This window comes from Medicago truncatula, chromosome 3 (genome assembly GCF_003473485.1).
Source record: "Medicago truncatula cultivar Jemalong A17 chromosome 3, MtrunA17r5.0-ANR, whole genome shotgun sequence".
In the NCBI taxonomy this organism is placed as follows: domain Eukaryota; kingdom Viridiplantae; phylum Streptophyta; class Magnoliopsida; order Fabales; family Fabaceae; genus Medicago; species Medicago truncatula.
Genome location: NC_053044.1, coordinates 6,972,189 through 7,044,277, shown reverse-complemented (window position 1 = coordinate 7,044,277; position 72,089 = coordinate 6,972,189). Strand labels below are relative to the sequence as shown.

General features: G+C 34.7%; 4 protein-coding genes and 1 non-coding gene across 13 annotated transcripts; 1 reads left to right on the top strand and 4 right to left on the bottom strand.

Moving 5' to 3' along the window:
- Positions 1-1,224: 1,224 nt before the first annotated feature.
- On the bottom strand, positions 1,225-9,319 carry LOC11414715 (disease resistance protein RPV1). 9 transcript variants are annotated; one of them, XM_024778255.2, is made up of 6 exons: positions 9,208-9,319; positions 6,588-8,538; positions 6,357-6,493; positions 3,913-4,068; positions 1,898-2,053; positions 1,225-1,663 (listed from the first exon to the last, which is right to left on the bottom strand). In XM_024778255.2, the coding sequence occupies exon 2, from the start codon at positions 8,223-8,225 to the stop codon at positions 6,633-6,635; it is 1,593 nt and encodes a 530-aa protein (XP_024634023.1). In that variant the 5' UTR covers positions 8,226-8,538; positions 9,208-9,319; the 3' UTR covers positions 1,225-1,663; positions 1,898-2,053; positions 3,913-4,068; positions 6,357-6,493; positions 6,588-6,632. The 9 variants fall into 9 exon arrangements, with proteins under 9 accessions (XP_024634023.1, XP_024634024.1, XP_039688288.1 ...); XM_024778256.2 differs by lacking the exon at positions 9,208-9,319 and having other exon boundaries at positions 1,898-2,108; positions 6,588-9,134; XM_039832354.1 differs by lacking the exon at positions 9,208-9,319 and having other exon boundaries at positions 6,588-9,134.
- Positions 9,320-14,948: 5,629 nt separating this feature from the next.
- On the bottom strand, positions 14,949-15,055 carry LOC112420535 (small nucleolar RNA R71). The gene has a single exon (XR_003010715.1). It is a non-coding gene; the product is annotated as a small nucleolar RNA R71 (small nucleolar RNA).
- A 24,215-nt stretch (positions 15,056-39,270) lies between these two features.
- Positions 39,271-56,536, top strand: LOC11416242 (putative disease resistance protein At3g14460). The gene is made up of 4 exons (XM_003598813.3): positions 39,271-39,431; positions 39,565-39,621; positions 52,267-56,135; positions 56,214-56,536. The coding sequence occupies exon 3, from the start codon at positions 52,290-52,292 to the stop codon at positions 56,088-56,090; it is 3,801 nt and encodes a 1,266-aa protein (XP_003598861.1). The 5' UTR covers positions 39,271-39,431; positions 39,565-39,621; positions 52,267-52,289; the 3' UTR covers positions 56,091-56,135; positions 56,214-56,536.
- Positions 56,537-58,299: 1,763 nt separating this feature from the next.
- LOC11427917 (putative disease resistance protein At3g14460) lies at positions 58,300-60,260 on the bottom strand. Its single transcript, XM_024778643.1, has 3 exons — positions 60,224-60,260; positions 59,483-59,849; positions 58,300-59,389 (listed from the first exon to the last, which is right to left on the bottom strand). The coding sequence occupies exons 1-3, from the start codon at positions 60,258-60,260 to the stop codon at positions 58,300-58,302; spliced, it is 1,494 nt and encodes a 497-aa protein (XP_024634411.1).
- A 4,683-nt stretch (positions 60,261-64,943) lies between these two features.
- On the bottom strand, positions 64,944-68,486 carry LOC11417751 (putative disease resistance protein At3g14460). Its single transcript, XM_003598810.1, has one exon. The coding sequence runs from the start codon at positions 68,484-68,486 to the stop codon at positions 64,944-64,946; it is 3,543 nt and encodes a 1,180-aa protein (XP_003598858.1).
- Positions 68,487-72,089: the final 3,603 nt, after the last annotated feature.

Below are 72,089 nucleotides of genomic sequence, written 5' to 3'. Positions count from 1 at the left end.
ACACAATGATTAATATATGAGCTTATCCTATACTCATTAGAGTTAACATTCACTAATGAACTGTTGTGGCTTTTTGATCAGCACAGCAGAACCCTCTAGTGATATAAATAGATAAAAATATTCACAAACTGAGAGAAATTAATGAATTAAAATCAGAAGTACTGCACTGATAAAAACATTCAAATGAAGAAAATATTGAGCCACCTGCGAAATTGTATAGCATGTAACATGTTTGAATCGGAAGTTTCAAACCAATTTTGCATGTAGACTGTGATCCAAACACCATGGAAGCTCCTATCCACCAAAATTCCCTTTAACAACAAAGTGGCATGTCATTCAATTTTTTATGACTTCTTCTTAACAATTAAAAAGAGAAATAAAACGAAAATCGCAGAAAAGGCTACATGACGTCCTCACTATGTAATTGTTTGATTCAAGTAATTCAATTGGCTTCTTTTCTCGAGTCTCATGTTTGCTGGGAAAACTCACGAAAAAAAACAGACAATTAGAGTGAAAGAGAATCAAAACGGTGGGACATAAAGTTAGAATATGTTGTATGAATATTTGTTGCATACAAATTTGAAACATATATAGTTTCAGAATAACTTTATAAAAGTAAGTGAAATATGTTTCATTATAATGCTTGAATACAAACCATGAACAAATCGCAATGGATGAAATTCACACAATGTCAGCCTCTTCCCTTGCCCATGTCAAGATCATGAGACTCTATGTTGAATCCAAAACACCTTTGGATGAAAGAAACAAAGACCAAAATTTTCTTTGTTGCGAATGTGCATGCCATGCTACATCTTTTTAGCAGAAACTAAGCAGATTATAAATGAAATTACCTTTAATAATCTTAATGGATGTCAAAACTCAACTTTTCTAATTTCCAATTTATTATCTACTCAGTTAAGTGTAGCCTAACAATGGTAAGTACTATCTTTGAGTTTTGACATTATCTACAATGGTTACACAAATGTAGCAGCATGTTGTTAAAGTACTTGCATTGAGACTGCTTAAAACTGAAACAAGATTTGTATTACTGGATAGAGATGATTACAATTTACAACACAATTAGAGAACAATAGATCGAAGAAAAAGATTTAAAATGTTCCAATGTGAACATGTCACGTTGCCCATAAGTATGTTAGATCAGCAAACCCGTTCAAAAATCAAAAGATAAAAGACAAAGTAAACGCAAATAATAAACACACGATGTTTGGTAACGAAGTTCGGCCAATATTGCCTACATCTCCGACTGCAGAGAAGCTGCAGTTCCTTTTTATTATGAGTGAAAGATTAAGGTTTACAATGCACAACTTGTGTATAATTAAACACTATTGTCCAGATTACAACATCACCCCTGAACCATACCCCCAGTCGCCATTACACAACAAACTATGATATCATACTCAACAATAGCTTGCAAACATTGTTCCTTTGACTCATTTCTCGGTCTTTACCCTCTTTGAACTTTTCTTTATATCATCGTCTCCTGAGACTTTCCTTCAATTCTTATCAGTTTGGGAACATAGGCAAGTGTTCAATTTGTTCTCGCTTAATCAGTCTTCAATTCAGCGAGAGATTTGCAATTGAAACCATATTGTCGACAACTTCAAACAGAAAAATGGCATCCTTCCATAAGCATCACAGTAATCTGAAGGATTTTTCAAGTAATTATCTCATCAGCGGATGTATTCATGAATTGATAAAAACATGTCCATAAGATTTTGCATGTATTTTACACAATAAAAAATATATAATAAAGGTATAGTCCAATCAAAATATACATTAAATGCATTGAGTTTCACCCATACAAAGATCCATATGAATTTTTTAAAACTGTGCAGCCATTAGCTAAGTCTCCCAAGAGTAAATGCTTGAAACTTACCTCATGAAAAGGAATTGGATATTCCATAAACGTCCGGGAGGTTAGCAAACAAAACAAGCTGATTTTGAAAACTTGGTTGTTAAGACAGGACATGCTCTTGCAGTTACTTTGTTCTTCAGCTGCAATCTATCCTTAGCAGAATCAGCATCTACCAATCTGAAGAGAACACAGTCCACATGGGTAAGAGGACTTTTGTCGAGTGGCAGGCAGTCTATTATTCACCATACATCAACAAATGAAAGTGTGTCAAAAAATACAACGAAATTAGAGAAAAATAACAATTTGTTTGATGTAACATATTTTTATAATATTTTATATCTACAGAACACAAAATATGGACTGGTTTTTAAAAGACATCCGATGGAAATTGGTTTCAATATCTAAGAATTGAAACGGAGATACGACTTTTATTACTAAATAAAGACTGATTACAATAACTAAATTAGAGAAAAATAGAGAGAAGAAAAAGATTTCAGGGGATTGTGACAGTTTCCACTGGTTTCCTTGTCAAAGTTTGAGAGCATGGCACAAGTTGGCTTGCTTCTTAAGCACCTCATAATCAATACCAATGTCCCCTACTTGAAAATGAAGAATGTCATGAAATGGTTTTGAATAATTTTCATTGATTCAGTACAGAAATTAGAGACTCTAGAAGTTCCATGTTTGCAAAACTTATGATGATCTACACCAATATAACATAGCCAGTTGAAAGCATGAATAAGAAAAACAGATGATTTATGTTAAAATATGACAAATAATCATGTGACGGAGGAAAGGTGATTAATAAGGGTAATTGCAAAGCTAAATAGACCCTTGGAATTAACGTATCTTAACTCCGGATTGCGCAAAACCTATCGAGAGTTATGGCCCGATCGCTGTTTTTTGGATCAGAGCGTAACTCCCGATCGGCTTATTTTAGAGGCTGAGCAATCTGAGGGGACTATAGAGCAAAATCACCATTAATAAGTAGAAAGTAACATTAATTTTAAAACAAAATTTTACAAATATTATGATGGAGGAGTAGTTAACAAAAGAAAAACAGATATAAAATTATTTGAAAGAACTTGTGTACATGGACGTACATAGGGAGTAAGTTAGCTGAAGAGGAAGAAGCAGTCTTGATATTAAGGGTGCCGTTTGTTTCAGCTTTAAAAAAAATAGATTTTGAGTTACAAGAATCTAGAGATTTTTATTTAGAGATTTTCAAAAAAATCTAAGCTATTTTTGTTTGTTTACTATCATAAAAATCATTTTTGAAAGATTTGAAGCTCTTACACTTGAGTTCCTTATGTTTAGAAAAAAATAGATTTTGGAAAAGCTACTTAGAATAGCTTTCGTTTTGAGGCTAAAAATGATTTTTTTTAACAGAATGGATTTTTAAAAAATCTGAAACAAACACTACAAAAAGAAAAAAAAAAAAAGTGATTTTTTAGTTAAAAAAATAGATTGTTTTTTCAAAAAAATCCAAAACAAACGGGCCCTAAAAGCCTTTCACATAAAGATTTTGTGCAAGTGTGATAATGATATGCTAACTAGTGCCCCAAGGGTATTGGTTAAACATCAAAAACAAGCAAGTTTTCATGAAAAAAGATGTGTAATCATTACTTGATCAAAAGTAACATTTTATATTTTCAAGACAAAAATTCTATTTGTAGAATCCTTAACCATTGCCCTGAGGGCACTGGTTAGCAATACCCTTATATGTTATCTTAATTATGTTTGAACGTAAAGCTAGGGAAAGGATGATGTGAAGCAATTTATAAAACCAAATAGGAGTGTCACAGTATGAAATCTTCATATATTCATGAAATGAAATGCTGCTCTGAATAATAAGATCGCAATGATTAATATATGAGCTTATCCTACACTCTTTGGAGTTAACATACACTCTCTAAACTGACTCCAAGACAGTTTTATAACTGCCAGTGACTCACGAACTGTTGTGTTTCCTTTTTCAAATTTCCAATTTTCATCTACTCAATTAAGTGTAGCATAAGAATTCTAAGATCACTTACAATATTATGGACACATACTATGTTTGAAAGCAAAACTCAACAACATGAGAATGTCTGGTTCATATTCTGGGTTAGAATGTGAAGGATCAATTCCCTAGTTTCCTTCAGTTCTTGATGCAAAGTTATCTCGATGGTTTTCATTATTATGCCATTCAACTGCATTTTTCAAAGTAAAATATATTTATATGATTTAAATGAGCAATATAATAAAACTTTAAAATACAACATTATTTGAAAGAAGTCTTTACAAGTCACAACTTTCTACCAAGAGTACTTTTTTGTTTAAACAAACATATCAGATGCAGTAGCATGTTGTTAAAGTTTATACTTGCCAAACATAGTTATTCATAGATATTCCAATGGTTTGGTTAAGAATATGTTCATACCTTCCAAACCAAAAAGATTTGACCAAACATGGGACCCACAATTGGACTGTGCTTGTGTGTGGGAAGTAGATGACAGTTATGAATTAATTAATCAATCCTCTATTTAATGATGTTGACAAGGAGTTTGTGAAATTGGCATATGATTATGTTGACAAATTCACGGTGAAAAGGGCCGTATATGAGATTTTGGTGGTCTATGGCGAACTTACAATTTGGGTTCTAACTAATAAATATATTTTCTCAGTCTCATATTATAAGAAGAAGAAAAAAATCACATTTATTAAGAAAACTAAAATATACTATCTCCGTCCCTAATTATAAGACCCTTTTGAAAAAATAACGGGAATTAAGATAGTGAATATTTGTGTTAAATATGTTTGTAATTACTATTGTTTTTACAATTTTATCCTTTAAGAAAGAGAGTTGGCTTATGTTTTCAACATTCTATTTATTGCTGATTGAAGAAAAAGATGTATAATAAATAGAGGCATGTATGTAAAGAAATAATTAATGTAGTTGAAAATAGAAAAGGGTCTTATAAAAAGGGACAAAAAAAATTCTCAAAAGGGTCTTATAATTAAGGACGGAGGTAGTAGTAGTTTGTAACATAGTTTTTTGTGTTATCTTTCAAATAAATTTTATAGGAAGATGTAAAAATAATTTTCATTCGTAGTTGATTATAGAATAAATGAAAAAGAGATCAAATTGATGCATTTAATTTTTCTTTGGAAGAGATAATTTTTTGAAAAAAATAATTAAATATGATAAAAGTTAGTCTTTTTTCTTATAATTTGGGACAAAAAATGAGTTTTTTTTCTTATAATTTGGGACGGATGGAGTATGTAAACATCAAACTTGATATAAAAAACTTTTTAGTTATTGAATCGAGATTTCAAAGGATTTTATAAGACTTTTTAGTTATACAAAAATCTTGAGATATTCAATCAAGATTTTAAAAGATTAGAAATAATTCTGGTGGTATTAAATTAAGATTTTCAGGATTTTTTAAAGAGTCCAACCAAATTCGGTGGTATTCCATCAAGATTTTCCACAACTTAAAAATTGTCTCTTGATATTCAAAAATGTATAGATTTCAATGGATATACTTAATAGAATGGATTTTGTGAAACTTTTTAGTTGAAAAATTCAAAATTAACAATCTCATACAAAGATATGAGATTTCTTAAGACTTTTTACTCCTTCTCCCACTTCAGTCATCAACGTGTGTAAGTGTTGATACCTCCTTTCAATTTTTTTTCCTCTTTTGAGTATCATTATTTCATGTTTGTTTTCTTTTTTCCAAGTTAATTTTATGATTCTCCTGTTTTTATTTTCTTCACGAATTGGTTATCGATTTTATTTTATGTTTGTTTAATTTTTTCCATGTTTGTTTTCTTCACTTGTGTTAGTGTTGATCACATTATTTCATTTTTATTTTTACTTAAGATCATGTTATTTCATTTTTTTGTCGTGTTCTTACATGTTTATTCTATTAGTATTATCAATAAGTTTTTTTCCTTCAAGGAGTAATCCACTCTTGTAATTATTATTATATTATATTATTATTAGTAGTCAACCCATAAAAATTGTATCAATTTTATTTTTTATCATATAAACCTTTGACTTTTATTATCTTTAGTCATCCACTCTTGTAATTTTAAATTATTGCTAAAATTTTATAGTCATTTCAAATTTTATGATTCTCATAAAATACTTTCAAATCTTAAAAGTTTATGAGCTAAAATCCCTTGAAATCTTACAAGTCTTTTAAAATCTCTTGAAAGTTAATACATTCCTCCACAATTCTTTTAAATCTTCAAGATTTTTTTTTATCAAAATAGTCTTTTAAAATTTCAATCCAATACACCCACCTAAGTTATTTTTTTTAAGGCGTAATAGAACCTTAAAAAAAAAAAATGAGGCCCAAATTTCGTTCTTATTTTTTAGGGCCTAAGGCGGTTGCCCTTTTCGCCCTGCCTCAGATTCAGATTCGGCCCTACCGTGAATCAAAACACAATAGATCGGTTAATCCAAACATGTACACAGAGAGTAATTTACCTGATGATGAAGAAGATAAATTTGAGCAGATATTGAATCACCAACACACTCCAATAAATAAATCTTTAACAAAATCACCACAATAATCATTTCCCAAACTACCCTCACACCGTTCCAAACGCAGAATCCCTCTTATCCTGGAAAATAAATTGAAGCCAATAAATAAGAATATAAAATTAAGAAAATAAATTTATTCAAAAAATAAATATATATATATATATATGTTCGTACATTCAGAACCAAAAAGGTTTGACCAAAAGTGGGACCCATAACTTCTCATTCCGGCCTAATTCCGTCAATCAACACACGAGGGATGTGACAAATTGTATGCCAACGCTCTCCTCCCTCCTTTTCATACTTCTCCTTTATTATTAAACAATCATCAATCCACAATTCATCAAGAGAGTTGGGTAGAGCCTCCTTCTCTGGCAAGCGCTCAAGACTTGGGCAGCTGAAAATACGCATAGCCTTGAGGGATTTGAGGTGGAGAAAACCCTTGTTGTTCATTATTCTTAGCTTTGAACAATTTTCCACATAAAGAGTCTCAAGGGTTGATGGTAGTAGATTCTCCTCTGGGAAGGACTCCACGTTTTCAAACTCATCAGTAACAAAGAAAGATTTCAAGGAATTGAGTTGGAACAAACCCCACTCCTCTCTTGAACCAATCAGTTTTGGGCAATTATATATTCCAAAGGAGCTCAAGTTGGGAGGCAAACCTCCCTCAGGAAATGAATCCAACTCCGGACAATCGACCAGATACAAAAAATCAAGTTTGGTGAACAAGTGTAGAGCCTCCTCTAGCAAGTTCTCAAGACTAGGGCAGTTGTTAATAGATAGAGATTTGAGAGATTTGAGGTGGAGAAAACCCTTGTTGTTCATTTTCCTTAGCTTTGAACATTTATACAAATGAAGAAACATAAGAGTTGGTGGTAGCAGATTCTCCTCTGGGAAGGACTCCACATTTTCAAACTCATCACTAACAGAGAATTCTAACAAGGAACTGAGTTGGAACAAACCCCACTCCTCTCTCGAACCAATCAGTTTTGGGCAATTGTATATTTTAAGGCTCCTCAAGTTGGAAGGCAAACCACCCATTGGAAACGATTCCAGCTCTGGACAATCGTACAGATACAGATAATGAAGTTTGGTGAACAAGTGTAGTTCCAAAGGCAAGGAGGAGGAGTGCCATCCTTTTATTGAAAGATCACCAAGAGAATTATAACAACACAAATCCAAAGAAGGACACTTTACAAAACCACTCCAATCCAAATTCAACTCGTCAAGAATGGTATAGTTGACTAAGTTTGGCTCCACAGAGAACTCGGTGTACTGATTTTCAGAAAGGACTAACTTTTTCAAACTGGTAGGCAATTCATTTACCAAAATTCTATCACATCTCCGTATATCTAACTCTATCATATTATCACACTTAGGAATTGATGCTTCCAACTTGTTGCAATCTCTAATCTCCAGTTTCTGTAAAGAAGGAAGGTGTTGTGGCAGAGCCCTTTTCAATTCAGAACATTTGAATATAGAAATATCTTTAAGCAAAGGAAACTCTCCAAGGCATAACCATTCCTCCAACATGTTGCAATCATTGATCCGCAATTTTTGTAAAGATGGAAGATGTGGAAGAAGTTGAGGCAATACTCTTTTGAATTTGGAACAATGACTTATATAAAGCTCTTTAAGAGAAAGAAACCCTTCAAGACATAACCATTCCTCCAACTCTTTGCAACCACTAATATTCAATTTTTGTAAAGAAGGAAGATGTTGAGGCAGGGTGCCTTTCAGTTTAGGACAATTTGTTATAGAAAGCTCTATAAGCAAAGGAAACCTTACACATATCCATTCCTCCCAGTTGACCATATCCTCAAATCTCAAATATTCAAGGGACTTGAATGGAAACCTTACACATATCTATAATCAGATTGTTATCAGCAATTGAAGTACAGTTTAGTTGTTTTACCACAGATAAGTAATAGGGAAAGCTAGAGAGAACTTCACTCACCTGTCTTTCTAAACACCCGCACATAATTTCATAAATATACATTTAAACAAGAAGAAAATTGTGTTTTTGTTAGAAAATACACATTTAGAGTATACAAATTATGTTTTATGGGATGCGTACTTCCAAAGTGCTTTTAGAGTGAGAAAAATTCCTCCGAAAGTTATGCCTTCACTGTCAAAAAGGTTTCATTTGAGGATGGTCAGAATTTTTCAAGACTTACTAATGGACTCTGATGGATCCAAATATGATTTCAGATAGAACGTTATGACGTAATTTGATCCCTGTAGCCGACCACACTTAGTGAGAAAAGGTTTGGCTGTTGTTGTAGTGATGGACTCTCATCCAGCCCAATGTAGTCCACAAACAAAACTTTCAGATGTGAAATCATAATTTTCCCATTCTGTTTACAAAGCAAAAAACAAACCAGAGCAAAACTACTACTATTTTTTATTGGCTCAGATTTTTTTTTTCTCCCAAAAATCAAACCAAACCAACTCATTAAACCCCTACCTCACGGATAAAAATTTGAGAAAATCACGTAGTTCAGTGTAATTATATGTGTTGGTGTCGGACACAACACGTGTCCAACTTCGAGTTCGACTAATCCAAGGAATGTTTGTGCTTCGTAATGGGTCTCCTCTAGCATATACAACAACAACAACGAACAACACTTATACCACTAAGTGGGGTCGACTACACGAATCAAACAAGGTACAAATCACTTGTTTCATTTATAATATTCGTTCATATTCATGAAATAATTAATTAAAACAAAACAAAACAGAAATCTCTCATGAATCTTAATGACAGCACATAGGAAAAATAAAAAAAAATGAATACCTGAGTGGAGTGGGATCTGATAGGAAATCGGAAGAAGAGCGAAGAATATGCAGCGGCAAAGGGAAAGTGGAAGATTGAATTGAAATTTTGGGGTAGGGTTCTTCCGTTAGTGGAGGGAAGGGAATATTATATTTGAGTAAATAGACCGTTATCCCCTGAAATGGTAAGTTTCGTCAATTACCCCTGAAATTAGCATAACTTCAATTACCGTTTGAAATTGTACAACATTAATCAATTTACCCCCTCGTCAAATTCTTCAAGTTCGGGGGACATTTTGCTAGTGTAAAACTTCAGGGGGATATTTGCAAAACGTCATGTTAACTAACAGAAGAATTTGGCAGAAGATAAATTGATTAACGTTGTGCAATTCAGGTGTAATTAAAGTTTTGTTAATTTCAAGGGGGTAGTTGATGAAACTTACAATTTCAAGGGGTAATTACCTATTTACTCATTATATTTTGTATTTTTATGGAAATAGGGAGATTTTTAACAAATATTTTTTAAATTCATTTAATAAATTATAAATTTAATTTAGTGGCTTAATTGCACTTTAAACCTCCTAAGTATCACAATTTTACGATTTTAACCCCTAATTCATGTAAGATATAAATATTTTGCCTTTTGTTAAAATTGTATTTAATATATTGTATCTTACTTCTACTCAGACGGAAGACGTACGCTTTTAAGGCTTGTCAACAAGTCTACAAGCTTTGATTCAATTCCTCCCTCGATTCTCTAAGCAGAACTACATCATCTGCAAAAAGCATGCACTTCAATGGTATCTCTTGGATGTGCTCCATAAATACATACAAAACTAAAATTAAAAAGATAAGGGTTGATCTGTGGTGCAATCTTATTGTTATGGAAAAATCTCCAATGACCCCATCATGCATGATAACACTAGTCGAAACTCTCACATATATATTCTTAATAACTCAAATAAGCAATCATAACTTTTTATTCTATAGTACTTTCCACAAAATCTCTTTAGTCACTTTGTCACACGCCTTCTACAATTCCATGAAAACTAAGTACAAGTATTTTATCTATATGATATCACTCAACCACACGTCGTAGTAAGAAGATAACTTCCATGGTCGACATCCCATGCACAAAACCAAATTGGTTATCAGTCGGTCGAGTCTCTTTTCTTAGTCATTGTTAAATCCTTATTTCTCGTAACTTCATGATATAAATCATAAGTGATCATATAGTTTAATTCCCCATAATTTACACAATTTTGTATATCCCTCTTATATATTCTTATAGATCATAATTTTATCTCCATTCATCCACTTCAATATGTTTGTTAGATGCTAACCTGAGGCTAATTTGTTTTTTCTTTCTCTCCCTCTTTAGAACTAAAATGCTTAGAATTTTGCTCTTCCCCCTGCACTTTTCGCTCGCGCCCTGAAGCATAGTCCAAAATACCCATACGTTAGTTAACTAACACAAGTGTAAATTAATGTGTTAGTTAACTAACGTTGTGCTACTTAAGTAACGCATGTGTAAAGCACTGCGTGAGTTAACTCACGCAGCCATTAGCACATGCGTGAGTTAACTCACGCACACTCTGCATGAATTCAGAAGAGGTAGAAACCTTTATTTTCCCTAATTTTTCAATCCTTCTTTCATACATACATTCAAGCATACATTTTTCATCATTCATTCAATCAATGAAAAATAACAGAATAAAACAATGGAAAAAAGTAATGAATAATGTCATAAGAAACAACGCTAAAAAGCGCAAGTGTAATAGGTTTACAACTAAATCCAACAAAATGTCATAAAAAAAAAAGAAGCTACGCGGTCATACTGGTCCATCCTGTGGACTCCTACTCCTCCTCCGCAGAGCCGGCATCTGCTCCATCATGCTCCACTCAGACTGTATGCCCATGCATCAAGCGCATAACCTCCTCTGGATTATGAAACACAACAGGATGTCCCATTGCACCGTCCACTCTGGCCTTGATGTTGTTGATGATCTATTATGGGTCAGGAGGGTGTCTGGCCTACTGCTGCTCAACAATAACCTCCTCGTAAAGAGGGACAAGACCATCTCATGTACCCCTTAGTATGAGCCCACATCTGGTTATCCGGAACTGGATCACCCCTCTGCTGATGGCTGAGGACATGTAGAGCAAACTCCGTGAAGGCCTGGGCCACGTCATCTGCCGCAATAAGCTCAATGTCTGTAGGAGCCCTCAGAATAGTCTGGACATACCCGTACTGCCTAAGAACCCTCTCTAGCAAGTGACGGACCATCCTGTCGTTGTCGGCCATGATCCATCCGGAGCACCAGCATATGTCCTTATAGGGCGTGATGTGTCGTCGTCTCTCGTACGGCCTCCAGGTGACATGTGAATGTTCCAACGAATCGATGGCAGCTCTGTAGTGTCCAGGATTAGAAAAGCCCCTTGGAGGTTTCCATTGACTCACAAGTGGGGAAATAGTAAGATCATAGTCATCATCATCAATCCTCAGAATGATATTCGAAAAGTGCGCCAAAGTCCATCCCTGCAAACACAAAGAAACAAATATTTATAGCAGTGCAAAAATTATACAAACAACTAAACATTTACGATCCAATAAGTAAAAAAGAAGAAAAACAAATATTACCACAAGCAATGTCATGTAACCACCACAGGAGGCCTCATATGAGTCGGAGGTAAGAGATAGCTGCTCATATAGGAAAGCAAGTCCCATCCCACCCCATGACCAGTTGTCCAACTCGTCCATATCTTGCAGCGCAAGCAGCCAAAGAAGATTAATGTTTTTGATGTTCTTCCCGGAAAAAATGGTCCATCCAAGCAAGAGCAACATAAATGCCTTAATGCAGGCCAGCCTAACTTCAGCTCGCTCGTCTAGCTCCTCCTATGTGTCAGGCACAAGCAGCTGATTACACATATTGAAAAGCTCCTCGTAGCGCCTCTTAAGTACACCAAAACTGATGTGAGCAATACCCTGTCTTGTCAGCTCCTTAGCGGCAGCCTCCGCTGTAAAAAGTAGGTCTGCTTACATCATCTCTAGCCCCTCGTCACAGGTTAACTCTCTATCGGGAAGGAGCCTCCAAATGATGGGGATGCCTAGGTGACACGCCACATCATCTAGTGTGATAGTAATCTCCCCAACAGGTAGATGGAAGATGCTGGTCTCCTCATGCCATCGCACAAACGATCTATACAATTATTAAAAAACACAAAATTGGGAATGAATTTCCTCCGATGGAAATATCTTCGGTCTTCTGCAGTGATACAATTTTTACCATTAATTGTCCTCTCTCTCTCATTTAAAATTCCTACATGCATTAATTTTTAATGGATAGGATTTCACTAGACACTCATGTCACTGAAGAGGATTCAAACCCCACAAAATTGAAAATACAAATTTATATACTTCTTTTTAAATTTTTATTTTGGAATCAAATGTAATTAAGGAATTTCAAACTCCAATGAGTCCATTAGAGTATATCACTACATCTACAGTTATTTATATTGACTAGCTATGAGATTAATCCCTAATGATTAAGCAGGAAATTATCTCTCCATTTTTATATTGATTTACCTTTATATTCGAAAGTTGCTCAAGAAGATACCTTGCAAAGTCATCATGATTGCTCTTTTGGTTGGTTCCCATTTCTTGTTTAAAATAATTGAGAAAGTAATCATTGGAACCAATGAATTAAAGGAATATAGATTTAGATAAGTAATGACTCAATTTTGCCTTGCTTCAAAAGTTTTTTGAAAGATCATTTGTCACAGTTGAGGTGAAATACTCAATTTGTTTATATATATACGAGTTTAATTGTAGTGCACTGACAGTGTAAAGATAGTTTACACAGTCATCCAATAACAATCTGCCACATCATCTTCTCATTTAAAATTGGTTAATTTAATTAAACAAAAAATAGGAATCGTGCAACAACATCCTTCTCAGTTCTCACGTTGACAGTAACCTACAAGTCTACAACCCCTTGCACCACACCCCCATCACCAACCGGTCGTTGTTTGTTATTCTTCTCTATTGATCTAATTACCTTTTTTAAATGAGAAGATGATGTGGCAGATTGTTATTGGATGACTGTGTAAACTATCTTTACACTGTCAGTGCACTACAATTAAACTCATATATATATATATATATATATATATAGTTAGGATTCGTTGACACCAAATCTCAACCTTCAATTTAGTTTGATCATAAGGTTGAAATTAATTCACTTAAAGTCTCATCGTGTACCCTCTCTCCTGATATGTGTGTTGATTGCTTCCTTTAGAAATTCCATTGAAACATGTGTCTTCTCTCTAATATCAATTTTACAATTGCCTCTTTATTCAGACACAACAATTATAGTGATTCATGATTCCTCTGCACACTGAGATTGGCTAACAATCCAATTCAATTCAATATAAAGGGTTTCATACAAAATTTAATGGGTTTTCTATCGTAAACCACAAATTGATTTTATAGGTCCAATTGAAGCCAATATTTTAATTGTTCCATAATTGCAAAAATCTGAATCTACGGCATCTGCAAAATTAATAATCAAAATAAAACTAGATCCCAGAATCCATGAAATAGAAACAGTAACGTTTATGTTGTATATTATACCAATAAGATGTTTATATGAGAAGGACATGAAAAGAGTGATGGAGAGAGCACAAATCAAAGAGAGCGAAATTGTATTAAAAGGAATATGTCATGAGAGGTGAAGTCAATTCTTCACCGTTAAAAACAGAGGCACTAAGGCAAAGTGAAATTTCTGAAAGAAGCAAGAAACATATCCCGAGAGGACAACATGGTAGTGCTTTGAGTGAATTAATTTCAACCGTAGGATAAAATTCAATTGAAGGTTGATATTTGGTGTCAACGGATCCTAACTCATATATATATATGGTTAGTGACCAATATTTTTAAATTGAATTATATAAAGCAGTGTAAAATAATTTCTTACGTTTCTTGTTGAGTTTAAGATTCCACATGAACCTGATGCATAGTTGATACATGAGGTTATTTGATATCTCTCAGTTGTAGAGACACCAAAGTATGAAGGTGGCATTGGTAAACCCAACTTAAGAGCTACAAAAAATATTTTCATTAAAGTTTGCCGCGTCATAATTTAAAAATGATTCAGTTTATGTATTATTATATAATAATAGTAATTTCGTCACAAATTCCTTTAAAACAAAAAGTAATTAGGTAAAATAATAATAATAATAATAATAATAATAATAATAATAATAATAATAATAATAATAATAATAATAAGGGTTAATATGTCTTTACCCCTTGTAATATAGGTCATTTCTGATTCCCTGTAAAAAAAAAATATTTTGATTTATCCCCTAATAGGCCAAACAAAAACCAATTTAATTTTTTTTTTAAGAAATTTTCGTTTTTGTTATTTTTGAAAATACGAAGATGTCAAATCTCAAAACTTTTGTATCCTTACGTTTCATTTTTCTAATTTCCGGTTTTCAGCTTAAGTGTAGCCTAACTTACGAATTACCATTGTGAGCATGTCTGGTACATATTATGCAGAGCTGTCTCATTCGTTATAATTATTATGCCATCCAGCGGCATTTTTCAAAGTAAAATATATATTTTATAGACTATTCCCTTTTACTCTAACCGGTAGAGCCAGAGATTGGTTGCTGTCCATACCTAGTGGAACCATTCAAACTTGGGATGAACTTGAGCTCAGATTTCTTAAGAGATTTTTCCCTATGTCTAAATATTGGGAAAAGAAACATGAGATCACAAACTTTAAACAAGGGGAAACTGAAACCTTGTATGATGCTTGGGAACGTTTTAATTTGTTGCTCAAGAGGTGTCCTTCACATGGCCTAAATGAAAAAGATTACCTCCAAGTTTTTACTGAAGGGTTAAGCTCTAATCATAGAATGTTTTTAGATGCTGCAGCAGGTGGAAGTACAAGAACCAAAACTGACCATGAAGTTCGAAACTTAATTGAAAACATGACCCAAAATGAGCATCGAGTTGATGCCGAGAAAAAGAAAAGAGGAGTCTTTGGGGTGACTGAGAGTACTGCTATATTGGCCAACCAATCTGCCATGAACAAACACCTTGAAACCTTGACCAAACAAGTTCAAGCCATAACCATGGGACAGTTACATGCTCAACATGCTCAAGCTCAACAAGTGCAACAAAGGTGTGATTTCTGTCAAGGAGATCATGCGAATGGGGAGTGTACCTTGGAGGGAACCAGTGAGGAAGCCAATTACATGGGAAACTACCAAAAGAATAACCCCTATTCCAACACCTACAATCCGGGCTATGCTAAACATCCTAATTTGAGTTACTCTAACACTAACACCCTTAACCCTCTCCTACCTAACCCTCCACGCCAACAACCACAACCACAACAAAGACCTCCTGCAGCTTGGGAAGAAACTATGGCTAAATTCATGCAGATGACCCAAAGCAGTCTTGAGGAGATGAAAGCGAGTCAAGAGGCTGAACGAAAGAATAACGAGGCAGCCCGGAAAATGTTCGAAACTCAAATAGGGCAAATGGCGAAGCAAATGGCTGAACACACCAAAGGAGGATTCTCAGGCAACACTCAAGACAATCCAAAGAACAATGAGAGTTGCAAGGCTATTGAATTGAGAAGCAAAAAGGTTTTGACACCTTTAATTCCAAAGGTTACGAAAAAGAATGAAGAAGTTGAGGTGGATGAAAATGAACAAGGAGTAGTTGAAAAAAAAAATGAAGAAGGAGTTGAAAAGAATAGTGAAGGAGTAGTTGAAAATGAACAAAAGAAAAAAAATAAAGAGGGAGAAAAAAATGTAGAGAGTGAGAGATTGATTGATGAAGATTCCATGCTGAGGAAAACCAAAAGCCAACTCCTTGAAGAGGGTGGAAAAAAACAAGTTGTCCCCTCTTATGTGAAATTGCCTTACCCACATTTGGCAAAGAAGAAAGAGAAGGAAGCGAGTCAATTCAAAAAGTTTATGGAGTTACTATCTCAATTGCATGTGAACATTCCCTTCAGTGAGGCCATCGATCAAATGCCTTTATATGCAAAGTTCATGAAGGACCTGTTAACTGGAAGGAAGAGACCTAGAGATGGTGAAAACATTGCATTGTCAGAAAATTGCAGTGCCATCCTTCAGAGGAAATTACCTCCTAAATTGAAAGATCCTGGTGCCTTTACCATTCCTTGTACCATTGGGAAGATTAATGTTGGAAGAGCCTTATGTGATTTGGGAGCTAGTATTAATTTGATGCCTCTTTCCATGATGAAGAAGTTAGGATGTGGGGAACCAAAACCAACAAAGATGACTCTTACACTAGCTGATCGTTCTGTGTCTTATCCTTATGGAGTGTTAGAAGATGTATTGGTAAAGGTCAATGATTTATTGTTTCCTGCTGACTTTGTTATATTAGACATGGAGGAAGATGATGAGACACCCTTGCTATTGGGAAGACCTTTCTTGGCAACTGGAAGAGCTTTGATCGATGTTGAGATGGGAGAGTTGATACTTAGGTTTCAAAACGAACAAGTTGTTTTCAATATTTTTGAGGCTATGAAGCATAGGAGTGACCATCCTCAGTGCTATAGGGTAGATGTTATTGACTGTTTAGTTGATGAAACAACTCAAGAAGAAACTCCTACACAACCCTTAGAAAGAGTGATGGTGAATTCAATTGAATGTGGTGATAAAGACACTGATGATGAAATTGATGAATGTGTGCAACAATTGAAAGCATCAAGGGCTGAATCCGCAAATAGAAAATTTGATGCCTTGGAAACAAAGGTTGTTGAGAAACCACTTGCACCAGAATTGAAAGAACTACCTTCCCATTTAAAGTATGTGTTTCTGAGTGAAGATACCACCAAGCCAGCAATCATCAGTAGTTCCTTGTCCTCTCTTGAAGAACAAAAATTGATGAGAATTCTTAAAGACAACAATGAAGCGCTTGGATGGAACATAACAGACTTAAAGGGAATTAGTCCAGCGTATTGTATGCACAAGATTCATTTGGAGGCTGAATTTAAACCGGTGGTCCAACCACAAAGACGACTAAATCCCACAATGAAAGAGGTTGTCAAGAAAGAGGTCCTTAAGTTGTTGGATGCAGGAATGATCTATCCAATTTCAGATAGTGCATGGGTGAGCCCGGTGCATGTGGTACCTAAGAAGGGAGGAATGACACTGGTGGCAAATGATAAGAACGAGTTAATCCCCACTCGGACGGTGACTGGTTGGAGGATGTGTATTGACTACAGAAGGTTAAATCAGGCTACCAGGAAAGATCACTTTCCTTTACCTTTCATGGATCAAATGCTGGAGAGGTTAGCTGGACAGGCTTTCTACTGTTTCTTGGATGGGTATTCGGGGTACAACCAGATTGCGGTGTCTCCGGAAGATCAAGAGAAGACAGCCTTCACATGCCCTTTTGGCGTGTTTGCCTATCGAAGAATGCCCTTTGGATTGTGCAATGCACCAGCCACTTTCCAAAGGTGTATGCTTGCCATTTTCGCGGACTTGCTGGAGAAGAACATAGAGGTATTTATGGATGATTTTTTTGTTTTCGGTAAGTCTTTCGATGATTGTTTATATCACTTGGATGTTGTTCTTAAGAGATGCATTGAAACTAACCTGATTTTAAATTGGGAAAAATGTCACTTTATGGTGACAGAAGGTATAGTTTTGGGGCATAAAATCTCTGGGAAAGGCATCCACGTTGATCAAGCTAAAATTGAGGTTATAGAAAAACTTCCTCCTCCCATCAATGTGAAAGGAGTAAGAAGTTTTTTGGGGCACGCCGGTTTTTATAGGCGGTTTATAAAAGATTTTTCAAAAATTGCAAAGCCCCTCTGTAACCTCCTGGTTAAGGAAAATGATTTTGTTTTTAATGCTGAATGCTTAGAATCTTTTTCCATAATTAAGAAAAAGTTGGTCACTGCGCCGGTAATCATTGCACCAAATTGGGACCTCCCATTTGAACTTATGTGTGATGCAAGCGATTACGCGGTTGGAGCAATGCTTGGCCAACGCCATGAGAAATATTTCCATGCCATCTATTATGCAAGCAAGGTTTTAAATGAAAACCAAGTTAATTATTCAACTACTGAGAAAGAGTTGCTTGCTATAATATTTGCTCTGGAAAAATTTCGCTCTTATCTCATTGGTTCCAAGGTTATTGTTTTTACAGATCATGCAGCCCTGAAATATTTGTTTACTAAGGGGGACTCTAAACCCCGGCTGCTGAGATGGATACTCTTGTTACAAGAGTTTGATTTGGAAATACGAGATAAAAAGGGAGTTGAAAACGTGGTGGCTGATCACCTTTCCCGCTTGGAGAATGAGGAGGTTACTAAGAAAGAAAAGGCTATTGAGGCTGCATTTCCTGATGAACGGTTGTTTGTGGTAGCTGAAAGACCATGGTTTGCAGACATGGCAAATTTCAAAGCTGGGAACTTAATTCCTGAAGAGTTCACTTATCAGCAGAAGAAGAAATTCTTCAGGGAGGCTAATTTTTATGTGTGGGACGACCCATACTTGTTTAGAACTAACACTGATGGTTTGTTGCGAAGATGTGTTGCAGGTGATGAAGTGAAAAGCATTATGTGGCACTGTCATAGCTCAGCGTATGGAGGCCACCATAGTGGTGAAAGGACCGCTGCCAAAATTTTACAAAGTGGGTTCTGGTGGCCTACTTTGTTTAAGGATTGCCAAGAGTTCGTCAGACACTGCGACAAGTGTCAAAGGACAGGTAACATATCTAGGAGGAATGAGATGCCCCTCAAGGGAATCCTTGAGATTGAACCATTCGATTGTTGGGGCATCGATTTCATGGGTCCATTCCCATCCTCCTATTCTAATCTCTATATCCTGGTGTGTGTGGACTATGTGACCAAATGGGTTGAAGCTGTGGCATGCATAGCTAATGATTCCCATACTGTTGTTAATTTTTTAAAGAAAAACATTTTTCCTAGGTTCGGAACCCCTAGAGTTTTGATTAGTGATGGGGGGAAGCACTTTTGCAACAAGTACTTAGCAAGTGTTCTTGCAAAGTATAATGTGAAGCACAAAGTTGCTACTCCCTATCATCCTCAAACTAGTGGGCAGGTAGAAGTGTCTAATAGACAACTGAAACAAATCCTAGAGAAAACAGTTGCATCATCTAGGAAAGACTGGTCTAAGAAACTAGATGATGCGCTTTGGGCTTACAGAACTGCTTTTAAAACTCCCATTGGTTTTTCACCATATCAGTTAGTTTATGGGAAGTCTTGCCATTTACCAGTTGAGTTGGAACACAAGGCCTATTGGGCGATTAAATTTTTAAATTTTGATCACACATTAGCTGGTAAGGAAAGACTCCTTAAACTAAATGAATTGGAAGAAATGAGGTTGCAGGCGTATGAAAATGCGCTAATTTACAAAGAAAGAACCAAAAAATATCATGATCGCAACCTGGTTTCTAGGGAGTTTTATACTGGGCAACTCGTATTATTGTTCAATTCTCGGTTGAAGTTGTTTCCGGGAAAATTGAAGTCCAAGTGGTCCGGACCATTTTTAGTGAAGAATGTGTCCCAACATGGGGCTGTGGAAGTAAGCACACCTGATGGTGAGAGAAGTTTTAAGGTAAATGGGCAAAGGTTGAAGCCCTATCATGGAGGCGACTTGCCCAAGGAAAGGGTAGGTCTCGTACTTTCAGACCTTTAAGAGGTCATCTGAAGTCAAGCTAATGACAGAAAACGAGCGCTGAGTGGGAGGCAACCCACCTAAATTATGGTTCAGGTAATTTACAATTTGTGTACAAAAAAAAAAAAAAAAAAGAAAGTGAGCTGAAGCTGAAGAGAAATCGTAGCACGATGACAACAAATCGGGCTACGATTTACTGTCTCTTGAGGAAAATTGCTCACGTAAAATATCGGAGTCCGATTTCCCTAGATCGGGCTACGATATTTTATTCAAAAAAAAAAAAAAAACACATCGGGCTACGAGTTCGAGTAATCGTGGTCCGATATTCTTAAGTGCAAAACTAAATTGATTCGCAAAAAATCGTGCTCCGATGTTAGGGGATCGGGCTACGATTTTTGACTTACTCAGTTGATATGACCGTTACAAATTAAATCGTGCTCCGATTCTGTGCCATCGGGCTACGATTTTGCTGGCCTATTAATACCTGAACCGCTCCCAAATCCTCTCAGTTCAAATTTGCAGCGAAGCTCTGTCGGATTTTTCTTGAAACCGTGAATCACCCTTTTTAACCCATTTTTTCTACCTATTCTTCATCATACTAACACCAATTACACCAAAAATTCACCAAGAACACAAATCAAAACCCCATAAACCACAACTTTTTACCCAAATTCTCACACCCAATTTCTCAAACACCTTCAAGGCACAAATACTCTTCACTCAAACCAACAAAAATGGCTAGAACATCCGACAACACCGATGTGCAAACCAGAAAAAGAACCAGGAACCAAACCAAAGCATCTTCATCAAACCCTCCACCACCAAATCAACCACCACCAACCCAACCAGCCCCTTTTCAGAGATTCACGTCCGCAGAAGCCGAGGCAAGGTTTAAGGTGATTCAGGAATTGGATTTCACTGGTGAACGTGCATTTGATGTTAAGAAACTAACTGGGTACAATACGTTCGAGCGGACTTTAAGGGAGAAAGGATGGGAAAGTCTGAATAATATGGTGAGCAAGACAAGCAACAAGTCCATACCTATGGAATTTTTTGCTAATGCTGTCAGTGAGAAAGAAGGAAGCTATGAGAGTCGTGTGCGGGGGAAGCTGGTGGACTTTAGTCCTCAAAATATTAACCGGATTCTTGGGATACCTGTTCCACCGGTCTGTGATGTTGAACGGAGGAGGTTGCCAGCAAATTGGCCCGGTAGTCAAGAAGAGTGGGATGGTTTGCTGGTAGGGTTGATGAAAGAAGGAACCAACTGGATAAGAAAGTACCCGACGAACAACCCTCAGAGGATTGACACAGCTGATCTGCTCCCTATACCGAGAGCGTGGGCCTCCTTTGTTTTATCCACCATTGTGAGTACTTCTGCTGCTGCTGAGATGATACTGTCGCGTGTTTTTATCCTTTTGGTGCTGTTTTCTGTGCATGAGCAGATGAATGTAGGAAAGCTAATAGCCTACAATATTAATGATATGCTCACTAAAAATACTGCTTTGGGACATTGTTGCCTGATAAATCTGTTGTGTCAAGATGCGGGTGTGTCACCAGAACCTGCAAACATGCTCCTCAAGTCTCAAGTGCCCATTACAGATTCTACCATGGCAAGACTAGAGAAGAAAGTTGCTCGAACTGCACCCCCAGAAGCACACCACCACCAGCACCGAGCACCACCTCAAGAGGAGTACCCACCTATGCATCCGGCGTTAGCTGAATACATCTATACCTCGGCAAATTGGATGGATGAAGCTTCGTCACAGTTGTACATTGAACCCCCGCGTTTCTCACAACAATTTGCAGCAATGCAAATTCGGTACAAGAAGAAGCCGGGTCATTCTTATGAGAGGTTTGGTTCTCGTGAGAATATGGAGAACTATTTTCGGGTAACTCGGGAAAGAGCTGGAGAAAGAGAGCAAGACATTAGGGAGGACTACACTTATGGTGAGAACTTGGATTTTGCAGGCGTTTTATCATAGGTCCAGCCACAGTCGGATGATTTCCCTCAGGATGAACACCAAGGGCAGCATGACGAGTGATGTTCACCTTTAGTTTCAGTAGTGTAGCATTTTCTTTTTGGTTTTTATCTAGACATTATCTTGTGACTGCTGCTAGTGTTTTGATAGTTTACATCCCCATATTTTGTGATTGCATCGACATTTGTTTATTAATGAATTTGTTTTGATTATGAAGTTTAACAGTTTTGTAGCATATGGTTCATCAATGGTGTGTCAAAAGTTCAAAGGAGGTAGAGCTTGCACTAGGATTAACAGAGAAGTGTACGGCAGTGTGAATTGTCACAACTTCCATAAATCTCAGCCTGTAAGTTCAAAAGCCAAATTTTATTTTTCAATTTTCACAAATCCGAGTGTTCCATGCTGATTGCTATTTCTAGGATTTGCGAATTTTCTTTATGTCATTTGGTTGCATCTCATAACACACTAAGGCAAATTGCTTGTACCTTGAGCCTTTGAAGCCTACCCTTTACATTGAATATTTCCTTTTTTTTTTTTTTAACCAACTTTTGAGCCAATAGGTTAGACCCTTTTGTTTCGGTGACTAACCATATTACATGCCTAGCGGCCTTAGGATGTTAAACCAAAAATTTGTTGTTGGAGTTATGCATTGCACTATGTTGGTAAAAATCTAAGTTTGGGGTTGCTCATGGGATAGCAACTTTTTAAGTTTGGGGTAGGGGATCCAGAGAACCAAGATTTGATAAAAGATCACTATGTCTCATAAAAAAAAGAGAGAACAAATCAAGTTGAAGTACAGAAATCAACAAAAAAAAAAAAAAAAAAAAAAAACATGCAAAATAATTTGGGACAAAAATTGTAATTACAAGTGATTGTGTATCTACATTAGTGTTCTCTGATTCCCCAAATGTGTGGCAATGGATCCGTGTTGTGGTCGTTCTTTATCCAGAAAGTAGTGTAGCTCCAAAGTTTTATATTAAGCCTACTTCCCCAAATGATCCCACCTTTAACCTTAGCCCCGTTACACCTTGAAAGTCCTTAAAAGTGTGAAATGTGATGCAACTTGATTGGTGTTTAGAAGGTTTTCAAATTTTGGTAATATAGTGATTAGCATGTCGACGGTGTGTACCATTATTCATGATGTTGCGTGAAGTTGTGGGATGATATCTGGCAAGCATGTTAGCACTGTAATTGCTAACAAGAAGATGAACTTTTGACACCGCTATTGTTGAGGTAAATGCTATGTTACTGTTAAGTTTCATTTTTAAAGTTTATTCCTTGAGGACAAGTAATGATGCAAGTTTGGGGTTGTGATGACACTAGGTCATGCATTACTTTTGGCTTAGTTTTTTATGTAATTCTAGATGAGTTCAGGTGTTTTTGCATAAGTTTGAAGCCACAGAAAGAACAATTTTGATGCTTGAAGAATGCAGGAAATCGTGCTCCGATTTCTGCCATCGTAGCCCGATTTGTGGTCAAGTCTGGAAGCTTTTGCTACGTAAAAAATCGGGCTACGATGGAATTCCATCGTGCTCCGATTTTGAGGAGCGTCAGACAGATTTTGAAGATTAAGATTAAATCGTGCTCCGATTTATGGGATCGGGCTACGATTTCGGCGAATCCAGATTTGCCGCTATAAAAGCCAAGTCGATTTCTGAAAGAAGGGTTCGAATTTTTGGAGAGAAAATCATACTTTTGGAGCTGGATCACTGGGCAAAAGGTGGGAGACCATCAAAACTCATAGCCGGTTATCAATCTCATGTAATGAATTCTTCTTTATCATTAGTGGTTTATGCTTTAGCCATGAGTAGCTAAGTCTGTTGTGATTAGGTCAAGAGATGATTCTGTACTAACTCATGTGGATGTAACCTGAAACTCTTACGTTTATGAATGTCAATCTAGTTTATTCAGTATATCTTGTTCTTAATGCTTTTATGATTCTGACCCAATATAACTGATTTAAGAGATTATATGACTATTGACCGTAGCGTGTACCTCGGATCTATTTATGCTGGTTAATCTAACGGACAATCTAGGGATGGAACGTTGTTAGGTTGAGATCTTTGAATTAACGGACTTAATATCCTTTGACAATTATAGGTTCACCTAAGGGATTAGGGAATTATGATTAGAAAAGCGGACTTAGGATCAAGGGATTGACCTAAGTTAATATGTTAATTTATCATTTACTTTGTGACATTCGTAGACATAAGAACCAGGTTGCCCAATGAGTAAATTGCAGATGATTCGAATGACCTAGTCATCTCTCTAAAATATTTCAAAAACCAACGTTACCATTATCAATTGAATCTCAATTGCACACAATTCCAATTTGCCTAAGGCAACCCCCAATTTAATTACATCTTAATGATTAATGTTTTTGTTAAGTAGAGATTAAAACAGTCCCTGAGGAAACGAATTAATTTATTACTCGATTCAAATTAGTACACTTGCTAATTTTCTATCAGCATTCAATTAGTCACATCCCTTTTGTGTTGATTTACTGACTCTGAAGGATTTGCCATTCCTGACCACAACATACCCTTGCCACCGACGTGCAGTATAAACAGGTGAAGTTTGGGAATCATTTTCTTAATCATTCCATCAATGTGTAAACTTGTATTGTTAACAACAGCGTGTATTTATTTTTATGTTAATTCATCAGAGTCTTATTCTCTTTCTAATTCTTGTCACTTTTTTTGGGTCTCTTTAGCTGGCTTGCATCAACCAATAGTGCACTTTGAGTCTTTAACTAATTTTTCATTTTTCCGGTTTTTAGTTTATTATATTTTCAAGAATTTAACACGTAATGGCGTGAGTATATCTTATTATCTATCTTTCATAAAAACTACTATCTTTTCATGACATTCTAAATCCTTCTGAGTATTACAAGGTTGTATATATTGAGGGATTCTTTCTAATTGGTATATTCCAATTGTCCTTGCAGTACCATGATTTATTGAATTTTTTGTGGTTGATAATATTCTGAACAAGCATGTTACAGAGAGGCAGGCATACTTGTGATTTTTGCTGACGAATAGCTTTCTATTGATAACTTCTGCATTTTGCTCTGTAATATGCCAAATATGGACCATCATCAGAAGTTTTCCCTGGCATAGACCATCAAGAGTCTCTGATTCTAATGTTGCATTAACAGAAATTATTTAAAAACATTTCATGACATGTTTTATCTTCAAAGTTGATTCAATATTGAATCTATTTATAAAAATAAGTGTACTTTAATTCAATAAATTGTCATTGCTTGTCATTGCTCATATAAGTATTTCTGAATATCTTCTGAAAACAATGAAGTTTCTTAGGATTTGAAAAGAAATCTTGAGAAGACCACCCTTTGTACAACATTTCCATCAGGAAAATTAATCTGAGAAATATACTCAAGTTAAATATCTGAATTACTTATGCTTCCAAATGTAAAACAGAACCATTCTACAAGACACTACTCCAATTTATGCATTAGGAATGATGAGTCAGCGGAGTTTGGAGGCTAGCCGACTCTAAGTGGGAGCTATTAGCGTCTGTGTTGGGGCCGATGCTAAAACTGGAGGCTACAATGCTATTTTGTTGTGAAAAGTTTTAAAATTTTTTTTTTTACAAATGGTGAATAAATTTGTAACATTTATGTTTATTGAGCTTAAAAATTCGTAATTAGTTTTTGTTTAATATTTTAATTCTTTTTAGACATTTCTGCAAAAACTCAAATTTTGAATTAGAAAATTAGTTGACTTAAAAGTAGGGACAAAAAATGGTTATTTAAAACTTGAGAGACCAAAAATCGAAGAAAACTTTTAGTGGAACTAAAAAGAAATGTTTGAATATTTATTGGGATAAAAAAACACATAACCATTTTATTACTTTTAAAATGACTTTTACCATTTAGAGTATCCATACATCTAACAAGGAATACTGTGTTATAGGTGTGGGGTTACGGTGGAGAATGATCTGCATACCCTTCGTGATTTCCCCATCTGGATATATTTCTATTCTACTTACTCAAATGATTTCTATGTGGATAAATGTTAGGTTTGATTCAAACACCATGCTAGTCTAAGATGGGGTATGTTTTCATAATTACTTGTTGGAAGATTTGGAGGTGTAGGAATGGAGATATTTTCCAGAATGTTATAAAAAATACCTAGGCTTCAAGTTATCGAGTTTTCTCTTATCACTCTTCTATGATTCATGCTCTTCGTTTTTCAGATGTCTGTCTCGTCCGCGCCATGTTGATGACACCTCTTACTGATGGTTACATTAAAGTAAATGTAGATGGTTCTCACTTTGTTAGCTCATCATCTGGAGTTGCTAGGCAACATATTAACTAGTTCATTTGTTTTCCTTTTCATTTTCTTTCCTTTTAAATGCTACGTCATGTTAAAATGTGTCACATTCGCATAAGGAAATACATAGGAGTCTAATCTCTGAAGTTCACAAAATTATATAACTAAAATTGCTCATTACGAATACGGGGACCAAAATCCTGAATTTCTTATAGCATTGAGATCAAAATTGTAGGAAAACCAAAACTGTAATAAATTAAGTTAGTGGAAGATTGTGCCCAAAATTCACAATACCTGCTTCCGTGCATGCTTAATTTGAGATTTCATTTTTCACATATTTTTGTGCTTTAAATCTTACTTTAATTTATTAATCCTTGCAAGACCCCAATCTCAATTTCAGGAATTTTTGTTTTTAGAGGATAATTGCAGGTATCTCTCACTCCCTCTTCCCGGCATGATTTATTTATTTAGTATAGTTTGCACCAACTGTAGCATGAATGATATCACAATGCACATTCATTTCTAACTGATTTCAATTGTTATTTTTTGTGCCTGGTAAGTGCAACTCTAATAGTAAAATAATTGGTGAACATTTGATATGTTGGGGTGTGGATTCGAACCCACCATATGATCCCTCTTCTTCACACTAAGTGTGTGTGAATTTCTCCGTGATGCTCTTTGTAAAGAAGCAATATGAAAATCTATATGTGAATGAAATTGCTACTGAAGCCTGAGTGAAGAAGCTGAGAACAAATCTTGACCATCTACTATCAATATTTTCAACTTCATTCTACCTTTTACTAATCCATTCAAATTTCGGTTCAAAGAATTTTTAAAAGGCCTAGGTTTTATTGGAGAGCTTATCCTTAATTACTACTAGCAATATTTTGAACTTCATTCCCTTTTACTAATCCGTTTAAATTTCGGTTCAATGAATTGTTAAAAGGCCTAGCTTATCCTTAATTAATATAATAAGTATATCATTGAACCCTAAGTTATAGCGAGCTTCAATAAAACATTTCTTCGATTTGGAGTTTCAGATTTAGAATCTGCATGGACGTTTAGAGTGCGGTTCAGCTCTTAATCTCAATTCAGGAGTATGATGGCGCAAGTGTATCCTTAGTTTAGATATTTACTCTTCCTTAGTTTTTATATATTTACTCTGAATTCAATAGTTCCACCACCAAAACTAAGGATCCATGGTTTTTATATGAAGAAATATTTTTTTGTTCTTTTTTAAATGAAAGTCATTACAAATTGTTAGACGGTCAAATTGATCCCTAAATTATTCATTAAAAACCAAATTGGTCCCTGAATTATGTTACTCACTGTTAAATCAATCCTTGAATTATTTATCTTATTTATCAATCTGATACTGCCAAATAAATGTTAACTAAAAGAAGGAGAGTAAATAATAAATTAGGTGTTACATGCTCAATAATGCACCATTTCATAGAAACAAAATTTCATAAATTTAACAGGGGAATAGTTCATCAGTTTACGAATCAATCAAAGAAAATCACAATCCAAAACTTAAACTCCAAAATACAAATTTCAAACGACAAACCTCCACACTAATGCTATAGATCAAAGCACAAAAATCCGACTACATAATTATTCATAAATAAACAATGGAGGAAGAAAAACTTTCATATGACAATGCACAACAACAAAAAGAGGCATGAGAATGTAATTCATAACATATAGTTGCAATATATGAATAATATAAAAATAGTAATAACATCAATCGTCAACATTTACGGACATCTTCATAATTTCTCATCAAGTTATACATCATCATTTATGCATCATTTACACATCACATACACCAAGTTCAAACATCATCAGTTATATGCAGATGCACTTCATTCCTATCAGCTATATACATTTGGTACCATTTTTACTCGTCATTATTTGTACGTCAGAGTAGTGTTACTGAACATACACTCGTCATTCTCGTCATTGACCTAAATATGATATGATCCATGAGGAGAGACTCACTCAACAATACACATTAACACATCATCAGTAATTTACACCACAATAGGGTTTACCTCATCATTACTCGTCATTATAAACAATGTAATTCTCGTCATTTACTCATCATTATGAACAAGGTATAACTCATCATTATTCAACAAGCATACAACAAAAGAGAAGTGCTATACAGTACGGACGTTTGCCATGCAAATTTTTACGGGCGCGTGTTTACACGCGCTACAGTTTCTTCAATTTTTAAATAAAAAATAATTTTTTTTAGGGATAAAAAATAATAGAATCAGTCATCGCTTCAAATTATATTGCTTCCGCAGCTTATTTTCCAAACCCACCATTTCTCTTCCTTCCGCTGCCAGCCACCATGCCGAAATTATAGCTCCATATTTGTGTTCTCTTTTCTTCAGGGTAAGTCATCTTTTTCAACAAATTTACATGTTCACTCTTAAAATTAGAAAATCCCCTTCTTTCTCGACACACATCTTCTCCTTCTTCACCTTCTTTCCATCTTCTCTGCTTTCTTTATTTTCAGTTTGATACGGGAGACGTAATTATTGATGGTAAATCCACTAGTATTTGTAGATTACTGTTAGCAAAAATGCTAATTTATTGGTTTGACGTGCTCTTATTGTCATTCAGGGGCACGTTGTTGCTGTTGGTTTTGTGCTGTTGCTGGTTCTGCCATGCGTGTATTTACTTTTGTCACATGGAATTTTTGTTTTTTCATGGTGTTGTGGTTCGTAGACCTTGTGTTTATACAGGTCTTTTATGTATTGAGAGTACCTCCTCTGTTACATCTTGTGCAGGTGGAAGAGTTGATAAATTTGTTGATTCAAACTAAAATGTTGTTACTGTGAAGGCTTGTAATTACATATATCTATTATTGGATGAGGTAGCACAGATTGGGAAGAGGTAAAAATAAAGGCGGCTTAGGATTTAGAGGCTTCAACAAAGGCAAATTTGATGTTGTTAGTATTGTGCAGGATGTTTCTTCCTTTGCTGAAAATGTGTCCATGATTCATATCATTGGATATTCTCCAACTGGCTTGTATGTATTACAAATGGCAACGTGTGGTGGTGTCAATTGGCTGGTGCTTTGTTGGTTCTGTTATGGTGTTGGTAGGCATGTTGCTACTGTTGTGTTGTGGGTTTTGTTTCCTGTTAAATTGTGTACCGTATTTTTACGGCGCTTTTTTATCTTCTGTTTGTTTTGTGAACTTTTTAGTGTGTCTTGTTGTTCTGAATTTTATCAAACATGCTTCTGTTTTGCTCGAAATACGTTTTTTTTACAGGATATTGATTATGGTCAGCTTCTGGTATTGATGGGATCTGCTAAAACAGCAAGTGTGGTAAGGAATGAGTGCAAGCACTGCTGGCCTATGCTGCCAACTGGTTTTGAGAAATTGAGTTGATGCACATAGAAAGGATATGCAAATGGTAAATCTCCATATCAGATAAAATGTTGGTACTAAAGTTTTGGAGCTAGATTTTACAATCTTTGATGGATGTGGCTGATATCTACACAGCTTTTGGTGGACATGCTCGTGCCATTGTTTCTTGAGCTAAGCTATGAGATTATGATGAAATGGTTCAAAAGCAATTGTATTATCTAAATCATTCTTCTAGTCAGGGAACCTTTTGTTCTTTAGAAAGTCTATGTGACCATGAAAGAAGTCTCTACTAAAACTATCCCTGTAATGTTATATTACTCAAATCTATGTTATACATTTCATCGAATGAAAATTGCAGACACATCATTTTATGTATTTCAAGCTTTAAATTTTTTAGTTTTTATTTTAGAATCAACAGATTTATTAACAACGAGCGCGTGCAAGAAGCACAACTAAAACTCGCGGACAGCAGAAAACAATTACAACAGGGACTTATATAGATATAGCAGAACCCCAATTGTCATAATTAACAGTAAAACAAAACAAGCCCAACCAAGCAAAAAAATGCGACAGAAAATTCTTTAAGTAATATTACTTTCAGCATCAATAACATGATAATCCTTACAAATCAAAATATCCAAATTCTAACACAAAATAAAGCTAAAAAATCCAAAAGTCGTGTCTTTTGATGGCTGGATCATTCAACTTGCGTCTTTATGATTATTGTGCTGATATTTCATGTGGTTTTGTTCCTACAAAAAGACACAAAGGGATTAGTGTTTTTTGTATTAAAATTTGATTGTATTCCCACACAATAAAAAACCAACAGATTGTATTTTCATATAATAAGAAGACTTCAAACCAATACCTGTAACAAATCAGAACAAGTAGCATTATGGTTTGTGACCTGAGAGTAATAAGGAGCCTGCAAAGAATATATAATTAACCACTTATGTTCATTATAAAAATGTTAAAATAAAAACAAAACAACACCGAAATCAATATTTGTACCTTGTTTACTTGACCAAAATGTTCTTGATTTGGATTGAAAGGAGCAAAAATATCCACATTACCATTTTCACTGCTACAAACATAGTTCTGCCCTTGTTATAGATATTAACATACAAAACATAGATAACTAGTATGCAATATCATATTGAATATTTCAAATAACAAAAGGCCAATCAATTTTAATTAAATGAAAGTAATAATTCAGGTTTACTTGAATACTATCTAAGGTCTCAGTCCTATCAATAATTTGATAGCTAAGATTCATTGGTCTGTCTATTTCTATGTAAATATTTTAGTGTGAATATAGTCCTAAATGGTTGAATGGTTATATACTACTACTATTTATGTAGTTGAACATAGTAGTGTGTGTCTAATTTTAGTTTTTTCAGACTAAGATTGCAAGTAGTCAAAATACTACAAATGAAGAGTTTCTTATATTTGCACCTGATTTGCATGACTAGGATATGCTTTGTTTACTTAAATGCTCTCTTGTGTACATTGGCCCTGCCAATCAGTGGAAGTTGTGATGCTAAGCAGAAAAGAGAGGAATATATCAATTTCTTATTCAAAAGCAAAACTACTGAAGCAAGCAATAAGCCATAAGCAATTTTCTATCGTGTATACACATAAGCCACGACTGCAACATACGGGTGCTTTCATATTTTCAGTGAAGCATTAATCTTGCAATTTTTCTAACTCAATATCAACACACATGTACTTAATAGCATAATTTTATCCTCAACCCACATGGTTAAACATCGCTCAAGAATCATTGGGCACAATTTCTTAACATACCTTATTCACAAAGGCGAGAGTACGGAAAGAGAAGACGATAACGACGATTCACAAAGACAAGAGCACGAAAACGAGGCGACGACGACGCTAGTTCACAACAAACGAGAGTGAATTCCAATCACAGTTTTGATTCACGGGAAAGGGGAGGCAATTACGGGGGGAGTGAGTGGTGATGAACGTGAGTTTGATTTCTGTTTTTAGAGACAGTGAATTTTTTTTTTTTAATTAAAAAAAAAATCAGAAACCGCAGCGCGTGCAAATGAGCTACAATCAAACGTCCGTGAAATTTCGTTGTCTATCCTTCCGTACTGAACATCATTTCTCACAATTATCTCATCATTAATCAACATCACACATCATCTCATCATTACCTCACCATTATCATTACTTATGTTATAACATCTCCCATTCTTGCAAGTAAAACTTCATTACATTTTGAGGTCCTATCTGTAACACCTCGATTTTTAATATTAATTTATTATTAGATATTATTATTATTATTATTAGTACTGATTGTTTGATATTATTATTTTATTATTCACACATTATTAAATAACACATAAATTATACATCGTCAAATAATTATTCTTTGATTATAAATTAATACCTCATCATTTAGATTTATCATTCATAATATTTTTTTTTGGTTAAATAGCCTAGTGGCTAGATTTACACACATTATGTGTGGAAAAGTGAGAAATCTAGGGTTCAAACCTCAACCACTGCACAAATTATCCTTGATAGCTACCAGTTGAGCTACATTTACGGAACTTCATAATATATTATTTAGTCGGGATAAAATTTATGCTTCAGCCATTAAGATATTATTTTGGTGTTCTAATCATCATTTTCGCTAAATATATATTTCTTCAACATGTTGAGACGAATGAATCAGGTAAACAAAATGGGACCATAGACATAACATATGTGTTGAAAGACTCTCTCTAAAGGAACGAGTAAATAGGCAATTACCCCCCTGAAATTGTAAGTTTCGTCAATTACCCCTGACGTTTGAGTCAAAGATAAGAAAAATATATATAATTTTCAAGTTGACTAACAGAAAAATTTGACAGAGGGGGTAAATTGAGTAACGTTGTGCAATTTCATGGGGATAATTGACGAAACTTACAATTTCCGGGGGGAGGGGGGGGGGGGGGGGGGGGGGTAATTGCCTATTTATATATTTCTTGAACATGTTGAGACGAATGAATCAGGTAAACAAAATGGGACCATAGACATAACATATGTGTTGAAAGACTCTCTCTAAAGGAACGAGTAAATAGGCAATTACCCCCTGAAATTGTAAGTTTCGTCAATTACCCCTGACGTTTGAGTCAAGAACAAGAAAAATATATATAAATTTTCAAGTTGACTAACAGAAAAATTTGACAGAGGGAGTAAATTGAGTAACGTTGTGCAATTTTATGGGGATAATTGACGAAACTTACAATTTCGGGGGGTAATTGCCTATTTATTCCTAAACCCTTCAATACCCATATGATTATGCACCTTTTATGGTGAATAGATGACTCCTCATTAACTCCAATTGCGAACAAGATGCCAAATCTAACCAAAAATGTCGCAAGTTAAGAACAAATGAACATCCGTTTTCTGCAACCGAATCCACCAACACACATCTGCATCTCATGCTGAATGATCCCCCTTCGAAAAAATTGCCTTAGTTGGCAATCTATACCGAAAGAGCCGCCACGCAAATATCGTAACCTTAAGAGGCACGTCCTTCCTCCAAAGAAGATCTGCTGAGATCAAAGTAGAACTATGATTAGAGGGATCCCACAACTGAGAGTTTAAAAAAAACAACAGTAATGGTTTAAGAAAATATATATAAAAAATTCAATTCCTTAAATAAATAGTATCAATTACCTAATAAAAATTGTATACACAGTTACACACATGATACTTTATTAAAAAGAATGAAGAATGCATTAAGTCAAAAAGAAAATAAAATAAAAGTAGACAGCAACCCATACACATGCAAAAAGATTGAGATCAAAATCATTATGAAATTGTAAGGTGTTTTATAATTAAGTCGGAGTAAATGCCCCACCAATAAGTTTTAAAGTCTTTCAGAAGACTCATATATTTTATTAAAATACTGTTTTTTTCCTGTACTTTTTGCTCGCGTCCAGCTGTTTGAACAATTATACTCATGTGGGAGTTAAGTCACGCTGCGTGACTTAACTCACGCACCTTATAAGCTTTGTGTGACTTAAGTCACACACCACTGGCATGTGCGCGAGTTAACTCACGCAAGTTGGCCGGTGGTTAGAGCTCAAGAACACACGTTTTTTGGACTTTGTTCAATGCATTTTAATTGATTTTGCACGTTTTTGTTTAGTTTTTTCACGTTTTTTGACTATATTTATGGTAGATATAACCTATGTTACAATCTCCCCCTATAAATACATCTCTAAACTTTCCCATTTCCTCACACCATCTCATATTCTCACTCTCATCCTCACTCTCCCCCCCTATGAATATCCTTCTTTTCCTTCTTTTTTTACTTCTTTATTTTGGTGTAAAAAGAGAAAGAGGCCAATTCTAGGGATAAAATGATGAGTAGTGAGCAGCTTTCTTGGGGAAAAAGAACCAAATTGGATAAAACTAAATGTGCAGATTTAGTTTTACCTCAGGAAGGCTGGTTTTCTTGTGGATTTCTTTTAGTTTTACCACAGGAAAGCTGGTTTTCTTGTAGATTTCTTTTAGTTTTACCACTGGAAGCTAGATTTTCCGGTGGTTTTTATTTTTTCGCATATTTAGTTTTACCCCATTGTAAATGTAATAAGAATTATATTAATAAAATGATATTTTATATATATTATTTTTGTTTCTTTATTTTTGCATTTATTTTATGATTGCGTATTGAATTAATAAATTCGAATAAAGTAAATAAATTCAACGTGAATTCGAATAAAAATTGCGTATTGAATAAATTCAAATAAAGTTACGTATTAAAAAAAATCGAAAAAAAGGCCTAATTAAACTCAGCATGAATTCGAATAAAGTTGCGTATTGAATAAATTCGAATAAAAGTTACATTACAATACATAAACATGTATATCAACTATATATGTTATCACATCAAATTCCTTCATATAAGACGAGTCATCACATAAAGAATAAGGTGCATTCTGTGACACTCATCTTATATGAAGGAATTTGATATCATAACTTATATAGCTGATTTTAAATAATACAAGGTTCATAAATTATATAGACGAGTCATTACATTCGGGTTGCACCTTCAAACTACAACAATTGTCTTACCTCCGAAATGTGGTAAATTCAATCTTGCTAAACAGCAGGACTCAAACATTCATCCGACATCTCTATTGTTCCATTCAAAAGATTAAATTATTGTTAGGCTTGGTTTAAATGATGGTATTCAAGTGTCAAAAGAATGAGGTTCATTCCTTAACACTTCAATACATTCATCTAAACCAGCCTAACAAGAATTTAATCTTTTGAAAGGAACAATAGGCATGTCTGGTGAATGTTTGAAAACTGTCGTTTAACAAGTTTGAATTACCCCATTTCAGAGTAAGACAGTTGTTGTAGTTGGAAGGTGCATTTCCCTACATAATCACGATCTTCTAGCAGAATCAGACTGTTGATAATATCTTCAGTTGATCTCAGCAACGTTACCCGCATATCGATCAACTAGAACATGTTGTACTCCCAAAACATGATCGTCACGTTTTCGTCGTTCGTTAATTCCACCCAACTTAATGATATTCTCCCCTCGTCGAGCGTTGGACGTTTATACCGAACGTATTCCACCCTCTTTGTGTCTCCGGGGTTGACTCCTTAGTTGAATTCATTCAGTTCATCCTTGATACCTCTTAACGTTACACCAAGGCACTGAACCTTCAACCTTTGAGGTTCTCCGCCATTGAATTGTGCATGAACATCGATCCACCCGACCATTGCTTCAAATCTACACAATAAGAAATTAAAAGCAATCAATAAAAAACTCATTCAAACAATTCATCAAACACTTGGACAACAAATTATACATAAACCCTAAAACTCATAACTACAAAATTAACATGGAAACATCTAAACACAATTAAGCAACATAAGTCTATTACATGGAACATTGTATCATTTCTTGCAAGCAAAATCAAAATTTAAACAAACCTAAATCTAAAAAAAAATCTCTAAAACTCAAAACTACAACATTAACATGCAAACATCTAAACATTTAAGCAACACAAGTCATTTTCATGAAAACATTGTATGATTTCTTGCCAAAAAAAACCAAAATTTAAACACCCAAATCTAAAAAATTTCTAATTTAAGAGAAAAAGACTAACATATAAACATAAAAGGTTAATGTCCCACCAATTAAGTATGCAGGACTATTATGTGTCAGGTGTTAGGTGTTAGGTGTTTTCGGTGAAAGTGGAAGTAAATGCCCCACCAATAAACTTTAAAGTCTTTAACTGTGTTTGTTAGTGCTTGGCAGTGACTATTATGAACGATTCGGGTACTATCTTGACTCGAAGCATCAAGTTTTTGCAGTCATTTTACATTATTACATGTTCAAACATAGCCTACTAAAAATGTTATTTCAATTCATAAATAAGTTGGATACAATATAGGAGTAAGGAAACAAGAGAGTTGATATGATTGTTGGAGTATATCTTAACATCCCAATTAAGTACTAACATACTCCCTCTCTATTTTATTATAAGTTATTTTGTAAAATAAATTGGTGTTTTATTATAAGTTATTTATTTATTGTATAATCTATTGGTTAAAAATTCTCCTTTTTTCTTTTAAAAAAAATTTCTCTTTTTTTAAAGAGAATAAGTGGCGTGTCTGTGATTCAAACTCCGACCCCTTACATATATTATACAATGTCCCTACCAAAATAAGTTCACAATGACTTTTTATAAGATACATTACAACACCACTTAATCATTAATATTTTTTTACCCCATATCATTTATTACTCTCTCATCTTTCATTTATTTTAATCTTTTCTTCTCATGTCAATAATAAGGGAAAATTTTGTAAAATCACTCATAATTTTTTTTTCAATACAAAATTAACTACATTCTTTTTATTTTTTTTGGTACAAAATTAACTACATTCTTTAATATGTGTGCAAATGTCAAAGCTTATTAATAAAATATTCTCTTCGTCCCAAATTGTAAGAAAAAAATCAAATCACACTTATTAAAAAAACTAAAAGATAAGTTTTTTGGGTTTTTTTTTTAATAAGTTTCATGGAAAGATGTAAAAACAATTTTAATTGGCTATTGGTTATGGAGAAAATGGAAGAGAGAGGAAAATGAATGTAATTTGCATTTAATTTCATGAAAATAAGCAAAAGTTTTTCTTGAAAAAGATGGTTTTCTAAAAAAAAAAAAGATTAAATAGGATAAAAGTTTGTCTTTTTTACTTAAATTTTAGGACAAAGAAAATAAGTTTTATCGCTTACAATCTGGTATGGAGGGATTACATATGGAGTAATTAATAATAATTTTCCTTCTTCACCAATTTAAGAAAGAAAATAAGTGATGAGTAAATTCTAGTTATGAGCGTAATGTTCTTGATTAAAAAAAATTAAAATTGGCCGGATTTTAATTATCTTTTGGTCAAACTTTAATTATTGGAATATTAGGGGCTTAGCTAACACCCTTCAAGTAGGGGAGACCTTCATGGAGTTCGAGTGTGTACAGGGACTCCTAAATTAACTCACTTTTTGTTTGCTGATGATTGCTTTTTATTTTGCAGGGCCAGAGAGAGAGAGAAGTAAATGCATTAAAGAACATATTATCCATATATGAAGACGCTTCAGGTCAACAAATAAATTTTCAAAAATTAAAATATTTTTTAGCAGGAATGTAGGTGCAGAAGCCAAAGTGAACATATCAAATATCTTACAAGTCAACATTGCAATTGAAATCGATAAATATCTCGGCCTTCCTTCCATGATAGGGAGGAGCAAGAAAGACATGTTTAAATTCATTAAGGACCAAGTATGGAGGAAGATCAATTCATGGGGAGGACGCTCTTTATCTAAGGCGGGAAAAGAGGTGATGATTAAATCTGCACTCCAATCTATTCCTACCTATTTTATGAGTATTTTTCTGATTCCCTCATCTCTTGGTGATGAAATCGAAAAAATGATGAATTCTTTTTGGTGGGGAAATGGTGGAAATAGAAATAAGGGAATCAGGTGGCTTTCATGGTACAAGTTATATGTCCATAAAAGAAGCGGTGGTATGGGTTTTAAGAATTTATATATGTTCAATATGGCACTTCTTGGCAAGCAAGTTTGGCGGTTAATGTGTCAACCGGAGTTATTAATAGCAAGACTTTTTAAAGCACGATATTACCAAAGGAATGATATTTTTGAGGCAAAGAAAGGAAATAATTCAAGTTATGTGTGGAAGAGTATTCATGAGGCTATACCCATGGTCAAGCAAGGAACAAGGTGGAAGATTGGTAAGAAAGATAAAATTCGAGTTTTTCAAGATAGGTGGCTCATGAATGGCGGTTTAGCACAGCCTGCTGCGCAGTACAATCAGTTGCTGCAACTTAATGTGAAGGAATTGCTTCAACCTGGTCAAAAGTCATGGGATTTGGATGTGCTGCAACATTATTTAACTCCACATTCAGTGTGTGAGGCTAGGAACGTTATTTAATTCTATTGCACATGATGAGCGAGTATGAAGGCCAGATAAGCGTGGAATTTACACCGTCTGCTCAGCCTATAGGTTTTGTCTAACAGAACTAGTAGAAAATCCAAGGCTGGAGGTTGAGGGGGACTAGATGTCGATTTGAAAACTAGTTGTACCGCCAAAGGTTAGAAACTTTATTTGGCGAGTAGCTCGAAATTGCTTGCCAACTCGTGTGAGGCTTAGCGAGAAGGGTGTTCAAATTGGAACAATTTGTCCATGGTGTAACATTGTCCCGGAAACAGCAACACATATTCTGATGCGGTGTAACAAAAGTAGAGAAACTTGGGTGAAGTTGAATTTGATTAATTACATAGAACAGGCCCAGCTGCAACATGGTAGTATTGGAGGTATGATTTTCTACTTATTGAACTTACTGTCAAAGAAAGATAAATGTATTTTTGCTATGAATATTTGGAGTTTGTGGAAGAGTAGAAATGTATCAATTTGGGACCATCAAAATGAGGGGATGGCAGAAATCATTCATAGAGGGAGTTACATGTTGACAAAATGGCAGAATGCACATCAAATTGAGGAGCTGCCCTCGTCACGGCAACAAACTCATCAAGATAGGGTGAGATGGCAATGGCCACCCAATAGCTTCGTGAAGTGTAATGTTGACGCTTCATTCTCTGAGCACTACAATAAGGTGGGTATTGGAATGTGTTTAAGAGACGAATTTGGTATGTTTATAGGAGCTAAAATTATATGGCTGCAACCGATTATGTCAGTTGACATAGGAGAAGCATTAAGATTACTAGCAGCTATGGAATGGGTAAGAGAATTGGAGTTCAAGAAAGTTATCTTCTTTTTAGATTCAAAAGGAGTAGTAGACTCACTGAACTCACAAGTTCGAGATGACACGGAGCTTGGTTCCATCTTAGCTAGGTGTAGAGTAAATTTATCTGATATTTGTAACAACTCTTATGTCGAGTTTTCTAGGAGAGAGAGATTAATATGGTTGCTCATGAACTTGCAAAGGCGGCTGTATATAATGCCGTAAAAATTATAATATAAATAAAGAATGATTTTATTTAAGAACAATTAAAGAATAATGTATTATAAATATTTAACTTAAATGACTCGAGAAGAGATATTTGAAAAAATTTCTTGCGTGAATAAAAAAAAAAGATATTTGAAAAAATAAAATAAAAATGGTTACTTGCAAGTTGCAAGTTGTGGGAAGGTGCCATCTATTGTGTGGTGTGTAGAAAGACGCGTATATATGTTCAATCAGTTGATACAAAAATTACATTATCTCATTCATTTTCTACTTCTTACTTTCTCTTCTTTCACATCTTGTGCTTCCTCTAAGTTTCTTTAGGAGATCTCTAAAGTTCTTCAGTTTGTTTGTTCTACACACTTTCATGTAATTTCTCTCTTTAAATCTCTTAGTAAACACATTTTTTACTCACTGCTTCCTCTTAATTTTCGTTGGTACTCTAATTTCATATTTGACATATTTTATATTGCCTCTAAATATTTTTTTATTTCCTTGGCAGATCTCAGCTTGTGTTTTTGAGACAAAGATCTCAATTTGTTTGTTCTCACACTTTCAGGTAATCTCATTCTTCCTTTGTTAACAAGACTTAGCTTTCAAATTATGTTATGCGATCTGTCCCACAACAAGTGGTATACTTGTACTAAAATGAACATTACTTTCAATTTTTGATGTCACACAAAAAATATACTATCATTATCACTTCAAAATTTATGACCCCTACTTTATTTGTAATGCTCCCTCGGTTTATTTTTAATTATGGTTTTGGAATATTAACACTAAATTAGCAAAATGTATTTTTACACATTTTCTTTCTATTATACCCTCGTTTTAATGCACCAATAAATTCTTATTTTTTGCGCACATTTTCCTTTCTCAATAAATTTAATATGTTATTTTTCTCTTGTAACAAACAATTTTTAGTTACTATCTCTTTCTCCAACAAATTCCTATTTTTTTTTAGACACTTCTTACAATTGTCAATTTTTTAAATACTGTGCAAATCTCGTTAATTATTTTAAGTCAATTTCCAATGAGTCTTCCACTCTTTCTTCCTTTTGAACATTCATGAAGTCTTTTGTTTTTCTTTCTCAGATTTGTTCTTTTACTTAGCACTTGAAATTTTTAACAACTACTACTCATCTTATTTATAAAATTTTAACTCTTTATGAAACCATTATGATAGGTAGCAAAATTTTGTATAAATTTGAGGATAACAAGAAACTCTTCTTACAATTTTGTTTTTTTTTTTGTTAAAAAAGAAACTTTAGTTTTCTAAATATATATCATTAATTAGTTTTTTTTAAGGCAAGAGTCCAATGACATAAAAAAAAGGAATAGAAGACAGTCCAACAGAGTTGGAATGGCTTGCAGATTTTGGTCTATGTCAGGTCCTTATATATATATATATATATATATATGGGGTTTGCTAGAACACACCCACTAGTTTTTATGTGGAAGTGTTTTAGCAAAGTTACACCTTAAGGTGTATTTAACCACTTTTTAGTTATTCACTTGCTAAAATACTCCTTCTAAAAAAGAAGTGGGTGTATTCTAGCAAATGCTTATAGGATTTGCTAGAACACACCCACTTGTTTTTTTAGAAGGTGTGTTATAGCAACATACACCTTAAGGTGTATTTATTAACTTTTTAGTTATAACTTGCTAAAACACTCCCACATAAAAACTAGTGGGTGTGTTCTAGCAAATCTATATATATATATATATATATATATATATATATATATATATATATATATATATATTATTAAAAAAAAAATACAAAAAAAGAATTGGGGGACATAAACCTAACCCAGTCAATTCACTCAAAGTGTATGTCAACCCAATCGGGTGATACAAAGAAATAAAACAACACCGGTGAATGTTTAACTTGCGGTGTATGGACCAACCGTCAACACGAAATGGATCCAAGAACCAACAACTCCTTGCAACAACAACAAGAATAATGTCTCTTTCGAGCTAAACAATCCATCATCAAAGACTGATGAGGATTTTGAAACCTCCCCCAAGTTATAGTGCCAAACTTTGTGAAGGTGAGAGATTTGACCGCCAACACGGATACAGAACCCACGCCTACAACCCGCCGCTATGCTGCGACAGAAATTTAATTTAAAAAATGATATTTTGTTTATTTATTTTCAAAATTTAATTTTCAGATTTTTTTGTTTTTTTAATAAAATCTGACGTGGATAATCATTAATACACGTGGCTAACAAAAAAATATTCATGTCAGCATCACGTAGGAGATTATGGTGAGTCACATGGGTCGGGGCGAATTTGAAGAATCTTTATTTTTCAAGGACCAAATTCAATTTTATTTTTACAGGGGGACAAACTCATAAATGACGTATATTACAGGGGATAAAACAGTAATAACCTTAAAAAAACAACATGCTTTTGTTAAAGAAATCAACTCTTACACATTCTTATTCATTTTACAAAATGATAAATTTTCATTGGTCAACTTAATGTCCTTTTTGTTATATTTCTCATTATATTCACGTTTTGTTATGCAAATGATTCGCTAAAGAGCATTATTGAAAGATATAATTCATAATTACTTATTATTAATCAATTAATTGAATTAATTTATTTTGTTTCTTCGAATTAAAAAATGAATATTTTAATACAGTAATTATAATTTATTATAAAAATTATTCATGGGAAAAATGTACATCGCTAAAAAATAACTAAAAATTCACAAAAAAAAAAACTATAAGTTAATGTTTTTTTAGTTTCTTGTACATATTAAAAAAAAACAATTATATATACTAATAATATTTTTTTTACATTTCATTGTTTATTTTTCTAAATGGGTCACAAAAGAGAGAAATTGGAACGAACCCTTCATATGCATGGAACAACTTTTTATCACAAATCGGTGAAATTCATGTTTCTAAATACCAAATGTTAGTAAGAAATCAAAACTTCTAGAATTTAAATAAAAAGTGTTAGTAAAATTTTGGCAAAATTACGCAATTAATCCTCAACTTAATTTTAAGTAACGATTAAGTCCTTTATCTCTTTTCTTCTTCTTTCCATTTTAATCCTTTGTTCTAAAATATGAACATTGTCATCCTTTTTTTTTCATAAAAAAACCATAAATCCAGAAAACTCATCACAAAATGCTGATCTTCATAAAAAATAAAAACTCAAGTTCATTAAAAAAGCCAAAAATTAAAGTTCATCTTTAAATAAACCCAAAATTTCATCAAATCTAAAACCCAAATATTCAAAACAAACTCATATTTTCAAAGTAACTCAAATCTTCAACTTTTTATTTTATAAAGAGTGAATTTATTATTCCCAAAAAGAATTCCAAATCTCCAAAACTGAAATATAAACAAAAACTCAAAGATATGAATTGGTGTTGGTTGTTTCCTACTTGTAATCAAACAAAATCGGTGTTCATTGATGTTGGTTATTGCATATCAACATTGTTATTGTTGTTGCCATATTCGAAGATCTCAGGTTTTGGGTTTTAAAAAATTAACTACAACAACGTTAACCTGGTGGAAAAATAATGATGAAACAAATTGAACATTAAAATTTAAAATATGGACACACACACACACACCCGACGCGCACGCGCACACACATAAAATTATTAAGGTGCAAGTTAACAATCTTCACTAATTTACACCCACTTTCATCATTTTAAATATTGTTTCCTTAAAAGTTTGTCTTTATTACATGTTTTGTACCTTACGCATATTTTTTAAGCTAGTTACAAAATTGCCCTTCTATTTAAAATTAACTAGAATATAAACAAAAGAGTGTTTTAGTAAATTATAAGTGGGTGCAGCTTGCTAACTTGCACCTTAGTGTTTTTAGGTGGGTGTAAGTTAGCAGCCCCTATATATATATATATATATATATATATATATATATATATATAGGGAGCATATCCTATGAGAACCAGTATCTTATCTAACAAAACGAGAACTTTTTATATTAACCATCAGATTTAATTAACGTCAAAGATTTAATTATTTGCTTAAAATCTCGCATGTAATTGATACACACAATCACAACTTAATAAATTTTGTTCTCGGTTGTGCACCAATTTCTGCACAATTTACTCTACTCCCTCCAGTTTCGTTTTATGCATCTCCTTTGTTGCTCATATCTTGACAGCACTAACATGCTTCTTAAAATATACTATGTTTCTCCATCTTGATTTGAGAGTTTTTTTTTTAATCGAAGCTTAAAATACTTTTCATAATTAAAATTTACTTATTTTGATTTATAATTTAAGATCGAATGCAATAAGGTGCGTAAGCCACGTGAAATTTTGGAGAATGGGGATGGCGACAACATGTACCAAAGAGAGTGTAAAACCTAATGGTAATGATTTAGAATTTTGGAGAGAGCCAATAAACTGAGTGTTAATATTTTAGGGTGAGTATAGTGCCACAGGAGATTTAAAGCAAATAATTAAATTAAACTATGTAGAAGATGAACAAAATAAAGCGTAAAACCTAATCTGGGAATTATTTGAAGAAGATAAAGTGAGTGCTACTTATGGGGAAATTCTGCCTAAATTGTAGCTCAATTTATTAACTTGTAATTTTGTATATCAATTACACGGAAGATTTTAAGAAAATAATTAAATCTTACGTGTTAATTAAATCTGATGGTTGATATAGAAGTTCTTGTTTCTCATATAAGGTATTGGTTCTCACCGGATATAATCTATATATATATATATATATATATATATATATATATATATATATATATATATATATAGGGAGTATCTAATGAGAATGATATTTTTATGTGAGAATATGAGAATAAATTTCTAGCCTTTAGATTAACATTTAATGGTGGAGATTACAAAGCTCAATTAAGAGTATTGCTGTTCCCACATGTTGTTTGGCTGTGCCACACGAGTAAAATACCAAAATACCCTTCGGCAGTTTGCTACCGAGGTTTTTAGGAAACCGGCGGCAGTTAACTGCCAAGGAAAACCTCGGTAGTTAACTGCCGAGGAAATTTGATTATGCAGACAGCAGGTTCTGCATAATTCTAAGTATTTCCAAGCCATTTTTTCGGCCAGTTTTTACCTGTAATTAAACCAGAGCATTTCCAAAGGTAATATAATTCATACAAGATTGAAACTCGGACATAATGAAGATAAATACAATATCTTTTACAATTGTTCATAATTAAATTAAACCGACATTTGGTTAAAATTAAACAGACGTTTGAAATTCATCAAAACATTACAAAGTGTCCATAATTAAACTACTCATTACACATCATTAAATTAAATCCCTACTTACATTCAATGCAATTACATATGGAACGAACATACATATATAATATATTGTCTTCCACCATATTCCGAAACATAAATCCGACGTTGCCGTCGTCGCGAATAAGCAAAGACATATAGCTTGCCGTTTTCCATGCGTATTCATCTCTATCTTCTCCTAGGTCTATGCATGGCATTTGACCAAACAAGTGACGTGTATATTGATTTTCACCAAGATGCTCAAAATAAGTGTTAAGTTGTGCTTTCAAATTGTCAAGAGAGTCCGTCGGCGTTATCATAACCTTAACCGTCTTTTTAAACGCGGAGTACCTAACCCGCCCTTCAATTTGTGCAACCTCAGACATGTCTCACTTGAAAAATTTTGTAACAAAAGAATCATATATTAGAACAAAATTAAATGGAATGTAATAACGAATAAATGAAATGCGGAAAACATTAAAAAGCTATAAATAAGTATTGCATTATTTTCTCCACATAAAAATCATATTATCATATATATATATATATCAATATAAATTACATAATGTTAGTTATATATTGGCCACCAAAAAATTGGCGTTACAATTTCGACCCAAAAAAATACATCGGTGTAATTTCTACCAAAAAAAAAGAACTAACACCGACAAAAAAATCACTAATTAAAGACCAAGTGATTGGAGAAGATCAAGTGACATAGAATCTTCCTCATCTTCCGCAATAACTTCAAATTGTTGCTTTGGTTTTTCGGGAGTGTCCAACAAAATAGGCGCCGCTTTGTTTGACTCCTTTTGTGGTTTGCACGGTTTGTTTCCACTTTCAATAGCCATGAGCTTTCGGAACAAGTCATGTCGATCCAAATACTCATCTTCCCAAGTCACCGCATCTTCTTTCTTGTGATTGTGCCACTCCGTAGATGATGGAGGTAGTGGACAACCATTCTTCAAGGAAATAAGCACAAAATGATTTGGAATTGCCCCAAGGCACAAGATGGGAGTTTTTTGATTACCCGGCGGTGGTGGCCCTCTTAGTGGGAAAAACGATTCCGATTTTCCAACTTCAAGATTTGTCAACACAACCACACACATTTTGTAATAATTAGCAACAATGTGTCCCATGTCCGGAAATGTCAACCACTTATCAACAAGATGTGCACAAGTTTTTGTATTTGCGGGAGGATGTAATCCGTTTAAAATGTAGTTATAACGATCCTCACCCGCAAATACTTCAACATAATCATCTCTATGATCCATCAACTCTTGGATAAGATGTGTACGGATCATGAGATGATTTTTTTCGATCAAGCCCATGAACTCCGCTATAGCCCGGAATCCGCAATGTCCATCGCCGATAACATCCACCACTTTTTCAATAAATGGAAGCATGAAGCGTGGCATATAATCAATAGGACGCATAACCGGGATAGCTTTAGGCTTTGGATACCGAGTAGGTGGTGGAAGTGGGGAAAGTGATGTTTTACCAAGACGAGCACCTTTTTTCCTTTTATATGATGATGTAGTTGGTGATGGTGACGGTTGGCTATCCGGATTTTGGGAATCAACAACCTCCCAAGAAGAAGGGATCCGACTAGTCGATGTAATTTTTCCTTTAGACCTCGCAATGTCGACTTTTTTCTTTGCTCCCTTGGTTGGTACTTTTCGTGGTGGTGGAGACATCAAGGTGGTTTCAGGAAATGCCAATTGCCGCAAACCATCTTTGACCTCAAGCTTCATTTGGAAAGGGAGTTTCTTTAGACGCTCTACAATAGCCTTCAACTCAACCTCGACACAAAAAGCATCTTCATTACTTTGTTCACCCATAGATAACCGAAGCCAATGGTGGTATATCTCATCCAATAAAATTGGCTTCTCTTGAAGGAGTTTTGTAGCAATTTCACATGCACATGGTAGTCCATAAGATGTCCTTTGAACACAACCACAAATGTCATTGTCCATGCACAATGTTTCCCTACAACGTTTTTCTTCCAAAGCAATGTTGTCCAAAGCATTTCTAGACACATGACCACCTAACCCCGAGTACAAGGCGACATCTTTGAATCTATGTTCCAACACGCAAACATTTTGACCAAAGGATGTTTGTATAGCGGTGAACTGGAGCAACAACATGTGATGTATTTTCTCCCAACAAGTACCCAAATCACCCACACTATTGTCCAAGTATTTCTTCAACAAAGCATGGGCCGATTCGACCCTGTTTGTGGTCCTGCAACCAAGATGCAACACATGGTCTGTCCATGCCCTCACAATTTTGTCCTTCACTTCATCCAAGATGGTCATGGCATAATCTACAAAAATTGGGAAATCACTACATGAATCTTTGAACTCCACTAATGCATTTGCATATAATTATTGATTAGGAGATTCAACCATAATTTTCCATGCGTTCATTATCTTCTTCACCACATCCCGATTGCTCACCTCGTTCCCATCCTTTTTAAAGCCCAAAGGATATTTACAATTCAAGACACACCTTTGTTTAACATTAGCTTGCACATGAAAAAAACAATTTAATGCATAACTTTCCGGAAAAACATGTGCAACCGCTTTCATCAAAGACATATCCCTATCGGTAACAATCACCTTAGGCATATTCATCTTTGACGAAAGAAGTTTACGCAACATTGTTAAAACCCAAACAAAGTTTTCTTCTTTCTCATGTGTCATAAATCCAAACCCAACCGAATATGTCAAATCGGTTGAAGTCACCCCAACTACCTCAAACATTGGCATCCTATACATGTTGGTCTTGTACGTGGAGTCCATAACCAAAACCGTTGGAAAATTGTTAAACAATTTAATGGATGTTGGATGAGCCCAAAAAATATCTTCAATAGTATTACTTTCAAGTTGTGTTCTTGAGTAATAAGTATAGTTGTGCTCCTCCAACTTCGAGATTAGAAATTGCAACGGCTTCTTGTCACCCCTATTTGCCTTCCATATTTGTTGACGTTCATTGTACACTTGCTTCACATTTGTCATGCAATGTGGTCTTTGGTTCTTCAAGTGTATCAAAATATTTCTTGGAAGCATCTTGCTCTTGGTCAAGTCACGTACGATCTTCTTGTCGTCCTCCTTTAATCTACCGGCAAGAATGTGTCCTTCTAAAGCCGGCTCCATGGGATGGTTGTGAACTCCATTAAGAATGTTCAATCCCCATTCCTTTGTTTGCTTACTTTGATATCCACTAATCATGAATAAGCAACCGCATTTTCTTGAGCCCGTGTTCGCATGCTTCGGTTTTTTTTTCGGAACTATGTGACTTCCACTCCTTTCACACACTAGCCGGAACATTGGATTGATCAAGCTTGATCTTTGTGTGACAATGGTAAATCCCGCCTTATTTGCTTATCGGCGCACCCACTCAAGCAATTCATCTCTATTTTTCGACTTAACGTCGTCTGAAAAAAACTTAGCCGTGTCGACCTCGTGGGGTTGAAGTGGGAGTACACCGGAGCCGCCAACATACTTTGAAGCTTCAACATGGACGGAAGCTTCATCTATGTTTACTTTCGCTTCAAAATTAGGCGGTTTGACATCTCCGGAATTTTCGACAAAATTTTCTTTTGTCTCTCCCGAAAAATCTTTCGCATTCTTTACCATTACTATAATTAAACAACACATAAATATGAATTAACAACTAAGTAATGCATAAACATCAATGCCATAATGAATCAAAACAAAAAAAACAAAAAAAAAACAAAAGAAAATTTTTTTTGAAAATTTGGCAGTGGCTGCCATTTTTTCGTGGTGAAAATTTTCACCAAGAGTTCCTCGGTACCTAGCTACCGAGGTTTTCTTCGGCACTAAACAACCGAAGTTTCCCTCGGCAGTTAACTGCCGAGGATTCCCATGACAGGGTTCTACGTAACTGACGTAGATACCCCTAAAACACCCAAAAAATGACTCAAATAAAATGCACAATACCTGTTTTTTTACGTCAATAGTGTGTTGATACCTCCTATGCTTGATGCTTGAATGATTTTGGATCAAAAATTGATTATAGAAAAAATGGATTTTGGGATTGAAATGAGGTTGGAAATGAAGGTGATGAAGAAAGTAGTGTGTAGGGGGAGCAGGTAGCTGTTTCATCGGCAGTTAATTTCAGCCGGATTTCAAATTCCTCGGCAGTTAACTGCCGAGGGGGTATTTGCGTAAATTACTGATTTGGCACAACCATACTATATGTGGGAACAGCAAAACTCCTCAATTAATGAATGTATATGCCTCTCCGTTTCTTATTACCGGCCCACCTCTTCTTCTTCCACATACATGCTTTTCATGATCTAACCATCTTCTTATTTTTTTTATATAGATGAATAGATCTCTTTTTCCCCTGTTCCTATTATTTTTTTCTCGTTATTAAGATTGGTGTAACAATCACCCAGATTAAAACTCTTTGCAGCCTCACTCATCAATATTTGTAAACCCAGATTCAACATCTTCAAATTCGTGAATCCAGATTTAACATCAATTATTTTTCTTCTTCTTGAACATAGATACGAACTCGCGAACACAGATATTGGTCGAGCCCCAAAGGTAGAAGAGAAATAGAAACAATTTTAAATCCCTAATTCTCAATTTTGGAAATATGAAAAAAGAAAAATCAAAGATGGAGTATTGGAAAACAAATTAACAAAAACGGAGTTGTTGTTAATGTTGATTTCAAATCATTTATGGCAGACGAAGGATTTTAGATCATTACATAAAATCATATGAAGAGATCTATTCATTTGTATATATATATATAAAAAATCCAGAGATCTTCATGATCAATACGAAGGTTTTTTTTTTTTTTTTTATATAGATGAATGTTGATTCCAGAACCAAGGATTTATGACACCATTACATGGTTATCAACCCCAATTTTGTTATCGTGTCTGGCGGGTGAAGCAGATGTTTTGTGTGTTACGGAAGCAAAATGGATCTGTTTTGAAAGATAGGTTTGAAAGTGCACCGTAACCATTAAGTGACTATTTTAATATCAATCACATGATTTTAATCTAAAGGCTGAGAATTCATTCTCACATTCTCATATAAAAATACCATTCTCATTAATATATATATATATATATATATATATATATATATATATATATATATATATGTTGAAATTCCCCTATCATTAGAAACAAGGTTTTCTGACAAAATAATAAAATCTGGGTTCTAGGATGAAGATATGAGTTTTGTTGAATGTGAAGATGAATAGTTTGAATTTCTGAAATTTTGGAAATTTTTATGTAAAAAAGGATAATAATGTTAACATTTTAGAACATAAAGGATTAAAATTGAAAAATAAAAAGATAAAGGACCGAATCGTTACCTAAAATTAAGTTAGAGAACTAATTATGTAATTTTGCTTAAAATTGCCCACCTAACTATCTGTTTTAACTATTGTGTTTTGCTTTCAAAAAAACAAAACAAAACAATTGTGTTTTGTTGTATTTATATTTTTTATACATTTTATCATAGTTTTAAAAACCAGATCGATCGTCGACTCGGTAAGATCACTGGGTCACCGAGTCAATGGTTCAACCATTGGGTCATTGGTTGAACCGCATGACAGAACCGAATTAAATCGGATAGCTCGGATTTATAACTCGATTTCTATAAAAAAATGTGTACCTATATTAAACTGAGTTGAATTATATTAATCAGGATCACTCAATCACAAAAAATAAAAATAAAATACTAATAAAACCTACCAATTGTCAAAACTCATTAAAAGTAACCATTATATATTTATATGTGCATTTCATACGTACACAAATTCATACCATATTTAAATAAATATCACAAATTTATTCTAATTTTAATAAAGATATTTAGAGAGAAACAACAATATTAAAAAAAAATTGTATTTAAATTATAAATATAATAACTTAGAAACATTAACATGTTATAATTTAAAATAAGAGTTGACAAAAAAAAATAAGAAGCAAACTTCAACACAAAACAACATGTGGTATGTTGGTTAAAGGATTTAAAGGCTTTGCTGCCGGTCTCCTGTTCAACTCTCAGCCATGCCAATTTGCGGTTGTTTTTGAAAAAAACTTAGAAACGTGGTCAAAGGTGCGCATTGACCCGGCCGGTTCTCACAAACCAGTGGTTCACCAGTTTTTACCGAGTTTGGCCAGTTCACACCGGTTTGACTGCATAACCGATCCAATATACAACTCGAATCGGCTATGCATTTTATGTAGGCATGGCAATGGGGCGGGGTGGGGACGGGTTTTACCTTCCCCGTTCCCATACCCGATTCTCATATACTTACCCATTACCCTACCCATACCCAACGGGGATGAGAAATTGAATCCCGTCCCCGATGGGTTTGGGTATCCCCGCATCGAATAATTTTTTTTAATAAAAAATAGAAGTTTTTTTGTATCTCCAAGAGCAACGTTGTAATACATTATCCACCAATATGCTCACTTTAACATCTGTTAGACATAATGATTTAATTGATCCTTCCAATATCAATGGTAGTTTTTATTAACATGGCAATTATCAAACAAAATAACATGACATATCAACATAAAGTAATTTTTTACATTTGGGACGGGTATGAGTATGGATTTGGGGTGGGTACCTATATACCCGTTACCCGTGTTTTGAAATCGGGGAAAACCCATACCCATACCCAAACCCAGTCAAAACGGGAAAAACCTGTCAAATTGGGTTTGGTTCGGGCGGGTAACCGCGGGTATGGGTTTTATTGCCATGCCTAATTTTATGATATACCATTTATTTCTGTCAAAAAATAAAAGGATATACCATTTATTTTGGTTTAATTCATCAATTTTTTTTATTTTTTTTTGAGTTTGTTGTTTCAATTTAATTAAATCTAACTTATCTTAACTTATTAAAATTTCAATCCGGCTACTTAGTTTTGAACTTCTCTCTAATTATGACTTAAATAGTGGTAAGAATAGGATGAACCGAACTGGTCTTTGCAAAGACTAAAACTGTTCTATCTAAAATTTTATATAGTTTGTTAGCCTGTCTATAATTGACTTTCATATTTCTACTAATATTTTACAATTTGATATAGTTTGTTAAATGTATATTATTAAGATTAAGACTAAGATAGCTAAACATAAAATATACAGAATTTAAATTTCGTATCAAACTGTTGTAAAATTGTATTAGCTAGTAGCATTGTATGAGAGTGGTTCTTGCGTGGGGATGTAACAAGATTACAACAGAGAAATTCATATTTTATTATGCACACATATGTATATGTATATATATGAATATCAAAACAAGATTACTTTTTAAAATCAATATATTAGATTAACCTATAAGCAAAATAATTCACAATAAAATTACTTATGTAAATGCAAATTAAAACAACACCAAAATAACTATTTAAAAAAGTTGAGTCAGATGATTCTTCAAAGAGGCAAATTTATCTATAAAAATTAGATGAAATAAATTTATCAATCGTGTGATCATCTTTTGACTTTCATTTTTCTACTAATTTTTAAAAATAATTTTATTTGAAGTAGCTAAATATAAATAAGGCATACTTATTGTAGCAAATTTTTTTTTTTTTGACCCCATTGGAAACCAACGAAACTTATATTTCATTTGAAACAATTTTTTTTGAGGGATTTCATTTGAAACAATTGTAAAATGGTAATCAGGCTAGTGTCACGAATAATAATAGTAAATCATTTTTGCTTCCTCAGTTTTTTTTTTTTAAAAAAAAAAAAAAACCACTAATTTTATTTTATTTTTTGACATAAAAAACCACTCATTGTTAAGTTCTTCATAATAAGAACCATTGTATCATGTACGAAAGATATTCATATATTGTTGTTATCATTATTATTATTTTTATGTGTAAATATAATTCTTTGTTTCATTTAATTTGAATTGACAGAAATAATACATTTCCATCTTGCAGAGAGTTTTAAGACTCAATATATCATGGCAGAGTTGGTAGCTGGGGCATTTCTTCAGTCTTCCTTTCAAGTGATTATTGAGAAGTTGGCTTCAGTTGATATTAGAGACTACTTCAGTAGTAACAATGTTGATGCTCTTGCGAAAGAACTTAATAATGCACTTGATTCTATCAACCAAGTACTAGACGAAGCAGAGATAAAGCAGTACCAAAACAAATATGTGAAGAAGTGGCTTGATGAACTTAAACATGTTCTTTATGAAGCAGACCAACTATTGGATGAGATTTCTACTGATGCAATGCTAAATAAGGTGAAAGCTGAATCTGAACCACTTACCACCAATTTATTGGGCTTGGTTTCAGCTTTAACTACAAATCCATTTGAATGTAGGCTCAATGAACAGCTCGATAAACTAGAACTTCTTGCAAAGCAAAAGAAAGATTTGAGATTGGGAGAAGGTCCTAGTGCTAGTAATGAAGGCTTAGTCAGTTGGAAACCTTCAAAAAGGTTGTCATCTACAGCTCTCCTGGATGAGTCAAGCATATATGGTAGAGATGATGATAAGGAAAAACTAATCAAGTTTTTACTTACAGGCAATGACAGTGGCAACCAGGTTCCAATAATTAGCATAGTGGGTTTAGGAGGGATGGGGAAAACCACCCTTGCTAAGCTTGTGTACAACGACAACAAGATAAAGAAGCATTTTGAACTTAAAGCATGGGTCTATGTTTCAGAATCTTTCGATGTTTTTGGACTCACCAAAGCAATTCTCAAGTCATTTAATCCTTCAGCAGATGGTGAAGACTTGAATCAACTCCAACATCAACTCCAACACATGTTAATGGGAAAGAAATACTTGCTTGTTTTAGATGATATCTGGAATGGGAGTGTAGAATATTGGGAGCAGCTACTACTTCCGTTTAACCATGGATCTTCTGGAAGTAAAATTATCGTGACAACACGTGAAAAGGAGGTAGCATGTCATGTTCTAAAATCAACCGAATTATTTGATTTACAACAATTGGAAAAAAGCAATTGTTGGAGATTATTTGTGACACATGCGTTTCAAGGAAAAAGTGTTTGTGAATATCCAAATCTTGAATCAATTGGGAAGAAAATAGTGGAGAAGTGTGGAGGGTTGCCTCTAGCTATAAAATCATTGGGCCAACTTTTGCGTAAAAAACTTTCTGAACATGAATGGATTAAGATATTGGAGACTGATATGTGGCGTTTATCAGATGGGGACCACAACATTAACTCAGTACTAAGATTGAGTTACCATAATCTCCCATCAGATCTAAAGCGTTGCTTTGCCTATTGTTCCATTTTCCCCAAGGGTTATAGATTTAAAAAAGAAGTATTGATCAAGCTTTGGATGGCAGAAGGTTTGCTGAAGTGTTGCGGATCAGACAAAAGTGAAGAAGAGTTTGGCAATGAAATTTTCGGTGATCTTGAGTCAATTTCATTTTTCCAACAATCATTTGATCCATATGAGCACTATGTCATGCATGATCTTGTCAATGATTTAACAAAATCAGTGTCAGGAGAATTTTGTTTGCAAATAGAGGGTGCTAGGGTGGAAGGTATCAATGAAAGGACACGTCATATTCAGTTCTCTTTTCCATCACATTGTGATGATGATTTTCTTTTGAAGAATCCAAATGGTGTTGATAACTTACTAGAGCCAATTTGTGAGCTTAAGGGACTACGAAGTCTGATGATACTACAAGGCATGCGAGCTTCAATGGATATAACCAACAATGTGCAACATGGTCTATTTTCAAGACTAAAATGTCTGCGGATGCTAACATTTAGAGGTTGCTATCTCTCAGAGCTTGTGGATGAGATAAGCAATTTAAAACTTTTGCGTTATCTAGACCTTTCATACACTAAGATTAGAAGCTTACCTGATACCATTTGTATGTTGTATAATTTACAAACACTCTTGTTAAAAGGTTGTCGTCAATTGACTGAGCTCCCTTCAAATTTTTCCAAACTCGTCAATTTATGTCATCTTGAACTCCCTTGTGATAATTTTGGAGACCCTCGTATAAAGAAGATGCCAAAGCATATGGGAAAGCTAAACAATCTTCAAAGCCTATCATATTTTATTGTGGAAGCCCATAATGAATCTGATCTCAAAGATTTGGCAAAACTCAACCAGCTTCATGGAACAATTCATATTAAAGGGCTGGGTAATGTCAGTGATCCTGCAGATGCTGCCACATCAAATTTGAAAGATAAGAAGTATTTAGAAGAATTACAAATGGAGTTCAATGGCGGAAGAGAAGAAATGGATGAAAGAAGTGTGTTAGTCTTGGAGGCTCTAAAACCAAATAGCAACTTGAAGAAGCTCAACATCACACACTACAAAGGTAGTAGATTTCCAAATTGGCTAAGGGGTAGTCATTTACGCAACTTAGTATCTCTTGAACTGAATGGTTGTAGATGTTCCTGTTTGCCAATACTTGGACAACTCCCTTCTCTCAAGAAACTTTCCATTTATGACTGTGAAGGAATAAAGATCATTGATGAAGAGTTTTATGGCAATAATTCAACAATTGTTCCATTCAAGTCCCTTGAATATTTGAGATTTGAGGATATGGTCAACTGGGAGGAATGGATATGTGTAAGGTTTCCTTTGCTTATAGAGCTTTCTATAACAAATTGTCCTAAACTGAAAGGCACCCTGCCTCAACATCTTCCTTCTTTACAAAAATTGAATATTAGTGGTTGCAAAGAGTTGGAGGAATGGTTATGTCTTGAAGGGTTTCTTTCTCTTAAAGAGCTTTATATAAGTCATTGTTCCAAATTCAAAAGAGTATTGCCTCAACTTCTTCCACATCTTCCATCTTTACAAAAATTGCGGATCAATGATTGCAACATGTTGGAGGAATGGTTATGCCTTGGAGAGTTTCCTTTGCTTAAAGATATTTCTATATTCAAATGTTCTGAATTGAAAAGGGCTCTGCCACAACACCTTCCTTCTTTACAGAAACTGGAGATTAGAGATTGCAACAAGTTGGAAGCATCAATTCCTAAGTGTGATAATATGATAGAGTTAGATATACGGAGATGTGATAGAATTTTGGTAAATGAATTGCCTACCAGTTTGAAAAAGTTAGTCCTTTCTGAAAATCAGTACACCGAGTTCTCTGTGGAGCCAAACTTAGTCAACTATACCATTCTTGACGAGTTGAATTTGGATTGGAGTGGTTTTGTAAAGTGTCCTTCTTTGGATTTGTGTTGTTATAATTCTCTTGGTGATCTTTCAATAAAAGGATGGCACTCCTCCTCCTTGCCTTTGGAACTACACTTGTTCACCAAACTTCATTATCTGTGTTTGTTTGATTGTCCAGAGCTGGAATCGTTTCCAATGGGTGGTTTGCCTTCCAACTTGAGCCTCCTTGGAATACACAATTGCCCAAAACTGATTGGTTCGAGAGAGGAGTGGGGTTTGTTCCAACTCAATTCCTTGTATTCATTCTTTGTCAGTGATGAGTTTGAAAACGTGGAGTCGTTCCCAGAGGAGAATCTGCTGCCACCAACTCTGGAGTTTCTTGTGTTGGATAATTGTTCAAAGCTAAGAATAATGAACAAAAAGGGTTTTCTCTATCTCAAATCTCTTAATCGGCTATTAATTGAAAACTGTCCTAGTCTTGAGAGCTTGCCAGAGAAGGAGGATCTACCGAACTCCCTTATTACTTTGTGGATTGAAGGTAATTGTGGAATAATAAAGGAGAAGTATGAAAAGGAGGGAGGAGAGCGTTGGCATACAATTAGTCACATCCCGAATGTGTGGATTGATGGCATTAAGCAGGAATGAGATGTTATGGGTCCCACGTTTGGTCAAATCTTTTTGGTTTGGAAGGTACGAACATATATTCTTAACCAAACTATTGAATCAAATCTTTTATTTCCCTATGTTTATATTCTTCTTTTTTCCCAGGCTAAGAGGATTTTGCGTTTGGGAATGGTGTAAAGAGCGGTGGCGATTTATTTTATGTCTTTGGGACAATTTGAGGGTAGTCTGGTAAATAGTGATTGTGGTATTTTACCCAAATGGAGTTCCCAACACATCTTTTTTCCTCTTCTGATGAATTACAACCTTTGTGCATCTTATTTCACAATCATTTGATGATGTATGGACTTTGTACTGTAATAAATAATCAGTCTTTATTTGAGTTCTTACAATTAAAACCAGTTTCCATCAGATGTCTTTTGAAAACAAGTGCAAAAAAATAAAATAAAAAATAACACTATGTTACGCAACGCAAGTACAAACTTTAAAGTTTTTTTTTTTTTTTTATATTGCTCATTTGAAAAGCTTCATTTGGCTTTCGGTGACAGTAGCTGGTGGCACACAAAACTAACAAGTTTCATGGAAGTGACTTAGGTGCTCGTGAGGGCTCCTGTCGTCACGCCCATCAAAAGGATTTTCCTTAAGGTTTTGCTGGACAGAACTTTTGATGTCAAAGGCTACTGGATTGGCTGGTTGGAAAACATGAGTTAAATGGCCACGGTTGGCATCCAATCCATAATCTCCCATCATCGGTCTAGGTGGTGGTGGTTCTGGTTCTCCCATGGTTATGGGTTCAGTTTCCGTTTCAATGTGATGGGTGTTTATTGGTGAAGAGTTTCTAGATATTCCTTCAGCTGATCTAGCTAACCGAACTGCTTTCCGATTAGCCCTTGCGGTCTTTTCGATCTCTGGATCGTGCAACAAGTCCTGAGGTTGGACTCTACCTCGCATAAACAGCAAAACAATACCTTAGTAGCACTGCACCATAAACAATCAAACCAAATAAATTATTTAAATTTACAGACAAAATATATAATTACAAAAATCTTCACAATTAACGTTGCTGCTATGTTGAAATTAATCAACAATCCCCGGCAACGGCGCCAAAAACTTGATAGAAAATTAGCAAGTGTACTAATTTGAATCGAGTAATAAATTAATTCGTTTCCTCAGGGACTGTTTTAATCTCTACTTAACAAAAACATTAATCATTAAGATGTAATTAAATTGGGGGTTTCCTTAGGCAAATTGGAATTGTGTGCAATTGAGATTCAATTGATAATGGTAACGTTGGTTTTTGAAATATTTTAGAGAGATGACTAGGTCATTCGAATCATCTGCAATTTACTCATTGGGCAACCTGGTTCTTATGTCTACGAATGTCACAAAGTAAATGATAAATTAACATATTAACTTAGGTCAATCCCTTGATCCTAAGTCCGCTTTTCTAATCATAATTCCCTAATCCCTTAGGTGAACCTATAATTGTCAAAGGATATTAAGTCCGTTAATTCAAAGATCTCAACCTAACAACGTTCCATCCCTAGATTGTCCGTTAGATTAACCAGCATAAATAGATCCGAGGTACACGCTACGGTCAATAGTCATATAATCTCTTAAATCAGTTATATTGGGTCAGAATCATAAAAGCATTAAGAACAAGATATACTGAATAAACTAGATTGACATTCATAAACGTAAGAGTTTCAGGTTACATCCACATGAGTTAGTACAAAATCATCTCTTGACCTAATCACAACAGACTTAGCTACTCATGGCTAAAGCATAAACCACTAATGATAAAGAAGAATTCATTACATGAGATTGATAACCGGCTATGAGTTTTGATGGTCTCCCACCTTTTGCCCAGTGATCCAGCTCCAAAAGTATGATTTTCTCTCCAAAAATTCGAACCCTTCTTTCAGAAATCGACTTGGCTTTTATAGCGGCAAATCTGGATTCGCCGAAATCGTAGCCCGATCCCATAAATCGGAGCACGATTTAATCTTAATCTTCAAAATCTGTCTGACGCTCCTCAAAATCGGAGCACGATGGAATTCCATCGTAGCCCGATTTTTTACGTAGCAAAAGCTTCCAGACTTGACCACAAATCGGGCTACGATGGCAGAAATCGGAGCACGATTTCCTGCATTCTTCAAGCATCAAAATTGTTCTTTCTGTGGCTTCAAACTTATGCAAAAACACCTGAACTCATCTAGAATTACATAAAAAACTAAGCCAAAAGTAATGCATGACCTAGTGTCATCAAATGCCAACGCTCTCCTTCATCTCTTCGGTACTGCTGCTTAATTAATGGACAATCAGTAACATACAAACTAGAGAGCGAGCTCCGTAGACCCTCCTCTGGCAAGCGCTCAAGACTTGGGCAGTTATGAATAGAGAGACCTTTGAGGGATTTGAGGTGGAGAAAACCCTTGTAGTTCATTATTCTTAGGTTTGAACAATTATTCAATTGAAGGGTGGGAAGAGTCGGTGGCAGCAGATTCTCCTCGGGGAAGGACTCCACGTTTTCAAAGTCATGATCTCTAATGTTGAGTGATGTCAAAGAATTGAGTTGGAACAAACCCCACTCCTCTCTCGAAGCAATCAGTTTTGGGCAATTCCATATTACAAGGTTCCTCAAGTGGGAAGGCAAACCACCCCTTGGAAACGATTCTAGCTCTGTGCAATCAGACAAATACAAAGAGTGAAGATTTGTGAATAAGTGTAGTGCAAAGGGAAAGGAGGAGGAGCGCCAACCTTTTAAAGAAAGTATGCGAAGAGAAATATTAAGTAAATCCAACGAGCAACACTGTACAAAGCCTCTAAAATCAAACTCCAACTCTTCAAGATTGGTATTGTTGAGAAAAGTTTGCTCCAAGGAGAACTTAATGTACCGACTTTCCCAAAGGACTAACTTTTTCAAGCTAGTCGGCAATTCATTTACCAAAATGCTTTCACATCCCACTAGATGTAAATCTATGATATTATCACCCTTGGGAATTGATGCCTCCAACTCTTTGCAACAAACAATCTTCAATTTTTCTAAAGAAGGAAGGTGTTGAGGCAGGGCCCTTTTCAGTTTGGGACAATTTCTTATTTCAAGCTCTTTAAGTAGAGGAAACTCTTCAATAAATAACCATTCCTCCCAATTCTCCAATTGCTCAAATTTCAATACTTCAAGAGACCTGAATGGAACAATTATTGAATTATTTCCATAGAACTCTTTGCCGATGATCTTTATTACATTACAATCTGAAATACGGAGCTCTTTAAGAAATGGGAGCTGCCCAAGTGGCGGCAACAGGGAACAAATTTCACAGCTCCGCAGTTCAAGAGATACTAAGTTGGGTAAATGACAACCCCTCAGCCAATTTGGAAAGCTATTACCTTTGTATCGTGAGATTGTAAGTCACTTCAAGTTTCTATTTGGTTGTAGAGCCTCCAAGACAGACACATTGCTTTCAACTATTGACTCATCCATTTCTTCTATTCTATCACAGAAATTCATATGTAATTCCTCTAAATACTTCTTATCTTTCAAATTGGCTGTCACAGCATCTGTAGGGTCGATGACATTACCCAACCCTTCTATATAAATTTTTCCTTGAAGATGGTTTAGTTTCTCCAACTCCTTAAGATCATATCCTTTCTGCTTTTCCACAAAAAAATAAGGCAAGGCTCGAAGATTCTCTAGCTTTCCTATGTGCTTTGGAATCTTCGTTACATAAGGGAGTTCAAGATGACGTAGATTGATGAGTTTGGAAAAATTTGAAGGGAGATCTGTAAGTTGATGTTCATATAACAAATGAGTTAACGAGTCATAGTACTGGATTCTTTTTTAAAGAGAGTCATACTATTATATCGAGTTAGTTCTCTAGGTAATTGTATATCTCTATATATAAATCTCACATGTAACATACTTCAGTATATCAAAGAATAATATAGTATTTTTCTATCTTCCTTCTTCCTCTCTATATTCTTGTTTCTATTTATGTAGTTTTATAACATGTTATCAGCACATTTTAATCAATTGAGAAGATACATGACTCTTCTTTAACTATTATAATATATAAAATAAGTTGTAATTTTGTATCAATGATTATAACTACCGGTGCAATTTCATCAATTATAAAGAGTGTCTTATAGATACACACCATCATTATTAGAATTTTGTACCATAGAATTTGCCATGATGCATTACTTTTTGAATATAATATAGTTCTTCAAAAACTATGTTATAGACGTGAGCTATCTCTTATAAAATCTGGATAAATGAATGTTGAATTAGAAATAAATAAACATAATATAATTTACATAATAATGAGGCAAATTCTATGGTACATCCAAAAGTTTGAGTGTACCGATACACCAATTTGTTAAAATAATGAGTTGATTTTTGAAGAAAAGTAATTATTTTCTGTAATTGACAATTATCAAAATTAAATATTATTTACCAAAAGCGACGACAAAATAAAATATAATTTTTTTGAATTTTTATTACTTATAACAAAGAATATTGATTATTTTTGATAAGAAATGTTAAAAATTTAATATTATTTTTATAAACAATGGAATGATGTTTCTTCTTCCTTAAGCTTCTGCATTTTCTCTGATTCCACCATGGATATGGTTAAGTTTATGACTAGATAAACTAATGTTTGATTCGGTTGATAGATGAGAAAGTAGCTTCATTTGTAGCACAATGTAATCCTTTAACAAACCTTAATTAACATTTTTTTCTTATATTAAGTAAGAAGTGGTTATAAAAATATAAACATTCCTGGTTTATTAACAAAAAATTCAATTTTTTCTTGTTTCTTTTTAAATATATAAATTTTCTTGTTGAATCATTGAGAAATTCATTTTAAAAGAAAAACTGAAGGTATCCTTGATCGGAAGAATTGAAACATTTCGATGATTTTGAATCATAGATAAATTACAAGAGTTTTTATAATTTAATAACCAATCCTCAATGTTTAACTGGAAATTATTTTTATCTATGCATTTTTTACATAAAATTTTTCTATAAAAATAGTTTCATTTATAGCATGTTTCAGTTCTAATTTATATTTGAATACTCAAAGGTTGATTGGGTTGATAGATTAGAAAGCTCTAGATTCATTTCTAAATTATAATTATAAACATCTTATCTTTCTTTGTGACAACATAGTTCCATTTCATCAATTTATTTTTCCCGCTCTCCCTATCACCAATTGGTGTTCTGGGCGCAATAAGATCGTCTTCGTCCATTTCCCACTGTTACTGTTAGTATTTTCTGCCCTTGAAGTTCTGAGTTTTAACCTCATTGGTGAGACGTGAGTGGGAAACATAGCAGTGAAGGGTTCTGAATATATTGTTTTCTAAAAATCACAATGAAGGGAAAGTTTTTAATATGATTTGCTCTTGAAAGTGATGCAGTTTTATTTGGGTTATATTTTTAGCATTGATTGTTGAAACTTTAAACTCTTAATACTTATGATTTATTTATTGATATATAATCTAAACATAAGTGCTCTTATGCATATTGCAAATCAGATTTTGAAGTTTAAATTAAGTTAGGTGTATATTAAACGTGTTAATGGTATAATAAATTTGTTTTGTTCATATATCTACTCTATTTTATTTATTTTTCAATTTGGAAGTAACTTTTACGTATTTGTTTTTTTTTGCAAAAAATTATTGAGATAGAAATGGCTTTCATTTGTGTTCTGTTGTTCTCTCTCTGTGCTTCAGTTTCAGCCTTGCGCCTCAGGTTTTCAGTTTCATTTCTCTGATGTGGTCTGCTCCTTTTTTCTTGAATTTTTGGGATGAAGGGCCTCATGTTCCAGCTGTGTTTACAGTTATCGGTGATGCATTTTCTTCATAGGTTTTGTGCCTGTTCTATGGCTTTTGATCAGTGTTTTTTAGACTATTAAATTCTCCAGTTAGTTGTTTATAGTGGTGTGTTTGTTCTGCTGGTTTTTTTGGTGTATTGTTTTGTTTATTGGAAAGGTGCTTTGGACTTGTTTGTACTCCCTGCCTCGTCTTTTCCACCTGCACTTCTGTAGTGTTGTATATTTTTTCTCGTATTTTTGGTACGTGTTGGTCTTGGGACCGAGTAGTTCCAATTAATATTTTACATGTCAAGCTAATTCATTGATGCAATTTCACTTTCCTGCTCGTGGTCTGCATTTGAGAATGATTGAAGACTATCTCAGAACAATCATAGTGAATGTTATATACTACTTAATGCACAGCTCTGGTTAGATGGCATAAGTTCACAAGAATGCTTAAAGCTTGTTGAATCGATAAAACTGTAGAAGTACTTGTAAATTCAAGAGGCCATACTTCGTGATGGTAATTTCATAATCTTCATCACAAGTTAAACATAAGCCATTAAAAGTAGCATACAGGCCATACATTTTCCCCAAGGCATACAAATTGATTTAGTTTGATGATAGACAATTAGTTGTAATCAAATTGAAGTCATTATGATTTGTATGTTATGTCACTAATTTAAATGGGTTGATACAGATCTCATTTCTACCACATGACATCTCGTTTTGATTTCTTTTCTGTTTTATGAGATTTTGCAATTTCCATTGGCAATCATAGAAGTGCAATTTCTTTTCTGTTTAAAATAGGATTTTGGATATTTACCTTTACAGTTCAATCCGATAGTTAGCAAACTTGAAGATGTTGATTTGAAAGCTTGCCACTGATGATGACATGACTTAGTCTCACACGCAGGACTAAGACGGGGTTCACATGGGTCAGAGGACTTTTGCAGAGTGGCTAGAAAGAGATATGATCAATGCATATATCATGAGTCCCGATTCATCATTATCACCTATTTTTTTAGGTGCTTCACCTAAGATGGAGAGTTTTCTTAAAGCCATGTGAAAACTACAACCGAAACTTTTAGTGATTACTGAACAGGAATCAAATTTATATGGATGTAATTTAATGGATAGAATTTACCGAGCACTGTACTTTCAGTTCACTGTTGGATTGCTTGGACTCAACTGTTACGAGAACATCAGTCGAGAGACAAAAACTCGAGAGCATGCTTCTTGGTGAGCAAATAAAGAACATTATTACTTGTGTGGGAGTCGATAGAAAGGAAAGGCATGAGAAGCTCGAGAAATGGATTCGAAGGCTTGAAATGACTGGATTTGTGAAGGTGCCTTTGAGTTACAATGGGAGGATAGAAGCAACTAATCTATTGCAGCGATATAGTCACAAGTACAAGTTTAAAGAAGAACATGATTGTTTGCTTGTCTGTTGGAATGACAGACCACTGTTTTCTGTATCGGCCTGGAAATTTAGGAGATGATTATTCATATACATGGTGGAATTTGAGGATCGCCATTAGAAGATTTTATGTTTTTGTTTTTTGGATTTTCAAAGTGTTTCAAAGAAGTAAAACAACATATCCTTCTTGAATTGTTGTTAATGTTCATATCAATTCATTTCTGTACAATATTTTTTAGCTCCCACCTTTGTTGAAATATGAAAATAAATGTCTAAAATGTCACTGCTCATAGTTTCATAGATACATTGCATGCTAGTTGAAGCCGACATGTATGGAATTGGTTAATTAAAATATGCATGCAAGGTATACTCATACTTGCCATCTAATATTGAATATATTGTCATGCGGTTTTCTGTTCAAAAAATATATCTAATCGCTGCTTCAAAATCATTTCAGATGTAACAGCATGCAGTTAATGTTCAAACTTGCTAAACATATAGTGTTCCGTTAGCTCAGATGTAACAGATGACACTGTTATTACTCTCTGGCTGCCTTAAAAATATTATGTTACTTGCTAGTATTTATGTTGCCTATTTACTGTCCAACTTATATGCATAAAACTATCAATTTCTCGAAAATATCATTGTTTTCAGAAGACATCCTCGTTCAAATATACTTCTATGAATTTCGTCTCTTTTGAAGATTCATATAATCATGCTTTGAAAGAAACTAATTCACGTATGAACAATGACAAATATGATTATATAAATGACCATGCAAGTAAAAAAGATATCCACAATTAAAACAGTTTTATATCAATAGGTGAAATACGTAAAAATTGAAAATAAAGAATGCCATGAGATGGTATTAAAGAATTTGTGCTAATGAAGCAATGAAATTAGAGGCTCCAGAATTTGTATGATATGCATAACTTATGATGATGATCTATTTGGGATATAACAATTAACAAGAATACAGCAGAGTGAAGAATATTATCTGCCACAAGGAAATTGGTAAGATCATGATACAAGCATCATTAGAAAATACCAAATTTCACTTTGACAGCAAAGTGGCACGACCTTGAATTTTTTATTTTTATAATAATTTTGATCACTTTTTTCTTTAAATAAAAATGTGAAATTGAAAATCACAGTAAAGGTCATCCTCGCCTTATATTTGGTCGATGCATATTATTCAACTCCCTCTTTTACTCGGCAATGGGCAGGCAGACCCAAAAAACATACAAAGTCACGTGAATAACAAAGAGGATATTATCTGGTGAAGTAAATAAAAAGAGAATTACAAGCACAACAAACCGCAGCGTGTACACATCCAAATGTGGGGCATACAATTGCACCATACTTGAGCTCTGTGGCGGGGGAATAAACAAGCAACAGAGGCATTCTTCTGGTTGTGCGTGAGAGGAGTGGTTGTGCCATTCATCTGGTCACGAATGAGATTGGATGGCAACAAAATCACATGGTTTCAGGTCACATGTAAGTAGTGGTCAGGAACACATTTGGAGCATATATCACCATGCACTGTTCAAGATAAAACATAGTATCTTGTGCATTATTTTACTTGTTGAGAGAAAATTCACTAATCTCTGACAAGTATAAACAGGTCATCCCAGCCGCCAATCAGGAAATTGTTACATCAGGAATGTGACTAATTGTATGCCAAAGCTCAGCTTCCTCCTTTTGGTACTTCTGCTTAATTAATGGGCAGTCATGAATGGACAAAGTAGAAAGGGAGCTGGGTAGACCCTCCTCTGGCAAGCTGTCAAGACAAGGGCAGTCTTCAATACATAGAGATTCAAGTGAAGTGAGGTGGAGAAGACCCTTGTAGTTTATTTTTCTTAGGTTGGAACAATTTGTTAACTCAAAGGATTTAATAGTTGATGGAAGCAGACTCTCCTCCGGAAAGGACTCTAAGATTTGAAAATCATCACTAACACTGAATTGTTTCAGAGAATCGAGTTGGAACAAACCCCACTCCTCTCTCGAAGCCATTAATTTAGGACATCTTTCTATTCGGAGGCTGCATAGGCTGGAAGGTAACTGCCTGCCGAAAAACGACTCCAGCAGTGGACAATCGTACAAAACGAGAGAATTAAGATTGGTGAGCAAGTGTAGAGCAAAAGGCAAGGAGGAAGAGTGCCAACCTGTTATAGTTAGAGTGCGAAGAGAATTACAGCTACACATATCCAAAGAGGACCATTCTAGATTATGATCAAAGAAGTCTTCAACTTCCAACTCTTCTAGAAAGGCACTGTTAAATAGAATTTTCTCTAGGGAGGATCGAATGATGCGAGTTCCACCAAGGATGACCGTTTTCAAGGTAGAGGGCAATTCATTTATCAAAATATCATCACATCTCTTTAGTTCTAGCTTACTGATATTATCAGCCTTGGGAATTGAAGCCTCCAGCTCTTGGCAATCAATAATCTCCAATTTTTGCAATGAAGGAAGGTGTTGAGGCAGGGAACTTTTCAACTTGGGACAATGTTTTATACAAAGCTCTTGTAGCAAAGGGAAACCTTCAAGACATAACCATTCCTTCCATTCAGACATTTGCTCAAATCGCAAAGTTACAAGGGATCTAAATGGAACACTTGAAGCATTATAGCCGCAAAACTCTGTTCCAATGGTCTCTATTCCATCACAGCCTGAAATGGAAAGCTTCTCGAGAAAGGGGAACTGCCCAAGTGGTGGTAACTGGGAACAGAATTTACATCCCAACAATTCAAGAGATACTAAATTGGGTAAATGACGATACCCAACCCAATTTGGAAAGCTACTGCCTCCATAGTCTTTGATGGTGAGCCTCATGAGGTTTTTATTTGGTTGAAGAGCCTCCAAGACAGAGACATCTGCTTTAGTTACTGATCCATTCATTTTTCTCCATCCATCATATGACATACTTAATTCTTCTAAATGTTCTTTATCTTCCAAATTCGCTGCCACAGCATGTGCAGTTTTTTTGACATTTTCCAACCCAGAAATTTGAAGCCTTCCTTGAAGTTGGTTGAGTTTCCCCAACTGCTTAATATCAAATCCACGCTGCTTTCCGACAAAAAAATCACTCAGCATCTCAAGCTTGTCTAATGCTCCTATCTTCGTTGGCATCTTCTTAATATGAGTGCCTTTCAGATTAAGATAACGTAAATTGACGAGTTTGTAGATATCTGAAGGTAGCTTAGTCAATTTAAAGCACTCTTCCAATAAGAGTGTCTGCAAATTATATAGCATACAAATGGAATTAGGTAAGCTTACAATGTCAGTGTAGGAAAGGTCTAGATAGCGCAAAAGCTTTAAATTCCTTATCTCATCGGATAGCTCTAAGAGGTTGCAACCAGAGAAAGACAGCATCCGCAAATATTTTAGTCTTGAAAACAAATTATGCTGCACATTGGTGCTTATCTTAAAGCGTTGGTCACCGTAGCCCTGTGCTTCTACCATCAGACTGCGTAGTCCAGTAACTTTGTGAATATGCTCTAGTTTTCTGTCACCATCCTTCAAATCAAGGCAGCACCAAATGTTACGTGTCCTTTCTGAGATATCTTGCACATTTTCACCTTCTATACGGAAACAGAATTCTCCTGACACTGAATTGGCTAAATCATTAACAAGATCATGCATGTAGTACTTACCATCCCATAATGGCATACTTAGGAAAAATGATATTGACACTAGATGATCAAAGAATTCATTACCCAACTCTTGTTCACTTTTGTCTCTTCCGCAACACTTCAACAAATCTTCTGTCATCCAAAGCTTAATTAGTTCACTCTTCTCAAACTCATAGCCCTTGGGAAATATAGAACAATAAGCAAAACAACGCTTCAGATCGGAAGGGAGGTTAAAGAAACTCAATCTTAGTACGGGGTTAATGTTGTTCTCACCCTCTGATAAACACCACAAATCAGTCTCCAATATCTGATCCCATTCAAGTTTAGAAAATCGTATTCTCAAAAGATTACCCAATGTTTTCAGAGCTAAAGGCAACCCTCCACACTTTTCTGCCACTTTCTTGATAACCGACTCAAGATTTGGAAAATCAAACAAATTCCTGCCTCGAAAAGCATGATTCACAAATATCCTCCAAGAGTCACTTTCCTCCAATTGATATAAATGAAGTAGCCGGGTGGATCTCATGATTGATGCTACTTCCTTGTCCCGTGTTGTCACGATCATCTTACTTCCTGAAGATCCACATTTAAAAAGAAGTAGTAACTGCTCCCATATCTTCCCATCTATGTTCCTGACACCATCTAGAACAAGCAAATATTTCTTTCCCCTCAGCATATGTTGCAATTCACGTTGGAGCATTATCAAGTCATTACTAAATTCTCGTGGTGAACAATGAATTGACTTGAGAATTGTTTGGGCGAGACGAAGAACATCAAAAGATTCTGAAAGATAGACCCAAGCTTTAAGTTCATATTGCTCCACTATCCTGTGGTCATTGTAAACAAGCTGGGCAAGGGTTGTCTTACCTATCCCAATCAGACCCACTATACTGATTATGGGCACCTGGTTGTCACTGTCACTATCAGAAAGCAAGAAATTGATTATTTCTTCTTTCTCATGCTCTCGACCATATATGACCGATTCATCCACCAAAGATACATTTGCAAATTCGCTTAATAATTTCCAACTAACTCCAATCTCATAATTAACATTATTTAATTCATGAAATCCAAATCTATTCCCTCTACCATATATGACATGATAATCATCCATGAAAGATGCAGTTGGTAATATCCCAAGAGTGACTCCTCTTCTATCACTATAGTCACGTCTCAATCTATCATTTTTCTCTGCAAGAGCATATATCCTCTTCAGCGATACTACAATCATAGATTCAAATCCTGGATCAATAGAACTTGAACGAAAGCGTCGTTTCTTCTTTCCCTTTCGTTGTATGTCAGTAGCAATCACATCCAATAGTTGCTCTACTTCGTATACCTCATGTTTGAGATTATCAAGCCAACTCTTCAGGGTTTGGTACTGCAATGTATCTGCGTCATCCATCACTTTTTTAATAGAAACCAGTGCGATTTCAAGTCTTTTCATCAGCCTTGCGCCGAAGTTGAGTCTGAAATCACTTGAAGCTAACCTCTCAAGAATCACTTGAAACACAGGTGGCGAAAGAAATGCCCCACCAAAAATCTCTGTCATGATATTCAACACGAACTCTGGGAGGCTATCTGCAAAAATAGATGGTTGTCGTATTCTTCTGTCACATAATAGTTTGATAAAAATAACTAGTTTATCACCTACCAGAACAATGAGGTGTACGATTGTTCAACATATGTGATGATATTTCTTAGTATGTATAATTGTTCAACATTCAGAATTTAGTCGTAACAGAATCCATACCATTAAAATTCTGATAAACTATCCAAATGTAGAAAGTAGAATAATAGAATCTCGCCAAGTGATTTCAAAACAGTTTGATGATAAAAATAACTAAATTATCCCAAATTAATTTCACCTATCAGAATAGAGAAAATTTCAAGATAAATATGTTCGACACATGTGACTATATTTCTTTGTAAAAACATTTTATATTTTCATATTCTAAAATTTGTGTTAATTTTACTTCCAAACAAACATATGAATACTCATGTAGTAAACAATTGTGTGCAGTGTGCGTTTTTGTGGAACAAATGAAAATGTCAAAAAATTGTTTTTAATATTTCCAAATATGCATCATATGCAGTGCTTTTCAACTTCTTTCCATCACAATGTTTCGGTTCTAAGAGTTTCACATCTTCTTATAAGCAAATTTAAATGAATATCTATTTTAGAAAAAGAGAATAAAAAATGTTTTCGCAAAGTAAATGAGGCATAAAATTCCAGAAAACTTTAACCTTGAATAATAGAGAATCTCGGAAAGTGATCTTAAAATAGCTTGATAAAAATAACAAAGTTGTCCCAAACTAAAGTCGCCTATCATAACGGAGAAGTTCTCCAAATAAATATGTTCATCATGTGTCAGACGTTACAAATTACGCCTTTTGTAAAAAAAAAACAAAGACTCTAAACATCACCAGAATGTCACATATTGCGTGCCAGTAAGCGCCAGAACAAATTGCGCATTGTGAATAATCGAATCATGTTAAAGGTACAATAAGTGTAGAACAAACATGCACAAGTATTCCTCAAAAAAAAAAAAAAAACATGCACAAGTAATAAATTAGTCATAACATCAAAGTATACCAACAAAATACATTTAATATGAAAAGCAAGGACATGATCACATTCCTATGAAATTTTTTTGTTTTTTTTTTAAGAAATCAAAATGAGATTATATTAAACACTAAGAGAGGTTCATCTCGCACAAGGTGTGCAGAAAGAACCTCTCAACAAAGTTACAAAGTTACAAAGTTAACTGTCTAATGCCAACGGAAAGTACAACAAAAGAAACAAATGTGAGTGTGAGAATTAACTTAAAATCAGGTTTCTGCTTAATCGTGGCACGATTGAAGGGCATCGTGGCACGATTGGAGAGGTTTCAGTTTTTAGGCAATGCACTGGAAAAATCGTGGCACGATGGTGCGCTGGCGGCGAATAACAGAAACATATTTTTGGGTGCAGATTTGATACAGATTTTAAGCAGATTTGTTACAGATTTTAAGCAAGACTTTTACTATAAATATAGACCTTGTATCAGAGCAAACTTTGAGAGAGAGAGAGAGAGATAGAGGGGGCTGAAATAAGGGTTTAGAAAGAGATTTGAGGTATGTTAAGGAAAAATAAATAAATGCATCTAGTAATTTGAAAAGAGATTTTTATTTAGAGATAAATTTTTGTCAAATCAGAGCTTATATATAGGAGCAGATGGAGTAATTAGTACAAGATACTCCTTCCATTTTAAAATGAGCGTCGTTTCAGGTTATTACACACATATATTAAGAAATACAATAATATTGTTTATAGACATAACACTTTTACTAAAATAGCTTTGCAAACTATTGGTGCATTTGCTGGTACTTTGACAGTACTGTGCATAATAATTAAAGGGTATTATTGAAAAAAATTAATAGAACATTGAAAAGTATGAATGTCATTTATTTTAAAATAATTTTTTGTTAAAACGATGCTCATTCTAAACTGGATTAAGTAAATGCTTAGGGTCAGCTTTGTTGGCATCATATGATAGACACAAATGATATCATGTATTTGTATGATAAAATGTATATTATATTCCTCTAAAAAATTATATGTTTTTTAAATATATTTAACTTTTGATATTCACTATCAGAAAAAGCAAAATTAGTGACGGAAAAAATGAAATTCCTCACAAATTTCATGGTCGCAAAATTTAGTGACGGAATTAGAAAGGGATTTCACGTTTTCCCTCACAAAGAACCCTAATTTCTACCCTTTTCCCAATCTCACCAAGACACTCAATGATTCTCTCTTTACAAGGTGTTTCCCATGTTTTCAACCCAAGAGATACTCTAATCAAAGAACCCTAAACCCTAGAGTTACTCCCTTTGATTTCCCAAGTCTCTCTCTCTTCCAACCCTTTCTTCAAATCTGCACAAGAACACTTTATACTAGTCTTCCTCTGTTGAAATCGTGTCACGATTTTTCAAATCGTGTCACGATCCGCGTACCACCCAAGAAACGACCAGTCCTTATCAAGGATACTTAACGAGCAAGTTTCACGATCGTGTCACGATTTCCCACAATCGTGACACGATTTTGCACCCTGCAACCTAGCTCACGGCACCCCGAAATCGTGTCACGATTTCCCTGTTCTTCCAGACCACAAATTTGAAGACAATCTCAACATTTCTCCACCTTGACTTCTAATTTGGTGATGATGCCACTTTAACCATCAACCACCAATCTCACCATTCTTTTCCCTTGCATCCAACTCTACCAAGTTGCTCCACAAGTCTTCACCAAGCCATCTTCAACCACGAAACGTCTCCCGCCTCCTCGAAGATCACCTTGCATCCGATCACCCTTGGTCTTTTAGGTAATCACACAAGCCACCCCATACATTCTTCAAACCCTGGAATACCTCCCGTCCTCATGAAGAATTCACATGCTCACAACTAGAGCATAAACTCCCAAAGCCTCCATAGTCATACCATTCCCCGGTGTCATCAACTCCACCTCAAGTTGAACTTTCTCTACCTCAACTTCCAAATGAGTACTTCCACTATGCTTCCACTTTGCAACTCCACCTCAAAGGTTGATCACGAGTATTGTTACCACCGCCTCTCCAGACTAACCATAAGTATTCTCACCACTGCCTCTCCAGGCTGACGTTGAGTGTTTAACGTCTCTCCAGACGAACCACTCTACAAGGAATCAATACCAAGGTGAGAACCCTCACCTTCACCTCCCTCCCAACAACTCACCATCAAAGCACCCACATCTCCATACTCCTCGGACACAACTTGCGCGGAGCTCTCATCTTCCTCCGGACAATCCCTCTTGAAGTGTCCCAACTTGTGACACTTAAAGCACTTATAATTATCCTTGTTTCCTCTCTTTGAGCCTCCTCGGTTGCCTCTACCTCCACCATTCCCCTTTGAAACACTAAGGCCTTCACTGTTTTCATCCGCTCTCAAGTCCTTAGACTTGGTCAACTCCTTGGTTCTTAAAGCCACTTGAACTTCTTCCAAGGTGACAGTGCCTTCTTTGCCATAGAGCATGGTATCCATAAAGGATTCAAATGATCTCGGTAGAGCACACAACAAGAGTATAGCCTTGTCTTCGTCCTCAAGTTGCACCTCAATGTTCTCCAAATCATCAAGG

Coding starts and splice junctions, on each gene's coding strand:
- LOC11416242 (XM_003598813.3), top strand. CDS start 52,290: ATGGCAGAGTTGGTAGCTGGGGCATTTCTTCAGTCTTCCTTTCAAGTG.
- LOC11427917 (XM_024778643.1), bottom strand. CDS start 60,260: ATGGCAAATTCTATGGTACAAAATTCTAATAATGATG. Junction 59,850..60,223: donor ACAAAATTCTAATAATGATG/GTGTGTATCTAT, acceptor ATCAACTTACAG/ATCTCCCTTCAAATTTTTCC. Junction 59,390..59,482: donor CAACCAAATAGAAACTTGAA/GTGACTTACAAT, acceptor TGAACTGCGGAG/CTGTGAAATTTGTTCCCTGT.
- LOC11414715 (XM_024778255.2), bottom strand. CDS start 8,225: ATGGTCAACTGGGAGGAATGGATATGTGTAAGGTTTCCTTTGCTTATA.
- LOC11417751 (XM_003598810.1), bottom strand. CDS start 68,486: ATGACAGAGATTTTTGGTGGGGCATTTCTTTCGCCACCTGTGTTTCAA.